We start from the raw sequence: 72,089 nt of genomic DNA, 5'->3' as shown, positions 1-72,089 counted from the left end.
TTTTAAAGGTTTAAAGCGCACGTGTGACCGCTCGCGTCGTCCTTGTGCTAAACACCTTTTCTTCTTTTCTTAAATAAAATTTCAAAAATACGTTTTAAAAGGTTTAAGCACACGTGTGACCACTCGCGTCGTCCTTGTGCTAAAAACCTCTTCTTCTTCCTTAAATAAATTTACAAAAATATGTTTTAACGGTTTAAGCACACGTGTGACCGCTCGCGTCGTCCTTGTGCTAAAAACCTTTTTTCTTCTTCCTTAAATAAATTTACATAAAAAATACGTTTTGAAGGTTAAGTACACGTGTGACCGCTCGCGTCGTCCTTGTGCTAAAAACCTTTTTCTTCTTTTCTTAAATAAAATTTCAAAAATACGTTTAAAGGTTGAACACTCGTGTGATCGTTCGCATCGTCCTAGTGTTCAATACTTTTCTCTCTTATTTACGTAATATTAAACGAGGGTATGAGTGCTCGTGAGATCGTCCGCATCAGCCTAGCACTCAATACTCTCAAGTTTTTCTAAATAAGTAAATAATGGTATGTGTGCTCGTGCGATCGTCCGCATCAGCCTAGCACTCAATACCCTTAAGTTTTCCTAAATAAGTAGATAGCGGTATGAGTGCTCGTGTGATCGTTCGCATCGGCCTAGTGCTTAATATCGTTATCTCTCTTTTCAAAAATAATTAAAAATATTTAAATATCATTTTAAAGGTATGAGTACTCGTGCGACCGTTCGCGTCGGCCTAGTACTCATTACCTTCTTTTTCTCGAAAATATTAAAAACATAAAAAACTCCAAAAATTAAAAACATCTGCTTTTTTCAAACAAACAAACAATCTTTTAACTAGAACTACGTAACCCTGATTTCTCATTTTGAATGAGAATACGTAGGAGCAAGGTCAATCCTTGTCGGGCCCAAAAAACTAAAAAAAATATATTTTGTTTATTTATAATTTTATTTTAGGGGATAGTTAAACATTTTGAAAACCACATCATATTCGCGCATTTAGTTAAAGGTACTGCCTTAGGGCAGGCGTTGTAGGGTGCTAACACCTTCCCTACACGTAACCGACTCCCGAACCCAGAATATGGTTTTCGTGGACCGTGCTTTATCATTTTGAGGTTTTTCCATAGTTTTCCATAATAAACTATGGTGGCGACTCCAAATCTCTTTTTTAAACCCGTTTCTTATTTGGATCGTCGTCCCGTCGCGATTCCGGTTGCGACAGATGGCGACTCCACTGGGGACATTTAGAGAGTCGAGCCATTTAATTAGATGCGCGAATTTGGTGTGGTTTTGCTTTGTGTTTTTCTTTCCCTTTTTGTCTATCTATGTGTGATATTTGGAATAACTGCAATAACTGTGGAATATTGAACCCTAGGGTAGACAATATGTTTATATCTGCCTGGGAATTTTTCTGGTTGTTTTGCAGGTGAGGGTTTGGGTGTGCATAATTTCCTCCCTTCACACACACACTTTCGGCATATCATGAGTGGGGCCCTATACCCGGGTCTGAGCGTAGCTTAGAATTAGAGGAGTTGTGTAGCGGTGTCACTCTGGGATGTACTTCCTGTTTGGCTATCGTGAGAACTCCAGCTAGAGTCTGTTCTCTTCATATATGTTTTCACACCTAGTTGATTACTCGACTGTTGTGGAAATGCTATGAAGGGGGCCATAGCTCTAGTAACCTTTGACCTTTAGGTTCAGGGAACCATCCTTGTGAGATTGCATATACTTGACCTTGAACTCAAAGCAGTGAACCTTTGTTAGGGCACGATGGGAGAAATATGTACTTCTGTAACCCTCACGCTGTTCGTTTTTTTTATGATATTACATTTCATACCATGCATGTGTTTTGTTTTGTCATGTTATTATCATGCATCATATTCATACATCATTTAGTAACATGTTAATTTTAAGGGAAATCACAGGTACCTACTTGACTTCATACGAGATGGATGTTAACACAAGATCCGATGCTACACAGCACACCGACTCTTCCGATTTAAGAAAGAAGTATAGTCTAAGAACCTATGTTGGAAACTTGATCGGGCTGATAAACTTGGGCAAAAGGCTTAAGACTATAAAGAGAGAAACCTTTCAGAGAAGATATGGAAATTTGTTGAATTTAATGGAGGTTGAAGTACAAATACCCGCTATCACAGCCTTGGCACAATATTATGATTCTCCGCTTCGATGTTTCACATTTCAAGACTTTCAATTGGCACCAACCATAGAGGAGTTCGAGCATATCTTGGGTTTGCCACTGGAGGGCACCACTCCCTACCAACATTTAGAGCATCATGCCTCTATACCCACCATTGCTGCCATCATGAAATTACATCCCAAGGAGCTTGAAGACAGGATGATGATGAGGAATCAAGTGCATGGGTTATCACAGGGATATCTAGAGCAGTATTTACAGCACTTGGCTGATAAAGAGGATTGGGAAACTTTCATGGATGTATTAGCCCTCACCATATATGGCATCGTCTTGTTTCCCAAAATAGAAGAATTCGTGGATTATTCCGCGATAGACGTCTTCGTGGCGAGTAAAACTAGATCAGAGAATCCTGTAACAGCAGTTCTTGCGGATGTTTATGGGACCTTAAGTTTTTGCCATGAGAGAAAGGGAAAGAAGATTCTTTGTTGCTTACCAGCGTTGGATACATGGATGACAACTCGCGTGTTTAAGGAGATGGTCGATGTCAAGAGTCTATCGGAGACTTTGTCACACCAAGGGCTTAAAGGTAAAAGAGGAAACGATTGGGCCCGATTCCTTGCTGGCTTGAGCGAAAGAAGTATAAAATGGCGCCTTCCTTGGCTCGGAAATAAACTGGCTATACAACATTGTGGTAGTTTTCCTAATGTGCCTCTCATAGGTGCCCGGTACTGTATAAATTACAACCCTCTTTTGGTGCAAAGACAATTTGGGCATCCCATGAAAGGGGCACCTTCATCAGATTACCTTGCTACCCTATTCATTTATTAGGAAGACGGGCATTTCATCGAATTGTTAAGAAAGGTTAAAAGCGCCTGGGAAAATGTTGTTCGAGCAGAGAAGGACTTGAGGGATGGAGTAGTGGATAGCAGTATTAGTTATCACACCTGGATTCTGGAGAGAGTGAAAGTAGTCAAGCTGCCTTTCAAGCCAATCAAGGATCACTCAGCTAGTGAAGGACCATCTCAAGCCCCAGAAAGTGAAGAGGTGCAACAATTGAAGGCTGAGATGGAGAAATTGAAGGTGAGGAATGCTAGGTTGGAAAACGAATTACAAAGGGCGCGTAATAATCTTGTGGATATGAAAAATGATAACGAAGAAAAGTCGCGGGCTTATGAAAACCTTGTCAAAAGCCAGAAGGCTGAGAGGGATTACACATTTCGAGTAAAACAGGATCTAGCTGCCGCGAGTAAGGAATTATCCATGAGGGTAAATGAGAAGAAGGTGGCTTTAGAAGAGGGGAAGGAGTGGAAGCACCTCTACGAAGAAGCCAAAAGAGATAAACGAGAAGCCCTGAAGAGATTAAGAGAAGCGCAGATTCAGATAGAAAAAGCGGGGCATGAGATGAAAGAGATGGCCATGTCGTTTGAGGCGGATATGAATAGGGAGCGTTGGAAGCTAACAGAAGCAGAGGAAGAGCATCGAACTCTGATAAAACAAATGGAGGAATATATCGAGGAACAGGAGGAGCGATGGAGGTCGATAGATTTTGAAGAAAGGCATCAGGCCTTGATAAAGCGAATGGAAGAGCACATCGCCGAGCAAGAAATGGCTGTAAAGCACTGGAAGGAAAGATTCTCTCAGTTGGCTGCTTTGGCAAACGGGGCAATTGAAGACATCCCCAGGATGGTGTCGAATGCTGAAGCAAGCACTCATTTTTGTAATTCACCAGCGGAAATAGAATTGTTTATTAATCATTGTAAATGGTTGGTGGGAGAGATGAAATCTTTCATTGCCCGGGCGCGGGATTGATGTACATCGAAATTATGCGTTTTGTTCCTTAGACTATGTAATGGATCAAATTTCCTTTAAATGAAAGATAAGGGATGTTTGTTGGTATCGGCTTGTGTTAATTTTCCATCAGTATTGTCATCGTTATCCTGTGATTTCCACTTATCACTAGCATGCATCATGTTTTCTTTTGTTTTGCATTTTTCATCCTTATATAATATAATTTAATAAAAAATAATTCTCAGTACAAGTGAAAGAACAACGACAAGTTTTCCACGACATCCGTACAGGACCAGAGCTAATTCGAAGGTCATGGAGAATTGGGAGCAGTCACACGAATCTATTAAGGCCGATGTCAGCCAGTTGAAGGATCAAATGGCCCAAATTTTGGCGGCTCTCGAAGCCCTAAAGACTACGGGAGGGCCGACGCCTGCGCAAGTCGAGGGAAGTGCTCAATATTACCCTCCGGTGTTCAGTTCTGGGAGCCAATCTGTTCCGTTCCCAATGTATGGATTACCTCCAGGTTACACCCCACCTGTGGGAGAATACACAGAAGGGGAGCAGACTTCATTCTCTTTTCCTACCACTGTCAACATACCGCCAATCAGTATTCAGGGACCTGTTGTAATGTCCGCACCCATGATAAATGAAGGAATGCATGCAAGCATGTCTGATGGAATACGAGTAACTCCGGTGCCGCCTATGATTACCGGAGAGGGCTTTTCTACAGGGGCTGCACCACATACCTCGTTTCAGGGGGTAATTAGTAATGTTGATGGGGCGAAAGATAAACTGGAGAGCCTAGAGGCAAGATTGAGGGCTGTGGAGGGGTATGAAAGTTATGGATTTGGGGATGTTTCTAGATTGAGCTTGGTTCCTGGCGTCAAAATTCCACATAAGTTCAAGGCGCCAGATTTTGAGAAGTATAAGGGAAATACATGCCCTAAGAGCCATCTGACCATGTTTTGCAGAAAGATGGCTGCATATGCTTACGATGAGCAGCTGCTCATTCATGTTTTTCAAGATAGTTTGGCTGGAGTGGCGTTAAACTGGTATACCCATTTGGAGCCGACTCGTATTCGTTGTTGGGCAGACTTGGCTGATGCTTTTGTGAAGCAATACATATACAATACACATGTCGCGCCAGATCGTTTACAGCTGCAAAACATGTCGAAGAAAGACAACGAAACTTTCAAGGAATATGCCCAACGGTGGAGAGAGTTAGCTGCACAAGTCGAACCACCTTTGTATGATAGAGAAATGGTGGCAATGTTTGTGAACACTCTCCACCCGCCATTTTACGAGCACATGGTCGGGAACGTGTCTGCCAATTTCGCTGATATCATTATAATAGGCGAAAGGATAGAAATTGGGGTTAAAAGTGGGAAAATTGCATACAGTTCGCCCGCAACTGCAAATTACAAAAAAACCAATTTTAATGCGGGAAAGAAGAAGGAAGGGGATGTGCATGCGGCATCGGCAATGCCTGTATGGAGAGGTCAAGCTCCCACCCATAACTATCGACCATACTGGGGTCAACATCCACATGCAGCTAACGCGTCATTTGGTCATCAAATTAGGCCTCAACAACAACCGGGGTACTATCAACCACAATACATCCCGACGAATAATTGGAGGGGAGGGGCAAATGTAGATTCCAATATGAATGCGGGTCCCAATACTTATCCAAGAAGGAACCAGGAAAGAAATTATGTTAACTTTACTCCAATTCCTACAACTTATACGGAATTATTGCCTCAGCTTATCAAACAAGGGCTAGTTGTCGTTTGTCCCCTGAAGCTTTTGCAGCCTCCGTATCCAAGAGGTTATGATGCAGATGCAAAGTGTAGTTATCATGGAGGGGCCGCTGGTCATTCCACTGAGAGGTGCCTGGCTTTCAAGCATAAAGTGCAGACTCTAATTGATTCCGGGTGGTTAAAGTTCCAAGAGGATAAGCCTAGTGTCGAGTCCAATCCTTTATCAGGGCATGGAAGTGCTTCGACGAATGCTGTTGAAGTGAAAGAACATGAGCTGGTGAGAAATGTGAAAGAAGTCAGGAGCTCTAGGAGGTTTATTTTGGAGGCGTTGCTGAAAGTGGGTATCGTGAAGGGTGATTATGATGAGAGTATGGCATGCGCGCTCCACCCGGAGGCTGAGCACTCTATTGAGGAGTGTGTTGAGTTTGAAAAAATTCTGCAAGACCTGCTAGATCGTGGTCTGATGCAAGTATGTTGCAAGAATGAGGAGGGAGAGGTATTTGCACAGACTGGTGATGAATCCGGTATGATTTTACCAGAACCATTAGTGATTCGTTTCACTAAAACTACTTCTATCCCACCAACTCAAGGAAGGTCGCCTGTAGTTATCCATGTACCAGCCCCTTTTCCTTACAAAAACGAAAAAGTCGTCCCATGGAGATATGGGACGCATGCGTCAGGCGAAACGCAAAGCGTCGACCCTGTCGTCAAAAACATATCAGGAATAGGGGGAATGACTAGGAGTGGTCGAATTTTCACATCACCTGAGTTGGCACGAGAAAAGGTTAATGATAAGGAAGCAACGATGGCCGCGAAGGCAAAAGAATTCTTAAAGGGGAAGGGTGCACAGACAGAGGAAATCCCCGACAAGGAAGAGAGGAGAGAAGTTTCTGAGGAGGAGGCTTGTGAATTTTTAAAATTCATACAACAAAGTGAATATAAGGTGGTGGAACAGTTAAACCGTATGCCTGCTCGTATATCCTTGTTAGATTTGCTCATGCATTCGGCATCACACAGAAAGTTGCTAATGAAGATACTCAGTGAGGCTCACGTGGAGCAAGGTATTTCATTGAATAAATTCGAAGGTATTGTTGGCAATATTGTTGCTAATAATTATCTCACTTTTACGGATGATGAGATACCAGCTGAGGGAAGAGGGCATAATAAGGCTCTTCACGTCTCTGTGAAATGCCTGGACCATGTTATTGCGCGTGTTTTAGTGGACAATGGGTCCTCCTTGAATGTCACGCCGAAAGCAACTCTGGAAAAGCTACCTTGCGAAGGAATGCATATGAGGCCAAGTTCAATGATTGTGAGGGCGTTTGATGGCAGTAAAAGAGAAGTGATGGGAGAAGTGGATTTACCAATGCAAGTTGGTCCATGCGTTTTTCAAATAACATTCCAGGTTATGGATATCCTGCCAGCTTATAGTTGTCTGTTGGGGCGCCCATGGATTCATTCGGCGGGAGTTGTGCCTTCTACACTACACCAGAAGTTGAAGTATGTGATAGGAGATAAGCTGGTGATAGTATCAGGAGAAGAGAATTTTCTTGTGAGTGGGCCATCATCCACGCGCTACATTGAGGCGGCTGAAGAAGCTCTCGAGATAGCCTTCCAATCGTTGGAAATTGTGGGAAATGCTTGTGTGGAACCGTTTCCAGTAAATCCTCGTCTATCATGTGCTTCTATTATGATGGCCAAGATTATGCTAAGAGAGGGCTATATATATGGGGAAGGTTTGGGCAAATATCGGCAGGGGCGAGCATTCCCTCTAGAAATCGTTGAAAATAAGAACAGATATGGCTTGGGGTACAAACCTACCAAGGAAGACAGGAAAAGGATGATTGAAGAAAGAAAAGAGCACAGTCTGGCCCGTGCAGAAAGACGAGGGCCCAGAGAGAGCAAAATTCACATTGTTGCCATCAAGGAAAGCTTCCGCAGTGCTGGGTGGATCAACACTGGCCAGATAGCAGCCGTGGAAGATGAAGAAAGGCCTCAAAGTTCGAGCTTTGTGTGGGCTTGCTCCCCTGATACTCAACTCAACAATTGGGAAACACTGGATTTACCTGTGATGCTTAATGTGAACAAAATGTAATAGTTTTAATTAAGCTTATAGTTTCGATTGGGGCTTTAGAACTGAAGTTTTGTGGATTGATTCTTTTTACTTTTCACTCAGCGTGATAATAAAGTTGCATTTCATCATCATTTGGCATTTTTCTTTGTTTACCTCATTTATTTATACTTTTTCATAAATTTAAATGATGCAGATGTGACAATGATTGTTTTGAAAATAATGATATCAATGTTCCTAATTTTGAGCACCCTATCAATAATACGGAAGATGATTTCGAAGATGATGTGGAACCCTCTCCAGAATTGTTGAGATTAGTGGAACAAGAATCTAAGGAGATAAAACCCCATCAGGAGGAGATTGAAATACTCAACTTGGGGGAGAAGGATGAGATAAAGGAAGTGAAAATCGGTACTAGTATGAAAACGGAAGTGAGGGAAAGATTGCGTAACCTATTGAAGGAGTTTAAAGATGTGTTCGCATGGTCTTACAATGACATGCCGGGTCTAGATACCGATATTGTGCAGCATAAGCTCCCACTCAAGCCAGAATGCCCTCCAGTCAAGCAAAAACTAAGACGAATGAAGCCGGAAATGTCACTAAAAATTAAAGAGGAGGTCCAAAAGCAATTTGACGCAGGATTTTTGGCTGTGGCAAGATACCCACAATGGGTAGCGAATGTGGTACCAGTGCCTAAGAAGGATGGGAAAGTTCGGATGTGTGTTGACTATCGTGATTTGAATCGTGCAAGTCCGAAGGATAATTTCCCGTTACCACACATCGATACTCTGGTTGATAATACGGCCAAATTTTCGTTATTTTCGTTCATGGATGGATTCTCGGGATATAATCAAATTAAAATGGCACCGGAAGATATGGAAAAAACGACCTTTATCACGTTATGGGGAACATTCTGTTATAAGGTGATGTCTTTCGGACTCAAGAATGCTGGGGCAACATACCAAAGGGCAATGGTGACACTCTTTCATGATATGATGCATAAGGAAATTGAAGTTTATGTGGATGACATGATTGCAAAGTCTGAATCAGAAGAGGAGCATATTTTCAATCTAAGGAAATTATTTGAGAGACTGAGAAAGTATAAACTCAGATTAAATCCTGCCAAATGCACGTTTGGAGTAAAGTCTGGAAAATTGTTGGGTTTCATTGTCAGTCAAAGAGGGATAGAAGTTGATCCGGACAAAGTAAGAGCGATAACGGAAATGCCTGCGCCCAGAACAGAAAAGGAGGTTCGAGGTTTTTTGGGAAGATTGAACTACATTGCTAGGTTCATCTCCCAATTAACTGATACTTGTGAACCAATGTTCAAGTTACTACGGAAAAACCAGGCCGTAGTCTGGAATGAAGATTGTCAAGTTGCTTTTGAAAAAGTCAAACAATACCTGCAAGACCCTCCTGTATTGCGTCCACCTATGCCAGGAAGGTCGCTCATTTTGTATTTGACCGTATTGGATAATTCCATGGGTTGTGTATTAGGTCAGCATGATGAAGACGGGAAAAGAGAGCATGCTATATATTACTTGAGCAAAAGATTCACAGATTGCGAACAACGATATTCGTCGTTAGAGCGAACTTGTTGTGCACTGGCGTGGGCTACTCATCGTCTAAGGCAATACATGTTGAGCCACTCTACTTGGTTGATATCCAAGATGGATCCTATCAAGTATATTTTCGAAAAGCCTGCTCTCACTGGAAGGATAGCTCGATGGCAGATGCTACTATCAGAGTACAATATTGTATATGTTACTCAGAAATCTATCAAGGGTAGTGCTTTAGCGGAATATTTAGCCCATCAGCCCATTAATGATTATCAGCCAATGCAACCTGAATTTCCTGATGAAGATATCATGGCTTTATTTGCTGATAATAAAGAGGACAAAAATGAAAAAGCGTGGACGGTATTATTCGATGGGGCCTCGAATGTAATGGGGCATGGAATAGGGGCAGTGCTTATCTCTCCTAAGAATCAATACATTCCAATGACGGCAAGGTTGTGTTTTAATTGCACGAATAATATCGCAGAATATGAAGCCTGTGCCATGGGAATTCGAGCAGCTATAGAGTCTAAAGCAAAAATTCTGGATGTATATGGAGATTCAGCTTTGGTCATCCATCAATTGAAGGGAGAATGGGAGACTAGGGATACTAAATTAATTCCATACCAAGCTTACATCAGGGGATTAATTGAGTATTTTGATTCCATCACGTTTAATCATATACCACGAGAAGATAATCAATTAGCAGACGCGTTGGCTACCTTGTCATCGATGTTTGAAGTTGATCAAGATGCAGAATTGCCAATGATTGAAATGAAGAGTCATGCGATGCCAGCGTTTTGTCATTTCATCGAGGAGGAAGTAGATGGTAAACCTTGGTACTTTGATATCAAACATTATCTTAAGACTCGTGAATATCCAGAGAAGGCATCCGAAAATGATAAAAGGGCGTTAAGGAGGTTGGTTGGCAGCTTCATTTTGAGTGGGGATATTTTATATAAGAGGAATCATGACATGGTTCTCCTTAGATGCGTAGATGCAAAAGAAGCCGAGCTGATACTAAAAGAAGTGCACGAGGGTACATTTGGCACGCACATGAATGGGCACTAAATGGCCAGGAAGATACTGAGAGCAGGGTATTTTTGGTTGACTATGGAAAATGATTGTTGCACACATGTGAGAAAGTGTGAGAAATGCCAGGTGTACGCAAATAGTATCAATGTACCACCCACGACCTTGAACGTGTTATCTGCACCATGGCCCTTTTCGATGTGGGGAATAGATGTCATCGGAGCTATAGAGCCAAAGGCGTCAAATGGACACCGTTTCATATTAGTCGCAATTGACTACTTCACCAAGTGGGTTGAGGCTGCTTCTTATGCTAATGTGACTAGAAAGGTGGTGACCAAGTTCATAAAAAGGGAGTTGATTTGCAGATACGGGCTCCCTAACAGGATCATCACTGATAATGCCACTAACTTGAATAACCAGATGATGACAGAGTTATGTGAGGAGTTCAAAATTCATCATCTTAATTCTTCTCCTTATCGTCCAAAGATGAATGGGGCAGTAGAGGCTGCTAATAAAAATATCAAGAAGATTGTGCAGAAAATGGTGGTCACATATAAGGATTGGCATGAAATGCTTCCTTTTGCTTTGCATGGTTATCGCACTTCGGTACGAACATCGACTAGGGCAACACCTTTCTCGCTTGTATATGGAATGGAGGCAGTACTTCCGTTTGAAGTGGAAATTCCGTCCTTACGAGTTTTAATGGAAACCCAATTAGAAGAGGCGGAATGGGTTCAAGCTCGTTTCGACCAGCTCAATCTCATCGATGAAAAAAGACTAACAGCAGTATGTCATGGACAATTGTACCAAAGAAGAATGAAGAAGGCATTTGACAAAAAGGTACACCCAAGAGAATTTCATGAAGGTGAGCTGGTGTTGAAGAAGATTCTACCCATACAAAAGGATCATAGAGGCAAATGGACTCCAAATTATGAAGGGCCATTTGTAGTGAAGAAAGCATTTTCTGGTGGGGCACTAATTCTCACAAGAATGGACGGAGAGGAGTTACCATTGCCAGTTAATTCTGATGCAGTAAAAAAGTTTTACGCATGATGATTCCGTGATAGTGGTTGCTATTAAAGGGATGTTGATATTGTCTTTAACGCTTATTGTACTCTGTGTTTTATTCACTAAATAAATTTCACATGAGTTCATTCATATTTTGGTTGTTTGCATTCCATCTGAAATATTGCATGTCACGCTGAGCTGTTAAGTAGTAAAGGGGAAATGAAAACGAAAATAAGTAAACGCGTGTTGATAAAAGCATCACAGGTATATCAGGTTGGCGAGCTCGGTCCTGGAGGATGTCGAAAAGGAAAAAAGAAAAAAAAAAAAGAAAAAAAAGGGGGTTACATGTTGAGTTTGTTGTTAATAAAGTTGTCAAAGACATAGTATTTTCGAAAAGAGGGTTTTGAAAAAATACCGTTGGTGAGCCCTTTCCTGATTCAAGGTTTTGGGTGTAACCGGTTTTCTTTTCTTGATAAAGCATCTGCATTCACATTACTTGAACCCTAATTTTTTCGTTTCCCATAAGACGAAAGATTTCGCCATATGCCTAATATTGGGGCAGTTTTCATCATGTTACATATCACCGATAATCCGTTGATTAGGGAGATATAAAAAAAAATGAAAAATGAAGTTGATGTGTCAGGCACTACATAGTTTCGTTTCAGGTTTAAATTCAAGAGAAAGTCAGACAAACAAGATTCGGAATGACGTGCGGCCATTTTTCGTTATCCAATCGTCAAAAGTAGTTCATCCAATTGCACCCCTTTTGAGCCAAAATTCATAATTGTTTTCATCACCCTAGACAAGAATCATTAGCATGTCGACGTCAATTTGAAAGGGTACATCACAAGCATCCAAAGTTGAGAAAAAATGAATGAAAGGGGAAATATCATAAAAGACCACAACAGGGGCAACGAAAAAAATGATCCAAAGGGAAAGAAAGAAAAAACAACAATAAATATGCTTGAAGTTCAAATCCCTAAGGACAATTGACTGGGCACCTTGCAAATGATTCTTGTTTAAAGACTTTAACCATCAAACACTTATTTGGGCCTTTGTTATCCTTTCTTTCAAAACCCTTCGACCTTTAACCACGGTACAAGCCCATAAAAGTCCACGCTGACTGAAGACTGTTGGTCCTAATCTTTCTCACGAATTTAACTTTGAAACAAAATGATGTGGTGAACGACACAATTCAGTGTTATTTTGCAAAAAAAAAAAAAAAAAAAAAAAAAAAAAGGAAAAAAGAGGTCTCCCTGTCAATCGAAGATAATCCAATTTGGGGGAATCCTTCATACCCAAATCTTTTCACTTTTCCATTGTGCAAAATTGGGGCAGTATGGGAGCACAACATGTTAATAGCATTTTTCCCCAAAGGAGGGACACACATACGTTAATCATTATTCATTTGCTTTTCATAACCATTCTTCCACATTCTACAGGGTTCAAGTTAATTTGGATTGCAAAAAGCGATAAAAAGAATTTTAACTCAGGGTTACACTTTCTTCCTGCTCATCAAAGGGTTCTATACCTATCAACGTTGTTTTTAGGAATGCGTTTTGAACGTACATTGTGTTTGATGACAATATTAACAATGGATTCCAAGCATGGAATTTTCAAAAAAAAATAAAAATAAAAAATAAAAAAAAATGATGAAAAGCGAGAACAAAAGAAAAGAACAAAATGAAGGTCTCATGTGTCCATGCATCCATGCATCATCATGACATAACATCATCTTAGAGGAAGCGAGGAGAATTGTTTGCAAAATCTTCATGTTTTACTCGGCATTTATCAACTTTTCAAAGTTACAATCCAGGTTTTAATTTTCTGTTATCGACCCTCTGCATGGCAATGGTCGGGTTTAAATTTCTGTTCTGTGAGTTTGGCCCTCTGCGAGGCAATGGTCAAATCCAGGTTTTAATTTTCTGTTATCGACCCTCTGCATGGCAATGGTCGGGTTTAAATTTCTGTTCTGTGAGTTTGGCCCTCTGCGAGGCAATGGTCAAATCCAGGTTTTAATTTTCTGTTATCGGCCCTCTGCATGGCAATGGTTGAATTTAAATTTCTGTTCTGTGAGTTTGGCCCTCTGCGAGGCAATGGTCAAATCCAGGTTTTAATTTTCTGTTATCGACCCTCTGCATGGCAATGGTCGGGTTTAAATTTCTGTTCTGTGAGTTTGGCCCTCTGCGAGGCAATGGTCAAATCCAGGTTTTAATTTTCTGTTATCGACCCTCTGCATGGCAATGGTCGGGTTTAAATTTCTGTTCTGTGAGTTTGGCCCTCTGCGAGGCAATGGTCAAATCCAGGTTTTAATTTTCTGTTATCGACCCTCTGCATGGCAATGGTCGGGTTTAAATTTCTGTTCTGTGAGTTTGGCCCTCTGCGAGGCAATGGTCAAATCCAGGTTTTAATTTTCTATTATCGACCTTCTGCATGGCAATGGTCAGATTTAAATTTTTGTTCTGTGAGTTTGGCCCTCTGCGAGGCAATGGTCAAACCCAGGTTTTAGTTTTTGTTACTGATACTTTACTTGACATTGGTCGTTTGGCATCGTGACTTGAATCATTTTGTTCGTTTTGTTTTCATGATTGAAACCCAGACAAAATTAGTGTTTTTATCTTTACTTAGCTTTACTTAAATAATACGAAAAGATTAAATTTTCATATTATTTAGTAATATCTAAGTAAAGAGGGGCAGCTGTCAATACTCAATTTTGTCCGGGTTGTAAAAATTCTATTGGTTATTTATTATTTTCTTTTTTTATTTTACCTTTTTATTTTATTCTATTTTTATGTATTTAGATCTTTGCTTTTAATTCAATTTCTATTTTATTTCTTATTTTCAATTTGTTTTAATAGAGTTAATTAATCAAAATAATTAAAAAATTGAAAAATAAAATTAAAACTGAAAATAATTAAAAAATAAAATAAAATTGAAAAAAAATAAAAATAAAAAATAAGAAGCGTGGGAAAGGGGTATGTGGGACGTGTCTGGAAGGAGGGGACAAGGTGGTTAGAAGGGAATATTTTTCTAAGATTTTGGGGAGGGGGATTTGGTTGGATCAGGGAGAGAAAAAAGAAAAAGGGAGGCCCGAGATCTTTGGAAGGAGGGAGCGGAGAGAGGAATCAGAGGAGAAAAGAAAGGTTTTAGAGGGTGACGAGAGGAGATCATCGGAGGGAGGCAAAGGAGATCTGAAGTGACGAATACCAGAGGCATTCTCAGGTATGCAGCTTGTCCTTTATTCTCTTTCTCATGAAGTATGATAAAACACTATAATCTGTTCAAAAACATTATGGTGTGTGGTCATCATCCTTCTCCATGACCGCTTGCTATCATCATTGGTCAGCTCGATTCCATAGTTACCATATACATACATAATGTCTCGTTGGAAACCCAGTAAAAAACACTGCAAAAAATGCTAACCCAGTAATATCCACTTTATTCATTGCACCATTTTTCGTGAAACCCTTACGTCCCAAGACTCAAGTGGACCCTCTGAAATTTGAAGTCTCCTCCACTGGAATCGCTCTTTCGGTGAGGATGAACGAGACGATGGAGGCGATGGCTTAATACCCCTACTTTGGGCAGCCTTGAGATGAAGAGAGTGGCTGGTTGTTTCGTGGTTGGCAGGTTGGAAGTGGTAGTCTGCTGTGTGGTGGTGGCAGTGGCGTTGCTAAGGTTGTCCTGGTAGGTGATGGTGGCCGTGTAGGGGGCCGTGGAGGTGGTCGAGGAAGTGGACGAGGATAGGCACGGGGAGCCTTATCGTGGCAGTGGTTGTGGTCGTCGTGGAGGTTTTAGCAATGGTGAAGTTGATGATGATGGGTGTTGATGACATGAAGGGATCGGAGATGAAGGCGGAGGAAGACTCTCCCTGGGAATCGCTGTTTTCGAAGAGAGAAAAGTGGAGACAGTGGCGTCATGATTGGTGGTGGTCCTGGTGGCGCGAGGTGTCGCCGGCGAGGCCAAGGCTTATTCTGGTTGAGGTGACGGTGGCCGGATATGGCAGAGGTGGTGGTGAGTTCGTGGTGCAGAGCTTGGGACCTTGGGTCAGAGAAGACGCGAGCTGGGGAATGGGGAATGAGGATGAACCTCCTGAACCCCTAGAAAATTCTAGGTTAGAAAGCATTGGACTGGGCCAAGCCCAGAAATGGGCGTACGTCTGGTGCATTGGGCCTCTTTTGGAGCGCTCGTTATTTGGCGTCCGTTCGCCATCTCCCCACAACGAACGCTCGCTATCCAAACAAACGAGCGCTCGTTAAAACTTAAGCCTTTTTGACCGTTCGCTCAACTTTCTCCCTAACGAGCGTTCGTTCTCCAAACGAATGAGCGCTCGTTAGCTAAACGAATGAGCGTTCGTTAGCCTTAAGCCTTTACGTCCGTTCCCCATTTCAATAACGAACGTTCGTCTTTAAGCTCCCATTTTTTGAACGTTCGTTCGCCATTTCAATGACGAACGTTCGTCTTTAAGCTCCCATTTTTTGAACGTTCGTTCGCCATTTCAATAACGAACGTTCGTCTTTAAGCTCCCATTTTTTGAACGTTCGTTCGTCATGTCAATAACGAACGTTCGTCCTTAAGCTTCCATTTTTGAACATCCGTTCGTCGTTTCAAACAACGAGCGTTCGTCCTTAAGCTTCCATATCTGAACGTCCGTTCGTCATGTCAATAACGAACGTTCGTCCTTAAGCTTCCATTTCTGAACGACCGTTCGTCATGTCAATAACTAACGTTCGTCCTTAAGCTTCCATTTTTGAACATCCGTTCGTCGTTTCAAACAACGAGCGTTCGTCCTTAAGCTTCCATATATGAACGTCTGTTCGTCATGTCAATAACGAACGTTCGTCCTTAAGCTTCCATTTTTGAACGACCGTTCGTCATGTCAATAACGAACGTTCGTCCTTAAGTTTCCATTTTTGAACGTCCGTTCGTTGTTTCAAACAATGAGCGTTCGTCTTTAAGCTTCCATTGTCGAACGTTCGTTCGTCATTTCAATAACGAGCGTTCGTCACAGCCTCAATTTTTCAACGTCCGTTCGTCATCTCTTCAACGACCGTTCGTTATTCAGCCTTCGTTCCCAACGTTCGTCCGTTATATCTCTCGACGAACGCTCGTCATTCAGCTCACATTTCTAGACGTCCGTCCGTTACATCCCCCAACGGACGTTCGTCCTCTCCCCAACGAACGCTCGCTATCCTCAATATTGTCCCCAACGGACGTTCGTCCTCTCCCCAACGAACGCTCGCTATCCTTAGTATTGTCCCCAACGTCCGTTCAGTCTCTCCAATTTCTTTTGTTTATTTATTTTTCTTTATTGTCTTATTTTATTTTGTTCTATTTATTTATTTTAAACATTCACTTATCCTAAAATATATATTTAATAATACAATATTGATAGTTTAAATAAAAAGAATTTACAAGAAAAGTTTTAAAGGTTTAAAGCGCACGTGTGACCGCTCGCGTCGTCCTTGTGCTAAAAACCTTTTCTTCTTTTCTTAAATAAAATTTCAAAAATACGTTTTAAAAGGTTTAAGCACACGTGTGACCGCTCGCGTCGTCCTTGTGCTAAAAACCTCTTCTTCTTCCTTAAATAAATTTACAAAATTATGTTTTAAAGGTTTAAGCACACGTGTGACCGCTCGCGTCGTCCTTGTGTTAAAAACCTTTTTTCTTCTTCCTTAAATAAATTTACATAAAAAATACGTTTTGAAGGTTAAGTACACGTGTGACCGCTCGCGTCGTCCTTGTGCTAAAAACCTTTTTCTTCTTTTCTTAAATAAAATTTCAAAAATACGTTTAAAGGTTGAACACTCGTGTGATCGTTCGCATCGTCCTAGTGTTCAATACTTTTCTCTCTTATTTACGTAATATTAAACGAGGGTATGAGTGCTCGTGCGATCGTCCGCATCAGCCTAGCACTCAATACTCTCAAGTTTTTCTAAATAAGTAAATAATGGTATGTGTGCTCGTGCGATCGTCCGCATCAGCCTAGCACTCAATACCCTTAAGTTTTCCTAAATAAGTAGATAGCGGTATGAGTGCTCGTGTGATCGTTCGCATCGGCCTAGTGCTTAATATCGTTATCTCTCTTTTCAAAAATAATTAAAAATATTTAAATATCATTTTAAAGGTATGAGTACTCGTGCGACCGTTCGCGTCGGCCTAGTACTCATTACCTTCTTTTTCTCGAAAATATTAAAAACATAAAAAACTCCAAAAATTAAAAACATCTGCTTTTTTCAAACAAACAAACAATCTTTTAACTAGAACTACGTAACCCTGATTTCTCATTTTGAATGAGAATACGTAGGAGCAAGGTCAATCCTTGTCGGGCCCAAAAAACTAAAAAAAATATATTTTGTTTATTTATAATTTTATTTTAGGGGATAGTTAAACATTTTGAAAACCACATCATATTCGCGCATTTAGTTAAAGGTACTGCCTTAGGGCAGGCGTTGTAGGGTGCTAACACCTTCCCTACACGTAACCGACTCCCGAACCCAGAATATGGTTTTCGTGGACCGTGCTTTATCATTTTGAGGTTTTTCCATAGTTTTCCATAATAAACTATGGTGGCGACTCCAAATCTCTTTTTTAAACCCGTTTCTTATTTGGATCGTCGTCCCGTCGCGATTCCGGTTGCGACAGAGTGTTAGGAAGAGGGAATGTCAATGTAACAGAGGGGAGAAGGGTAGTTGCAGAGAAAGGTTGAGAGAAAACGGAACAAATCATGTAAGTAAAACAAATAAGGTACCAAAAATTCAAAATAAACAATGAAATGGAATTGAAAGAAAATTTTCAAGCTTACATATAGCTGGAAAAAGCGAATTCCAGGTTCTGTTGAAGCCACCTCTTCAACACTTGAAGTGGCCCACGAGGACAAAGTCTGAAACAACAATATGTTACTCATCAAGAAAGAATATATAGAGCTCAATGGACATGCATTGATAAACAACGAATAATTTTATAAGCATACAATCTTTTGAAATTGATTAGGGTGTTTTTGAGTGAAATGTTTGGCATGAAGTACCAAAGGTATGATGTACAATGGAAAAAATAACAGATTCTCAGAAAATCCACCAATTGAATTGAATCATTCATATCAGAAAGGGATTTTTCTCACTAGTGATTGTAAATTTCTTTATGCAAAGCAATTTGTCCTGAATAGATGGTGATTAATCAAGTGAACAACTCCTGTGAATAAACATATAAGAAAAGTACCATGATTGTTCCAGCTGCAGAGGCAGCTCTTGCTGTGGCATATTCTCCTGCATAAGAAAAAAATCTATATCATCCAACATAAATCCAGCTCTAGTTAGTTCATTTACCTGTGCTTGCAAAGGGTTTTAGAATTATTTTGAAGTGGATGAGCTTTCGGAGGTGAGTATTATTTTGAACCAAATCTCATCAACAAAGTGAGGTGGTTCTCAGCCACAAACGCCTTGTGTGTTTCACAGCTCTCTTTCTTTCTCCATTATCATTTCCATCTCTAAATTCGAAAAAGAAAAATAACCCAAAAATACTCAGAAAAACTGTTTATTTGATCCTATCTCATATACCTTTCAACTCATGGAAACAGAAGAATAATATTTTGTCACTTACTATTCTATCTCTCTGTTCTCCACAAACTTAAAAGGCTTAACATGAGCTCAAAGCCATGGTAGAGAGTCTTATTTCCTCCTTATTATATACTATTATTCTCTGAGGATGTGAATTATATTTGGAAAAGTAAAGGTGAGACTTTTCCAATATATGTATAATAAAACATAAAACGGTTGCTGAAAGGTATTTTGGAGTGAGTAAAACATATTTGGACTAGATAATCATAAAGAAATTGTTAATGCAGAAATTATTGGAGAAGTTACTAACTATGCATGGCTAGGTGCAACTACAATTTCTATATATATCGGGTAAAACATATACTACAGTTTATCATTAACTTCATTATTAGATTGACACCTTATCATATTGCTAATACATTCTTATATTTTTCTTTTATAAGGTACCTATATCAAAACTTTGTTAAGCCAAATGATAAGGCGTTCTTTTTTTTATCACCCCAAATCACAACACATGAGCTACCAATGAAAGACAGAATGCAAAAAATAGTTACTCTTTTTCTTGATAATGGGGTGATTGATAAGTTTGTTCTTGCACCTATTAATATCGGGTAATACTTTACTTTACAACTTTATCAACAATGTATTATTTTCAAAGTTAGATGTACGAATTCTAATTTTGTTGATTCATTTCAAATTGTAGCCAACATTGGGTTTTGCTAGGAATCAATCTTAAACTGGAGATAATTCATTATCTTGACCCAGTAGCGGTAGACATTAATATGAGGCAAGATTTGAAGAAATTGTTTGACATGTAAGAATATATGTGTTGTATACTTTTACTTGACATATTCGTATACTTTTAGTTGTATTGTTGTTACTTATACATGCTTTAATTTTATTTATTCACTAGGGTTATACAAACCTATCGAGCTCAAACAGGAAACATGGTTTCAAAATCTAAGTCAAACAATATCAAGTGGACAACAATTAAGGTACATTACTCTAGTATGTTTTGTGTAGTATAGTCTTGATTGTGATAATTAAATTGTTGAATGACCTCATGTGACCTTTTAATTCACATTATGGCTGCTTGTATTGTACTGGTTAGGTGAATAACTTGTATTCTTGAATTATTGAAGACTTATTTCCTTGTTGCATAGTAATGGTTAGTTAAATAACATGTATTATTGTGAAACTGGTTGGAGGAGTATATGGTTGTTATGAAAGCATAACCTTTTATTAATAGTTTAAACTTGTATATGGTATATAGTTATTTGTTATTTGCACTGAACATGTTTGGAGTATACTACAGTTTTGAATCCTTTTATGTTCAAATTATAAAAATGCTTTTTAATTTTGAAATTCTAGTGCCCAAGACAACCCAACGGCAATGATTGTGGGTATTACGTGTGCCAATATATGAAGGAAATTATTACATATTGTGAAGGAGGAACAATTCCAACTGATGTAAGTTATCTTTATCGTCATAATTAATTTGTAGTAATATTTAATTAACTAATTCTATATTATTTTCTCTTTCTTGCAGTATTTTTCTAGTTGCAGATGTCAACAATATCATGAAAGTCAAATCATTGAAGTTAGAGAAAATTGGTGTATACATGTAATTAGTACATGCTTATAGGTTATGTTAAGGTGATGTGTGATATGATATATATGTTATGACACGTAATAGACGACTTAACGATTAACTTTTGAAATATTAGTGTACCAATAATTTGTATTCATATTAATGAACATTCTTTTTCAGACATTTGTCATATTTTTCTCACTATTTTATATTTTTTTTGTATATAATACTATAATAGAACTAATATTTTATATTTTATTCTAAAATTTATTATTTTTTTGAAAAAAAATTTGAACCAATAGATAGCGCTTCTTTAAAGAAGCACTATCTATTGGCAGCCACCAATAGATAGCGCTTCTTTAACCAAGCGCTATCTATTGGTGACTAATAATAGATAGCGCTTCTTTAAACAAGCGCTATCTATTGTTGCTGAGAATAGATAGCGCTTTTTCTAGAAGCGCTATCTATTAATAGATAGCGCACGCATAGATAGCGCTTAAAAAGCGCTATCTATGATAAAAATAAGCGCTATCTATGTACTTTTTTGTAATAGTGAAATTCTGAGAAAAAATATTAATTATAGTAAAGCATATTTTATCTTGACAAATAAACTATATGTAAATTTTATAATCATAATTTATCTTTAGTCCACTACGTTTATAAGAATGTGCAATCTACTCTAATATTTAATCAAAGTTTTTATAGATATATAGGTCACCGTTTTTGTAATAGAATAAACATGTAAGAATTTCTTTATAATTTATTTATTATTGAGACAATTTTTTAATAAATTCAAAACATATTCTTGTGATATTTGCACATTTGAAAAAATCTATCATATGCCGGGTGCTTGGATTAGCTTGTATTGACAATAGTTATTGTCTGCTAATTTTCCAATCCATCGTTAGAAAATTAGCCACAAATAGTGACATAATTAGGAATAATAAAATTATTTCAAGAAAATCATAAGATTTTGTATTAGTTCATCATTATACTAAAGGGAAAAAAAATGAAACAAGTCCTGCGAAAAACTGTATGCATATGATTTTGATAAATAAAATAAAAAACAACTTTTATCATTGCAGAAATTTAGAAAGCTGCTCCAAAACTTAAGTACGCTGAGCAGAGAAAGATAGCGCTAAGCGATGTGTCCATGAGAGATGAAAGATAAACAAATTCCAGTGAGCGAGTTATGAAGCTCTCAGCACATTAAAAGCCCTCCAATAGGAGAAATATGTAATTAAGCTTCATCAAACATTCATTTTTCGAATCATTACTTTGAAATACAACTTCTCACTACCAACTTCAACGCTTCAAATGTTACACTCCCAATAATCCATCATGCTTTCATCTCAGAACGAAGTCTCGAAACTCTATACTGCAAATTTTGAGCTAAAATTCATGAGAGACATTGGTAATGGATAGGAGAATTCAATTAAAAACCCAAATTTTCAAAACAGAGGATACTATATATAATTTCTTTACAGCAACAAAAACAAAAATAATTTCTTGTAGAAGGAACTAACTACCAAGACATGAATAGGAGAATAGGATATAATCAATCTTCAATAAAATTGATGAAAATCAATGAGAGACACATACATTAATGGAAGTACTTTTGGAGCTACTGTAAGCTAAGATAAGGAATTAAATAATTAAGTTCTAACCATTAAATTCATCCCAAGCCAATATTTTCATTCGTTCAGAGACAGGCATTCTCCCTTTCAATAGTCAAACTAGTTATTGATTTTCGTAACTGAAGCAGAGAAGAAAATATTACGAAATTCAACGAAAGACCTTATTATAATTATATACCTGCTAGTCTTTCAGCCATCTTTGGCACTTTACTATGTTCAATGCAACCATTAAAAGTAAATAGTCTATAAGTCTGTTCAAGAACCTCAGATAAGCAATTCTCCATGGTTGCCAAAGTAGTAATGAACCTAATAGGCCCCAAAAGCCTGTGAAGAATCCTATCCCCAAACTCACGTATAATGCTCCATACAAAACTGATTTATCATCTTCATCGTCGACTTCTGCTCCTTTAGACTTTGTCACTGTCTCATCTCCAGGACAACTTTCTTCAAGCGGTTTCCCACAAAGATCAACATTTCCTTCAAAACTAAAGGCATCAAAGGTTTGCAACTGTCTTCCCCATGGAATTCTTCCACTGAGATGGTTGTTTGATAAGTCTAACATGGCAAGACGATCAATATTGGAAAGAGTGGGAGGAATTTTTCCAGACAAATGATTTCTTGATAGGTCAAGGGAGTCTAGTGACCTTAAATTCCCAATCTCCGAAGGAATTTCTCTATTCAAATTGTTTCTTGATAAATTCAAAGAAACTAAACCGTGCATGTATGTAATTTCTTTTGGTATTTCACCTGTTAAATTGTTACATGAGAAATCAATGCTATGAAGAATCAATTCGGGACGTATGAAAATTCGATCCACACCTTTCCACATCCATATTACTTGAAGCGCATAAGAACCACCAGTGTAAACACTATAATTTTCATAATAAGTAGTATTGTACCAATGAATACGACTCTCAGTTTCAGTTCTGTCGATGCTTTCCTCAGACAATGCTTTAAACTTGTTTAAGCAAGTTGGAATGCCTTCTGAAAACTTATTCCTGGAAAGATCCAACAATTGAATACGCTTCAAGTAACATAGATGAAAGGGAAGATTTCCAGAAAAGTAATTCCCTCGCATGATCAAGATTATCAATTGTTGCATGCTTTCTCCAACCCATGATGGTATTCGACCAGATAGCATATTCTCACTCACATCCAGCATAATTAAATTGTTACAATTCTTCAAAGAGGAAGGCAATTCACCCATTAAACTATTGTTTCGTAAAACCAAAGCTTCCAATTCCACAAGGGTTCCCATGGAGATAGGAATCTTCCCTGACAATTGATTGTTGCTTAAATCAAGAAACAACAATCGGTGTACATGTTTCCAACAATCTGGGAGTTGTCCCTTTAATTGATTATCTGATAAATCTAAAGTGGCCAAGTTTGTAGCGGTGACGTTTCCACATAAGACTGAAAATAAATCTGAAAATTTATTTGCAGAGAGTAACAACTCGGAAGCTTGTAGCAAAAAAAATGGAACTTTTCCCTCAAATTTATTTGAATTGAAATTTATATATGGTCTGAAAGGAAGCTTCAATTTCATATTAGGAATTGAACCGATGAGATTATTGTGAGACATATTCAAAGTGTACAGAATTTGCAACTTGGTCCAAAACGAGTCTGGTACAAAATCATTCAGCCAATTATCAGATATATCTAGTAGCAACAAGAAATTTTGGGACTGGAGCCAACTAGGAAACCTTGGACCTAGTTTGCAAGACGCAAGACGCAAATAACTTAATTGAAAAGGAGGAATCCAACCAGAGACAAATTTTAGAGACAATGAATTGTGTGACAAGTCTAAGTAATATAATTTGGAAAAATTAGAAAGATGAGATTCAGAGACATCACCCTCCAAAGCATTCCCCTCCAACGATAAAATCTCCAACTCAGATAACATTTTGATGCTATTGGGTATCTTGCCAGTAATTCGGTTATAAGATAAGTTCAATTCGCGAAAGATATGTACGTTGCACAATGAAGAATTTTGAGTAAAGCTTGGAAATTTTCCATTGAACCTGTTTTCTGAGAGGTCTAAGCTCTGTAATCTGCACATGATCCCAAAGAAAGACTGAACTTTGCCTTGGAGTTGGTTATTGGAGAGCGAAATATATTCAAGAAAGTTCATCGCTTTCCCAAATTCATCTGGAATGGGACCTTCCAAGAAATTATAATCAAGATATAGAGTGCGCAGATTGGTAGTGAAGTTAGAAAGCCAGTGAAATACAGAGCATGCTTTTAATAAGTTATTAGAGAGATCAAGGTATAAAAGAGAATGCAAAACATTCATTGTAGAAGTAGAAGAAACCACGAAACTTCTATCTATAAGACTACAGTTTACAAGAGAAAGCTGTTCAAGTTTGGAGCTATTATTCAAATGAGCTAGAAACATTGATGACTCAAGATTACTATAAGAGAGGTCGAGGATTTTAAGAGATTGAAAATTTAGACATAAAGAAGGTGACAGATCTTTATTATTGTGAGAAAGATAAAGCTCTTGAAGGTGAAGGCTAAAGTTAAACAAGAGTCGAAGTGTTGATGATGTCAAGATGTTAGAAGATAGATCTAGGATGTTAAGAGAACTGGAAAAGTTGACAGAATGAGAAAGGAACAAAGATTGAATATCATTATCTAAAAGATCACAATTTATTAGCCTCAATTCGCTCAAGTTTGGAATGAACTTACTAATACTTCGTAGCCAGTGGTGAGAGGAACTAAGACTATGCAATGAACTCAGCTCAAGAGTTGTTAAGGAATGGAGTGTAGACAGCCACTGGGCATCCTTAGCTTTTATATCGAAATTGCCAACTAGTCGAAGAGTATGCAAGAATGGAAGATTCCCTACGCGAAAAGGAAATGCACCATAAAGGGAATTTGAAGCATAGTTTGGCATTTTCCTTCTGATTGGAGGAGTGTTACTTCCAAGACTGAGAAATTGTAGATTTTTTAGATTCCCAATTTGACATGGGATTTTCCCGGAAAGATAAAATAATCCAAGATTGAGATAATGTAAGTGATTGAGATTCCCTAATTGAATAGGAATTTCTCCCCAATGATAATTATCCTCTAGATCCAGATAGCGTAACTGTGAGAGATTTCCAAGTGTTGAAGGAATCCTACCCTAAAAATAAGAATGGGAGAGATCGAGATATCTTAAGTTGGAGAAGGAGCCCATGAACTCTGGAATGTAACACAGTACAAAATAATTATGGCTGAGATCAAGATGTTGAATATAAGGCAAGTGAACGAATGAAGTGACATTGATTGCACCTCTTAAATATGGTGTATATGGGTAGTTTCCATGAAGATCAAGCAGATGTACATGACCAGTTTGGTGGTTGCATTGAATGCGTTTCCATTTGCAGCAGTCTGTATTATTGAGATGGTTGGTCCAAGTGGAGAGCATGCCAAAGTCATCTACGAGGCTTTGTTTAAAACTGAGAAGTGCTTTCCTCTCTGTCTCTGTGCACTTTGGTTCACCAATTTCACTTGAGTTGTTGAGTGTGAAATTAATTCCTGGGGTAAGCAATGAAAGCAGGAGAAGGATATAAAATGTTTTGAGAAAAGAAGCACTCATTATAGTTCTCTGATTCCAAATAATCTAATGAAAGAGCAGAGTAAACAGGAGTAGTATATTGCCAGAGACAAACTATGATTCAGTTCTTTTCTCTTTCCACCGGTGATGTTTAGAAAGCTCCTCGGCTTCATTTATATTCAAACATTGTAGGACAGGCTGAGTCTTCCTAAAGACCCGAAAGTCTCAAAAGTTAATTTCATAAAACTAAAAAAATAATAATAATAATAACAAACATAAATACAAAAAATTATTGCTATTTTGGCATACGATGTAGTCTGCTACTAAACTGTCTTTTGAAATACTTTAACGTAGTTTTTTTATATTAAATTAGAATTAGATTATAACCATTTCATACAATAAATATTTATATTTAGGTAATAAAAACTTGCAATAAACAAAAATTATATAAATTTTCATATAAACATTTTTTTTGAATATTACGATTAAATATAGGAATAAAGAATGTAAATTAAATTAGATGGTGATTTACAGAGACCATATAATGAGGAAGACAATAAAAGTATTATAGAGGATCATTAAATAAAATGGGTTTTTTAAATATATATATATATATATATATATATATATATATATATATATATATATATATATATATATATATACACACACTATATATATACTATTACAATTTTTTATCTTAATATATTTACATCATGAAAAGTATTTTAAATAATTATTTATTGGTGGATAAAAGAATATATTTATTTAAAACAACTAAGAATTAAACTAAACTCCGTTTAATTTAATTTTAAGAGTATATATTCATTCATCGAATTATATTATGCATGATAGGCAGCAACAAATATATAAAGCAAATAAAGTAGAAATCATAAGTAGTTATCAATGTTGACATGTGGACATGGATGTTCGTTGTTTTCTCATATTTTCTAACTTACTACTATTCAAGGTAGAAAAATTATGGAGATCATGAAAACTACACTTACTTGATGTGTATATTATTTCAAAATGCTTGGATTAGTTTGTATTGACTTAGAGAGTTATCATCTACTGATTTTCTAATTGATTGCTAAGAAAATTAACCACACATAATTAGGAACAATACAACTATTTCAAAAAATTCTAAAAACATCTTGTACTGGACTTCGACAAAATTTACTTAAATATATTAAATTATAGTTAATTGTACTATAATAAATATGTTTTTACCAAAAAAAAATTACTATTATCTCTAACACTAGTAAAAGAGTGTGCATTTAGTACAAGAGGAAGGGTGATTAGTTTTTATCGTAATTGTCTAATGCTTAAATTCGTGGAAGTACTTGTTTACACACAAAATTGGTTAAAAGAAACGCATTTCTCTATAATTTTGAAGAGATGTTAAAGAACTTGATAAAATTTGAGCAAGGAGTTTATATAATAAATTTATATATTTATTAATTTATATTTTAAGTTTTTTCAAAAATATGAAATATTTTATTTTATTTTTATAAAGATAATCTCTCAAGATGAGATGGAACCTTCAAATGCTATAAATTTGGATGATTGAAAGTACATAACCATATATGCAACTTGATTCTTACAATGGATTGCTAAAAATGATTAGAAATCCTGCTAAATATGGTTCAAATCTGTTTTAATTTTCTTGCTAAATGGATTGCTAAGTAAGGTATTGTCACATATATATTCTCCGACTCTGTTTTAATTTTCTTTTGAATGAAACAAAAAAAAATTCCAAACTAATGTCTAGTGTTCCTGAAATGGGTATTATTCTTATTGGGGTACAAACAAAGTCCCACATCGAATAAAAGAAGAATTGAACATGAGTTTATATACACATAGATATTCCATTAATAAGAGGTCTTTTGGAGTGGTACGAAGAGCATAGGTAATGGAAGGAGTAACACTTCAGATCCTGGTTACCTGCCAAAAGCATATCCGTGATTACCTGTTTTTAACAACACTACTTTTTGCCAATGAAGATAAGGTAAGGATTAACAGCAGAAACATTCAAGATGCAATGTTTGGCTCTCTTACTTACCAAAACAGAGCCTTAAGGAGAATTGTATTGAGCATAATTGCTGGTCTACTTAGATGATGCTGAATCTATATTTGATTTTGTAGCTAATAGGTGTGTTGGGTACACATGGTGTTAGGAGTTAGAAATACAGCAGAAAAGGAAGTGAAAGATATGATTTTTAAAACGTCAATNTTTAATTTAAATAATTCATTTAATTTAATAATTTTCAATTATATCATAATTTGTTTAATTAATAAGTATTGACGTTAAGTTATTATTAAATAATATATTGTTTATATCAAAAAGTAAAACCATCTCATATTATTAGTAATTTTTAAAATATGTTCAGTTCTGAACATATTTGTACAAATATTTGTAAATCTATACGTGTGTTTTCTTTTTATTTTAGATAAAAATTAATATTTAAATTTTACAATCTTGATATAAGTTTCTCAAAAATTAAATAATGTGATTTTTAAAAGAATATTTTTAATTGTTTTCTTTTTGAAATGGTTTAACTGATATATTATTATTTTGTATGGTGAAGAAAATATATTATTTTGTACAATTATTTTTGTAGAAAATTCATAATTGTAAAAAAAAGTTATGAGAATGATAATTCTTAAAATAAAACTTAAATATAGGAAAAAATATTTCCAAATCTTCTGGAATTATTAATATCATATGAAGATTTTATTAAAAATAGAAAAAGAAAAAATACATGAAATAGGACTACACTAAATTAAAAATAAAAATACATAATAGGCAAAAGAAAAATCACATGATGAAAAAGACGGAAAAAAGTAAACTGATATAATAATAGTAGAAAAGTTAAATGATCAAATTTCACTGGTCATATTTTTCTTTTATTTTTCTTTTATTAATCATATTAGTCAAATAGACTATTTTCATTTTCTCCATAAAATGAAGATATTTAATATAAAAACAGTTAAATATGTTTTTTTGTCCTTTAAGTATCATACGATTTTAGTTTTAGTTCTTACTCGTTTTTTAGTCTTTTAGCTTTAAAACTATTATAATTAGTCCTTAAAATTAAACGGCATTAAATATTTGTAGCTAACAGTGAGCCAGGTGTGTGTTATGTTTGGGATTTTTTATCTCTTTCACACCCATCACTGTTCTCTTTCTGAGTCTCCATTTTCATCCAAGCCAGCAGCTGTATTGGCAACTGCAGAAGCAGTGGTTTCACCAAGACCAAACCTAACAGTGGTCGTCACCAAAAGCGGAATCAGAGACCCTTTTTTATATCCATATTCTCCACCATCCAACAAAAACCCAGATTCAAAATCTGCTTTTTCCTTCAATGGGGAAAAGTAGTTTTAGTCAAAGATTTCGGCGAAGGATTTCCGGCTCCATGTCTGTGAACGCGGCGGAGGCCTCGATGGACAGGTTGACGCCGCCGTGCTCCCCAAACTCGTGACACGTGAGGGCCAATGCAGTGGCCAGACCCATGTCGCGTGTCACGTCCTTCCTCTTGGCACCGCCGTCCGAAACTACGTTGGTGTCGCAACCCTTCCTATTGGCCACCACGTTTTCAGCCATGATAATCGGAAACGAACAGGGAAAGAGATAGAGATAAATTAGATTGGGGAAAAGATAGATAGTAGAGAGGACAGGACTTCCCCTCTATTTATTTCTTCCCTGATATTCCTCCTTCACCTTCCTTCGCATTTGCTGAACCTGGACCCCATATTTGTTTGGGAGCAGCGGGGCCAAAGATTTCAAGTCAGAACCAGAGGGGAGTATTCCTGCGAAATGGTCATTCTTGCCATTGAATATAATAAAGCTGGCAAGTGTGGATCCAACCAATTAAGCACATCCTGCAAATATCAAAAAGTACAATAAATAAAAAGAAAACCAACGTGACAGATAGGGGAGAGGACAGCTTGGATAAAACGTGATCTCGCCGTTTGTCATATCTACTAAAAGTTAACGCCGTCCAATTTTAAGGACTAACAGTAAGAGTTTCAAAACTATGAGGATTAAAAACCATCAAAATTTCGAATAAGGACTAAAACCAAAATCGTATGATACTTAAAGGACGAAAAACATATTTAATCCTAAAAACAATTAAGAATCACCTGAAAATTACAATTACAATTTCAACGATGAAACTAAATATTGTAAATCGATAAACTAATATCCTTTAAAAAGTTATATTAATTAAATCTACTACACATCACCACTATTAAAAACATTTATATTCTTCGAAAATATTTTCAATTATGAAAACTTTCATTTTTTTTAATTTAACACTTTTTTATATTTATTAGAATTTTAAAACAGGAACGTAATAAAATATTTAAATATTTTCAATTACATGTAGTCTTATATTAAGTTTCTGATTTTGTACATTATTTTTATATTAAGGTTTCTGATTTTATACATTATTTTTATAAATTTTGAATTGGGATTCTAATTTTGAAAATTATAATTGGGATTTTTTATTTTACACATGATTTTTTTTTATGAACTTTAATCCTTTTCTATTATCTAATAACTTCAATTTTTAACATTTTCACACACATTGTCAATCAATTCATTTCACATTACCACCAATCAATAAGTGTATTCATTTTTTACCATGGAGACAATTGCATGTTTGTGTTTTTAACGCCGTAAGTCAAAAGATCAACTTCAACCATTTTTATAAAATATGAAACAATAGTGAACGGCTGAAAAAGAGTGTCACCACTTTGAACACATTGCCCCAAACTAGAGACCAAATGATGTATTAAGCCTAAACAAAATAAAAAATAAAAAAGGACTTAGATGCAAAATATATTATTTAATCATTCATTTACATAAATTTAATTCTTTATTTAATAATTTTAAATCTAATAACCCTATATAAGTTCTTAGTAAATAAAAAATATGTCATCGTGACATTTAACTGTAAATCTGGATTTATGTTAAATGTATGACTTAAAAATTTCAACTCTCTATTTTGCAAAAAAAAAAATATGGTTTAAACCCTCGGATGCTCCTCGTATTTGTATAGGAATCTCAAGTGGGTCCTCATATGTAGAGCTGTCAAATGAGCCCCTTTAATAAGATTTGGCCCTAGCCCATGTGGGTTGGGGCCAAAAAAGCCCACAGGGCCAAAAAACTCTTTATTAAAAAAGCCCACGGGGCTAAAAACCCCTAAAGCCCTATAGGCCAGGGCCAGCCCATGGGCTTTCCTTTTTACAAAATTTAACGTCTAGAAACATAATATCATCATACAAGTAATCACAAATCAGATGTATTTTTTATCCAGCTTTCATTTTATCTTTGTTAGTAATAACTTATAACCATAATTGATTCATGTATAATTATATTTTTTTACCAATAAAATTAATTTTCTACTTCATAACTGTTTCTATATTAATTAGTTTAATAATAATGCTTTTATACAATTATTCCTTAATTTTCAAATTTAGTTTTGATAATTTTTCATCTTAATTTTGCTTTCTTAATTTTGGTTTGTAAATTTGACGGTTCAGAGATATCCACATAAAATAGGTTTAAAAGTTAAAAAATTTAATTTAATTTGTAAAATTTTGATGGACTAACGAATTTATTTATAGATGGTAATCTATTTTGTCACTAGTTTTAATCAATATTATTCGATTAAGATTTGTGATCAAAATTACATTATTTTTAATTGGTGTGAACATGTTAAAATTTTGACTTAATAACTTTTTAACTTTTTTAATTTTCCAAATTTAATAAAATTAATATTTATTATTTACAAAGTTATATAATTCTTTAAAAAAAAATTTATGAAACGTATAATTTAGTCATTTACATCAATTTGTATATTTTTATGTCTTTTTCATATATTTTATATTATATTCATTTGTCTTTTTTATTAGTTTCTTATTAAGAGACATTGATGTAATTTATTTATTATTATAATTATTATAATTTTTATTTATTTTATATGTTAATAATTAAATACAATAATAATTTTAATTTTAGTATTATAAATTATAACATTATATTTATTTAAAAATATTGTATCTATTATTTAATTATTTTTTATTACAATTGGCTCAATTATGATAAATAATTCAATAAAAACGACCTTTGTTGGATGAAGATAAGTATGATTTTAAAATATTAATTTAATCTAAAAGGTTAGAAAAAAAATATGATTTTATAACCACTAGGATTACATCTAGATCTTATATACTAACATATATGATATTTATAAGAATTTTGCCTAACAAGGATTTTCACTAAAAAGTTAGTTCTTTTATTACCTGAAATTAATTTTAAACTTTACAAAGTTTGTGGTTTAATTTTTTAATGTATATATATCTATACAAAACATTCAACAAAAGAATTTTATATGACAAACTATAAAAAATAAAAATTTTACACCGATATTAAAAATTCATCCAATCCGTAGATTTGAATTTAAAATCTATCCATAATTAATATTTCAAATAGTTATATAGATATCAGAATTCGATTATTGAAAAATCAAATTTTCAACTGTGTTACTTTTATAATTTCTTTTTTGAAATTTTTTTCATTTTCTTTTAAATAAAAATAATAATAAAAATTTTCTTTTTTAACTTTCCAAAATAATAAAATTATATATTTAAAATATACTTATAATTAAAAAATTATTTTAAACAAGTTTTTATAAAATCAATATTTATACATTTATATTTAATTAAAAAGATATTAAATATCATGTAAATTTTGAAAATTATTGAACTTGTAAAGTAAATATAAGAAATAACTAAAAAAACATTAAAAGTGAATTAATTTAGTTTGGGGGCTAGCCCCATCCTAACCCTATCCCAACCCACTTTATGTGGGGCTTTAGGGGTTGGGGCTTTTAAAAAGCCCCCTATTAAGGGGGCTAGAAAATTGGGGCTTGATTTTAGAAGGGGTTAGGGTCAACCCATGGGCCAGGGGCTCAAATGACACCTCTACTCATATGGCCAATCGAGATTTGGCCTTTGGAATCAACTACTTCATACACAAGAAGGTAAGTTTTATGAAATTCTGAATAAAATTCATAGTTTTAAGTGAAATTGAGTGGTTTCTGTTTTTGGGCGTATAGAAAGGTGCAGGCTTTTGGGGGATTCTGACTATGGGAATATGTGTAATGGTTTGCATTTTGCAAGGTAATTTGACAGTTGCAAGTGTCTATGTTGGGAATGATTCTGTGCAGCTCAAAGGGGATGTGATAACTGCGGAGCTGTACCAAGATATATCATGGAAATTCTATCGTGGCTTTCGGGGAAAGATCTCCTATGACTCAAGTGCATTTCAAAAAGATGGCTACAAACCACCGTTTTAATATTTTAGTATAAAATTAAACATTTGCTAAATTGAACTAGCTATCAACTTCTTCACATTATGTTGATCATCGACTTCCTTCCTTTTCCTTTCTCTTTGATATCTTGAGGTAAGATAAGGAATATACATAGGTGATGTTGATTTTTTTAATCAAATTTCAAAATCAAGTAACTTCTTTTGTTCTATTTCAAAATTTAGTAATTTTCCTTATCAAATTGTAAAATACGATGAATTTCAAAACTCAGCAACCTTTTCAATCGAATTTAAAAAATGGATGATTTTTTAAATTGAATTTTGAAATTTAATAATTTATAAACTGGATTACCAAATTCGATTACTTCAGTACATCTAAAACAATAAAAATAAATATATTGAAGAAATAGAAAATTTAAAACCTTAATAAACAAAAACGTGTGAAATATAAAATAAAATGATTAAACGTGAACAAGTGAGACGAGAACTAGAGAAAAAAAAAATGAAACGTGAAGAATAAAGACTTACTGTGCATGGTACAGTAAATGCGATTTGATAAACAATTATTACTCCTTTTCTAATTTTTTTTAATATATTTTTAATGAAGAGTAAACATATCACCTTGAAGGTGCAGTGTGAAGGTTTGGAGGTGCAGGGAGAAAAATACCCTAAAAAATTTGGGGGTCATCACATAATCGGATTCATTGTTTTGCCCATAAGCACCAAACAACCCAAGAGACATAAAACTGTTAGAAAAGCAATGCTCATTTAAATTTCCATACAAGCCACTCATGTGTTTTAGGAAACTTTAAAATTAATTTATTCATAAAGACAAAAAAAAAGTACGCAGAAGAAAATAAAACTGACTTTTTCACATTAAAAATAAAAAAGTATAGAAATTTTACAAAAAAAATTACTAATTAATTTATAATAAGCCACATTTAATTTATGACAAATCAATTCCATTTACTGTTTTTTTCTTTTCCAAAAATTATTTTGGAGGAGTTTCTTGAATCATATCCTTACTTCCCTAATTCTATATTCAAGAGGGAGGAGAAGGGGCATAAAAATAAATAAAAAAGAATTGTTTTGTACTGTTTTTATTGAATCATGATTTCTTAAAAACCCATAAACTCGTCCAATTTTTTTTCAAGGAGAGGATTGTACAGTGATTTCCTCATGTTCTCTTTTACGTTATACCATTTACTGTAGTCCAAGACCATTAAGAATAACGTAAAACCTTACAAACATTTCACCTATGGTCTCTTATAATTTTTCATTATGAAAAGCTCATTGATTGATTATCATATTGATCTTAACAAAAACATTGTTTGTGTCCTCATGCGTGAGTCAAGATATCTCACATTATTATCTCAGTTTTTGAAATAGAAACTTATCTATTGGATAACCAGTTTGGTTTAATATCAACTGACTTTAAGATGAAACATTTGAGTTCTTTGGCAGTTTACTAATCATTTAATTTCTTATATTCTGATTTCATTAAAGAATAGATTAAGATTACAAGTATGAATTTGAATTCCGGATATATATATATATATATATATATATATATATATATATATATATATATATATATATATATATATATATATATATATATATATAAGACTCACAAATTCATTGATGTGTTAACTCTTATTTAAAATTAACTTTGCTACAGAATCTTATTTTATAGGTATGAAATTCAAAATATTTTTGTTCTGTATATTATTTTGATCCTTTCATGTCCCAGTTATTATTCAAGCTCAGAGAAGATTCTCATGGTGTGAGAACATGACATCATGTCAACTGGGTTATCCAGGTAAATTATTACATACGCAGAACATATCTCAGTAACTGTTATGCAAAGAGACAAAGCATATCCATCTTGGTATTTTAAGTTTTCATTTAACCGGCTTAATGGAATCCACAAAATTTCGATTAATTTTAACTTAATATCTTAACATTTTCTTCAAGTTCATTTGATTTGTCCATGCTTTAGCTTTCATTTGACATGATTATGAATATATTCTGCATTAAAAATTCTCAGAATAGCAATATTCAAGAAGGGGGTCTAACTAAACAGTCATATATATCAAGTAGAAACTGGTCCTCTACCAGTGATGATCATTTTTGTGTATTAAGAGCTAAAAACAACTAATCCAAGTAGATGGAATTTTATTTCTTTTCATGGCAAATATGTCAGCAAATATGCAACATGATGGAATTTGATGTTCACCTGATACAAAATCTTTTTCTCAGATATTAAGTCAAAGGGATAAAAAACATACGAAAATTTGCTTTCATGAGGGGTCCTTGGCATGCTTCTTCATCCCCTCAAACCTACGGTTATGCTCTTCTTTCCATTTTCTCACGTTTGATTCATTCCTGAAAATTTCAAGCTCTCTTTTTCCTCATCAATGCAGGTCTTTTGCCTAGAGCTGAAGTTGATTTGGATGAACATGTGAGCAATCCTCGCAGCAGAGCCAGAGCACCCAAACCCATGAAAGAGGCATACAGTGTTAATAGCTTATCAGATGCCCTATTCGAATTCATCATTTCTGATAATATAGCAACCTGCAACCCACAAACAACCAATGTCTCATTGTTACTCACATCTATGGCTGGATCAAAGACTAATATTACACCTCCATCTTCAGTGAAACAAGTATCCTTGTGAAAAGTCAAATGATTGTATATTTTCTCATTCTCAGAGTTTCAACTTAACAATAATTCTAACCAAAGTGTAATTAACACCTAAGCAAGTAAACTATAAAGCCACTCAATACATCTTGACCATAGTTTCCTATTAAAATCAAAATCGAACCTATACAATTGCATTGCCTAAATTTTGCTTTCATTATATTTAGACAGCAACCTATGTAATCAATTCAACATGATCTAACAGCTGCAAAAAGACATTTTTTCGTGCTAGAACAAAGTAATAATAACCAACAATAATAGCAGATCCCTGTAAACAAAGAGTGCATTGGTTCTAATTGAATGGTCGCTAGTAACTCCAAAAGGTTAGAGCTTTTCTAGATCCAAAGATCCAAACATCAGAAAAGAGAATAATATCCATTTTCTGTCTTCCCCCAGAAGCATAATCGTTCACATTAACACATGATCCATACAAACATGCAACCATATTAATCAAAATACAAAAAATAAAAAGGGGCCATTAAAAAGGTAGAAACTTTTTCCCTGTAAGAAAAATAAGTATTCTCTGCAGTCCTGCTCATAGGATTATAAAAAATGGGAAAAATTGAAGAAGTAAAATATGAATTTAAAGGTGACAGACATATAGATAGATAGAAAGAAAGATGACAGAGTTACCATGGAGGTAGAGGTAGAGACACCATACATCAAGCAAGTGGTGTTGAACCAAGGCTTGGAAGTGAGAATGGCATAGAGGTTGAGGAGTGCAAGGGGCCATTGGAATAGAAGCTCAAGCCAAACAAGACCTACAAAAAAGTGTGGCTTTTCAGCCACAAGGTAATCACCATAGTCGTGGGTGTAGTGGTCCTTGAGTTGGACAAGAATTTCAGGGAAATAACTCAGGGGAAGACACGCTTGAGCATCAATGAGAGGAGCAGCCACTGCTATCACGAGGAAGAACAGGAACAGAATGGCGTCTACTAGCTTTAACACAACACCCATTTGTTGATTCGCGGATTTGAAGCCTCTAAAGGGCAAAGAATGAAGATTGGAGGATCAAGGAGAAATGGGTTCTTACGAAAAGAGGGATCTTGGAGTCTGCAAATTCCCCAACACTCTTTTCGTTATGTTCTATGATCTTCTATTTCATTAAAAAAAAAAAAAAAATTGCAATTTGTTTCCATTTTTAGAAATATTTGTAATTTTCTTAAAATAGAGTGATGGGTTTTTTATTTGTTAAGGATTGTTTTAAGTTTCCATGCTACGTATGTATAAAGTAATAAAAACGTAAACTTTTGTATTTAAAAAAAAGTAAAAAATAAATAAAAATAGTACTAAATGAATGTAAAAAATTTTAAGTGTGTCAAAAAAATTATTATTTATGTATATATTTTCTACTTAGTTATCAAAATTATAGTTAATTTTTAAAATAAAGTAGATTATTTTCAATAATATCTTATAGTGTTAAAATACAATTTTATAAACAATAAAAGATACAATGAGAACAATATTTTTTATAATAAGCAAAATCTTAACAAAATTATTATAAGAAACACGTTTTATGATTAATTGCAATTTAAAATTATCAAAGTTTCATTACATTGATATATTGTATGTGAATGAAGCTCCAAGGTGAATAAGTTTTTCTCAAGCAATACCATTAATGGTATTATGAAAATGTGTAACATCCCAAAATACAGTAATTACCATAATTGAGAATTAATTACAGTTAACAGTAATCACAAACAGTCTTTACATTAAACCAGAATTAACAAAAGCCAAACGGCATCAGTACAGGGAACGCGTATAAACGCATACAATTGGAAACCTAAAATGCACGCTCCGAGATATATAAACAGCGTACGTCAAAATGAAGAAATCTATATTTAAGACGAACGGCCTTACAAAATACTTGGCCGAACGTTCTTTTTACACTAACACGCATAGTACTATACTAACGAGCACCACTAAGTCTCGGCCTTCACTTCAACCTCTACCAGATTGGCTTCATCCAAATTTTCTTCTTCCAGCATTTGCTCAAGGGATGCACCACCATCTGCTCACATCCACAACGGATGATCATTGCATTTTGACAAGACGGAGAATACATGTACAGGAGACAACACAATGGAAATGCAAGGGTAAGCTTATAATATTAAATTTATACAATCATCACATACACTTACATTTCAATCCACACATACAACATGTAAACTTATCAATTAACAACCATATAGATACGTATATAAAAGACAGACCGTCCGGACTGTATGAACCGTGTAGCTACAGGCGTCCTTGCACCCGAGTGGTGTGGTAACTGTATTTCACTCGACAGCTGCCACTCGAGGTAAATCCTTCGCCCCTGCTAAGTGAGGGATACGAAAGACCTCCTGCCATTCCCCCACATGAGTACTCCCTTCTACGTGAAGATGAGTATCACGGAATATCAGGATGGACCAAGCCAGCATTAGCATGCCCACAGTCATACTTTACAAAACTTCAATAATCCATCATATCTGAGACGATCCTCCTTGGAACGCTCATTAAAAATCAATTTCCAATAATTCGTTCAAATTATCATTCGTCCATATTAAACTTTTCTCATATTCACATTTTCATTCTGTATTCCACTCCCTTAAATTCACGAACGTTCATCATTTAATCAATAGGTACCAACCTGTTACAGTACTCCTACCTTCTCGTTTCTGAACAAAAGAAACGAACCATTTATCCACTTAATACGTTTCGACACTTAATAATTTGAAGGGACTGATCTTAGAAGATATGGATGATACTTAGAAAGATTTTAAGTATAAAGAATCCAGGTAGAATCCAAAGGATTAAACCAGTAAGAAAGTATTTAGATAAACAACCAAATATGAATTGATTTCAGAAAACAACACTGCCAGTCAAAGACCGAACGTTAATTAGCAATTTGGACGAACGCCAGATACGTTCGCTCAAAATTCAATAATATGGACGAGCGTTCAGTTATAAAACCGAACCCTGCTTGGACGAACGCTGGGTCAATGACCGAGCACAAATCAGAACGAACGCTTGGTATAAAACCGAGCGCCAATTGGGACGAACGTTCAATATAAGGCCGAACGCTCTGTAGAACGAACGTTCGACATAAGGACGAACGCTATCAAAGACGAACGCTCGACATGAGGTCGAACGCTCTCAAAGACGAACGCTCGACATGAAGTCGAACGCTCTCGAAGACGAACGCTCGACATGAGGTCGAACGCTTTCAAGGACGAACGCTCGACATGAAGTCGAACGCTCTCGAAGACGGACGCTCGACATGAGGCCGAACGTCATTGAGGACGAACGCTCGACTTGAGGCCGAACGTCAAGTATTTATAAAGTTTCAAACATTTATCTATACTGAGCTGAACCGAACGCTCATTCACAAAAATGGGGACGCTCGTTCTCGAGCAGAATTCATTCCAAATGAATGAATTCCAAACTAAGTTATTTTAATGAAAACCGAACGGTCTAAGACCGTACAGTGACGAGCGTCATTTATCAAAGGGGAAGATTAAAATTCCAGATTTCTCAAGCTTAACAGAATTTTCCAGATTTCCAATTTATAAACTTTATAACTTTCATTCCAGATTTAATTCACCATCAACATCGTTTCTCATATAGATCTCAACATTTTAATCATTCCAACTCTACCATAACCATACTCCATTCATACATAATCAATTCAACATGCATTTCAAACCACCAACAACATATACAATCCATGCAACAGTGATCGTTCATGACAGATAAATCAAAATCAGAAAACCAGATTCCATAACAGTGGTCAACCATACAGCTCAAACATCATGCAGTTCATACATGCACAATAACAGTGATCATCCATACAACTCAAACCTTATATTTTTCATTCATACAGCTCAGATCATACAACATACAGTATAAATTAAATATATAAGCTTCCCTTACCCGGATTTGCAGTGAACGTTTAACAGTATACTTGAATCAGTCCAACTAGGGCTTTCTACCCGTTAAGCTCTTTCTTACGCTCTTCAACTAGGTTTAACCAAAGAGAACTCAGAAACTCAGATTTTATTCTTTGCATGCAACTAAAACAGTGTTCCTAGAAATTCTAGAACTAGGTTATGGCTTGGGAACTTACCAGTTACAGGATCAAAAGATGTTCGGATCAAAACGAAGCTTACTGGCCCGTGAACGTTTCTATGGTTTCAGAAAATTGTTTGGAGTTGAGAGAAGTGAGTAATGGTAGAGAGAAGATGAAGGTTCTTAGTGAGAAGTTGGAGAAGATGAAAGGTTTGGTTTTCTGAGGAAGACGAAGTGTGCGTGCAAGTGAGAGAGTTTTCTCAAAACTCAGAATGTTGGTGGATTCCACGTCAAAACAGGCGAGCGTCTCCCAGCCTGCCACCTGCACCCCAAACCCTGCTTTGGAAGCTTCTCCTGCGACACGTGGCATGCGTGCATGCACAGATTGGTGCGTTTTTAATGCACTGAATGTGTGCAGTGGTGCGCGTTTCAGAGAATGTTGTGGCACGGTGTTATTGCACAGCAGAGGGATTTTAAAAACAGATTTGAAATGGGATTTAATAGGATAAGCATGGATTATAATGAGCATAAATCTGGTTTAACACAGAATTACTATTGCTAATTATACAGGGTTTTACAATCTCCCTAACTACAAAAATTTTCGTCCTCGAAAATTCAGAATTTACAAGCAAATAAGTGCGGATACAAATCCTTCATTGCACTCTCCACTTCCCACGTTGAATCTCCAGTCTTAGCGTCCCACACTATCTTCACCAAATGAATATCTTTTCCTTTATATAACTTGGTGCGTTCATCTTCAATGCGGACTGGTTGTAGCTCCAACGTTCGGTCTGGACGCAGTTGAATGTTTTCCAGCTCCAAGACATGAGAAGGATTAGCTATGTATCTCCTAAGCTGAGACACATGGAAAACTGGATGCAGATTTGATAGCTGGGGAGGCAACGCAAGCTCATAGGCTACTGGTCCAATCTTCTTCAATATCTGATACGGCCCTATGAACTTGGGAGACAGTTTCTTTGGACGAACAACTCTTCCCACTCCGGTGATTGGATTCAGCCTCAAAAATACATGATCACCTGCAGCGAATTCCAATGGTCTCCTTCTCCTATCTGCATAGGATTTCTGTCTGCTCAAGGACGTTTTCAGTCTCTCCTGGATCAACTTCACTTTATCAGTAGTTTGCTGGATAAGCTCAGGTCCAGTTAGCACGTTCTCTCCCTCTTGAAACCAGCAAAGTGGCGTTCTGCACTTCCTCCCATACAGAGCTTCAAACGGCGCCATCCCAATGCTAGCTTGAAAGCTGTTGTTATACGTGAATTCCACAAGAGGCAGTACCTCATCCCATGCGCCTAAGTGATCTAGGACGCAAGTCCTCAGCAAGTCTTCCAAAGTTTGTATGGTACGCTCAGACTGGCCGTCCGTTTGCGGATGGTATGCTGAACTCATCTGCAGCTTGCTTCCCAATTCACCTTGTAAGGATTGCCAAAAACGAGATGTGAATCTCGTGTCTCGGTCAGAAACTATGCTTGAAGGTACTCCATGCAGACGAACAATCTCATTAATATACAACTTGGCCAAATTTGTCATAGACATCTTCAGATTCACGGCCAAGAAGTGGGCGCTCTTCGTCAATCTATCCACGATCACCCATATTGAGTCATGATTCCTAACCGTTCGTGGTAGATGAGTCACGAAGTCCATGGAAATGCTGTCCCACTTCCATTCAGGAATCTCCAGTGGTTGAAGCAAGCCGCCAGGTCTTTGATATTCTGCTTTCGCTCGTTGACAGGTTAGACATGATGCCACAAAACGAGCGACATCACCCTTCATTCCAGGCCACCAAAACGATTTTCGGAGGTCTTGATACATCTTGGTCATGCCAGGGTGTATACTAAGACGACTGTGATGGCCTTCCTCCAAAATAATCCGCTTCAGCTCGCCATCGTTAGGAATGCACGTCCTACCTTTGTAACGCAGCATGCCATCCGTTCCTGTATTGAATTCCTTATCTTTCTTTGAAACGAGTGAGTTTAATATCTTCACCAGATCTTCATCCTCACGCTGCTTCATTCTGATTCGATCAAATACATCGCTAGCTATTCTAAGGTTACAGCATTTGATACTGCTAGGCTCCAACTCAAACTGTAATCTCAGATCTCTGAAACTCTCCACTAAGTGCAGCTCCTTCACCATCATTAATGAGACATGCACTGCCTTCCTGCTTAGCGCGTCCGCCACCACATTGGCCTTCCCAGGATGATACAACAGTTCAAACTCATAGTCTTTCAGAAATTCCAACCAACGCCTCTGCCTCATGTTCAACTCCTTTTGATCAAATAAATACTTGAGGCTCTTGTGGTCACTGAAGACCTGGAATGTGGATCCGTATAGATAATGCCTCCAAATCTTCAATGCAAACACAACCGCTGCCAATTCCAGGTCGTGTGTGGGGTAGTTCCTCTCATGTATCTTCAATTGCCTAGAGGCATACGCCACTGCTCGTCTTTCTTGCATCAGAACGCACCCCAAACCTTGGTGAGACGCATCACAGTAGACTTCAAAGGGTTTGGCAGTGTCCGGAATCACCAAAATTGGAGCGCTTGTCAGCTTCTGTTTCAGCTCTTGGAAACGTTCCTCACACAAGTCAGTCCAAACAAAAGGATGGTCCTTCCTTGTAAGCTGTGTCAGCGGTGCTACTATCTTGGAAAACCCTTCAATGAAACGCCTATAGTAGCCCGCAAGACCAACGAAGCTTCTCACCTCCGTGACTGAACGCGGATGTTCCCATTCCATAACTGCACGTACCTTTTCTGGATCTACCGAGATCCCTCCAGCGGACACAATATGCCCAAGAAACTGCACCTCCTTCATCCAGAATTCGCACTTGGACAGTTTAGCATACAATTCCTTCTCCCTCAATATGCTCAGCACTGCCCTCAAGTGTTCTTCATGTTCGTCATTGGTCTTAGAGTAGATGAGTATATCATCTATAAAAACGACCACAAACTTGTCCAAGTAAGGTCTGAATATGCGGTTCATGTAATCCATGAAGATGGCTGGAGCGTTCGTCACACCGAACGGCATCACCACATACTCGTAGTGTCCATAACGAGACCTAAAAGCAGTCTTCTGAATGTCATCCTCCTTCACTCTAATCTGGTGATATCCAGACCGCAAGTCAATTTTCGAGAACACAGTGGCCCCATGCAATTGATCCAGCAAATCGTCTATTCTTGGCAAGGGGTATTTGTTTTTGATGGTTAGCTTGTTCAATTGTCTGTAATCTATGCACAAACGAGAGCTACCATCCTTCTTTTTCACCAAGAGCACAGGCGCTCCCCATGGTGACACGCTCGGTCTGATAAATTGTTTGTCCAAAAGCTCTTCAATCTGCTTCTTAAGTTCAACCAATTCTGCAGGTGCCATACGGTAAGGTTGAACAGATATAGGGGCTGCCGTGGTCACTAGGTCTATGGTGAATTCCACCTCACGCACAGGAGGCAACCCTGGAATTTCTTCTGGAAAAACATCTGAAAACTCCTCCATAATGAACGTTCGTTCTTTACTGCCCATGACGGACGTTCGTTCACGCCTCAACTCTCCAAGCTCTTGATCTTCATGCGTCATGATCAAGAAGCAGCTCGCGCCTTCCATTATATCCTCCTTTAACTGGCCGAGCGTTACATTCAACTCTTCACTCTCTTCATCCGGAAACACCAACTCTTTCTTCCCACAATCTATGAGGATGTGATTGGTAGCCAACCAATCCATTCCTAGAATCACCTCCAAACCTTGAAGAGGTAGACAGATGAGGTTAACCTTGTACTTACGCCCCTCTACTTCAATAGGACACCGGACGCACATAGAGGACGTCCTAACCTCTCCCGCTGCTGGTGTTGACACCACCAGATCAAAAGACATCTCCCTCACTTCTAATCCCAGTTTGCAAACGCACGCCTTCGAGATGAAGGAATGCGTTGCTCCCGAATCAAACAACACGCAACAAGAGGTACCAAACACAAGGCAGGTGCTGATGATGAGTGTACCTGAATTGGCTGCCTCTGCACCAGTAATCGCATACACGCGTCCAGCTGCTTGAGCTCGTCCTCCTCTAGTCTGATTTCTGCCAGCGTTTTGCGGTCTCAACGCAGCTCGTCCACCCATATTGCACTCACTCTCCAAGTGCCCATTTCTTCTACATCGAGTGCAGAATTTTCCTCCCACGAGTTGAGGGCAAGACGAACGATAGTGTGGTCCTCCACACTGGAAACAAGTAACGTTTCCTGGTTGCCCGGCAGTGATCAATGCTCGTGATCCACTTGCATTAGATTGACTTGGACGAGCGTAAGGAGTACTTCTCACGTTGGCAGTACCCCTGGATACAGCCGGTCCTCTAGCCACCTGTGGCTGCTTCTTCTGTCGTTCCACCTCTGCCATATTTTTCTCCAGTACTTTGGCTCTTTCCACCATGGCAGGAAATGACCGAATGCATAAACTTGATATCAACACCTTCAAGTCGCTCCTTAATCCATTCTCAAATTTCCTACACTGCCACTCTTCACTAGTGGCCATAGTGTTAAACCTCAACAACTGTTTGAAGGCATTGGTGTACTCTGATACAGACTTTCCCCCTTGCACCAACTGAAGAAACTCTACTTCCTTAGCATAGCGAACGCTGTCTGGGAAATACTCTTCATAAAATTTGTTTCTGAAAACCTCCCATGTGATGGGAGCATGAGTGTCTGTCAGGATAGCCTTCACACTCGTCCACCAGTGGCTGGCCTCACCAGTCAACAAGTACTCAGTAAACGCCAATCTGTTGTCGTCAGGGCACCTCTTTGCATTATAAATCTTCTCAATGTCCCGCAGCCAATGATCTGCCTCATCAGGAAGGCATTTTCCATTAAACTTGGAGGGATGATGTTGAAGAAAGCTCTCCAAACTCCATTCTGCAGTAGGCGGGGCAGCGTTAGAAGAAGAGGCTCCTGACGCACCTCTAGTGGCTGCAAGTATCTCCATCAACTGCCTCTGTGTAGTTTCAGAATTTGCACGAGAGGCCTCTAGACTCTGCATGGCAGCTTGGTTTTGATGCATCAACGTGGCGTTTTGTTCCATGAGAGTGGTATTTTGTTGTTGGAGTCTCTCAATGACGTTCTCCAACAATCTAGAGTTGTTGGAAGCATCAGGTTCACTCGGTTGAGGAGGGGGAGGCAATCTGGGTGCCATTGATTCTCTGGATACAGAGAAAAACGAGCGTTAGTTATGTCCAAGAGTTAAAACAATAATAACTCATTAAACATAAAATAAGCACACAGCAAAAACACAGTGCACTCATAACCCTACAGTGTCCTTAAAAGAACAAAACTGCTCTGATACCACTAATGTAACATCCCAAAATACAGTAATTACCATAATTGAGAATTAATTACAGTTAACAGTAATCACAAACAGTCTTTACATTAAACCAGAATTAACAAAAGCCAAACGGCATCAGTACAGGGAACGCGTATAAACGCATACAATTGGAAACCTAAAATGCACGCTCCGAGATATATAAACAGCGTACGTCAAAATGAAGAAATCTATATTTAAGACGAACGGCCTTACAAAATACTTGGCCGAACGTTCTTTTTACACTAACACGCATAGTACTATACTAACGAGCACCACTAAGTCTCGGCCTTCACTTCAACCTCTACCAGATTGGCTTCATCCAAATTTTCTTCTTCCAGCATTTGCTCAAGGGATGCACCACCATCTGCTCACATCCACAACGGATGATCATTGCATTTTGACAAGACGGAGAATACATGTACAGGAGACAACACAATGGAAATGCAAGGGTAAGCTTATAATATTAAATTTATACAATCATCACATACACTTACATTTCAATCCACACATACAACATGTAAACTTATCAATTAACAACCATATAGATACGTATATAAAAGACAGACCGTCCGGACTGTATGAACCGTGTAGCTACAGGCGTCCTTGCACCCGAGTGGTGTGGTAACTGTATTTCACTCGACAGCTGCCACTCGAGGTAAATCCTTCGCCCCTGCTAAGTGAGGGATACGAAAGACCTCCTGCCATTCCCCCACATGAGTACTCCCTTCTACGTGAAGATGAGTATCACGGAATATCAGGATGGACCAAGCCAGCATTAGCATGCCCACAGTCATACTTTACAAAACTTCAATAATCCATCATATCTGAGACGATCCTCCTTGGAACGCTCATTAAAAATCAATTTCCAATAATTCGTTCAAATTATCATTCGTCCATATTAAACTTTTCTCATATTCACATTTTCATTCTGTATTCCACTCCCTTAAATTCACGAACGTTCATCATTTAATCAATAGGTACCAACCTGTTACAGTACTCCTACCTTCTCGTTTCTGAACAAAAGAAACGAACCATTTATCCACTTAATACGTTTCGACACTTAATAATTTGAAGGGACTGATCTTAGAAGATATGGATGATACTTAGAAAGATTTTAAGTATAAAGAATCCAGGTAGAATCCAAAGGATTAAACCAGTAAGAAAGTATTTAGATAAACAACCAAATATGAATTGATTTCAGAAAACAACACTGCCAGTCAAAGACCGAACGTTAATTAGCAATTTGGACGAACGCCAGATACGTTCGCTCAAAATTCAATAATATGGACGAGCGTTCAGTTATAAAACCGAACCCTGCTTGGACGAACGCTGGGTCAATGACCGAGCACAAATCAGAACGAACGCTTGGTATAAAACCGAGCGCCAATTGGGACGAACGTTCAATATAAGGCCGAACGCTCTGTAGAACGAACGTTCGACATAAGGACGAACGCTATCAAAGACGAACGCTCGACATGAGGTCGAACGCTCTCAAAGACGAACGCTCGACATGAAGTCGAACGCTCTCGAAGACGAACGCTCGACATGAGGTCGAACGCTTTCAAGGACGAACGCTCGACATGAAGTCGAACGCTCTCGAAGACGGACGCTCGACATGAGGCCGAACGTCATTGAGGACGAACGCTCGACTTGAGGCCGAACGTCAAGTATTTATAAAGTTTCAAACATTTATCTATACTGAGCTGAACCGAACGCTCATTCACAAAAATGGGGACGCTCGTTCTCGAGCAGAATTCATTCCAAATGAATGAATTCCAAACTAAGTTATTTTAATGAAAACCGAACGGTCTAAGACCGTACAGTGACGAGCGTCATTTATCAAAGGGGAAGATTAAAATTCCAGATTTCTCAAGCTTAACAGAATTTTCCAGATTTCCAATTTATAAACTTTATAACTTTCATTCCAGATTTAATTCACCATCAACATCGTTTCTCATATAGATCTCAACATTTTAATCATTCCAACTCTACCATAACCATACTCCATTCATACATAATCAATTCAACATGCATTTCAAACCACCAACAACATATACAATCCATGCAACAGTGATCGTTCATGACAGATAAATCAAAATCAGAAAACCAGATTCCATAACAGTGGTCAACCATACAGCTCAAACATCATGCAGTTCATACATGCACAATAACAGTGATCATCCATACAACTCAAACCTTATATTTTTCATTCATACAGCTCAGATCATACAACATACAGTATAAATTAAATATATAAGCTTCCCTTACCCGGATTTGCAGTGAACGTTTAACAGTATACTTGAATCAGTCCAACTAGGGCTTTCTACCCGTTAAGCTCTTTCTTACGCTCTTCAACTAGGTTTAACCAAAGAGAACTCAGAAACTCAGATTTTATTCTTTGCATGCAACTAAAACAGTGTTCCTAGAAATTCTAGAACTAGGTTATGGCTTGGGAACTTACCAGTTACAGGATCAAAAGATGTTCGGATCAAAACGAAGCTTACTGGCCCGTGAACGTTTCTATGGTTTCAGAAAATTGTTTGGAGTTGAGAGAAGTGAGTAATGGTAGAGAGAAGATGAAGGTTCTTAGTGAGAAGTTGGAGAAGATGAAAGGTTTGGTTTTCTGAGGAAGACGAAGTGTGCGTGCAAGTGAGAGAGTTTTCTCAAAACTCAGAATGTTGGTGGATTCCACGTCAAAACAGGCGAGCGTCTCCCAGCCTGCCACCTGCACCCCAAACCCTGCTTTGGAAGCTTCTCCTGCGACACGTGGCATGCGTGCATGCACAGATTGGTGCGTTTTTAATGCACTGAATGTGTGCAGTGGTGCGCGTTTCAGAGAATGTTGTGGCACGGTGTTATTGCACAGCAGAGGGATTTTAAAAACAGATTTGAAATGGGATTTAATAGGATAAGCATGGATTATAATGAGCATAAATCTGGTTTAACACAGAATTACTATTGCTAATTATAAGGGTTTTACAAAATGACTCATGGTAAAAAAAGTAAGAAAAAATTATATACATATGTGGTAAAGTTAAATATCATAGGCTGTTCTTCTCTTTAACTTTGTGACACATAGGTAATTAGTGTACTAAACAGATTAACATCAACAACTCTTGGTCTCCACAATCTACATACAAAATCATGAGAAAGAAAAAGAAAGGATTTCTCTTCCTACACCTTGTCATTTTTAAAGTAATCATTTTACTATCATTATCAATTTAAAAAAAAAATTAGACTAATTTCTCTAAAACTTTTGGAATATGATTTCTAAATCAGGATTTTCAGAAAAAAAGTTTTAGAACAAGACTTTGAAAATATGTTTTTCATTAGGCATAAAATACATTCTAATTTTTAGAATAAATTTAACGAAATATACGATATAGCTTTCTAAACAAGTTTTTTTTTTTTAATGAGTTAAATATTTTTTTATTGTTTTTAACGGAGAATAACCATTAATGATAATGTAATAATGATAACAATAATAATATGGTATAATAAAAGAAAAGATAATTTAGTATTTGTCTATTGGTAGGAAAATATAGAAATTAATAATAATGGAGATAAAAGAAAAATCAACAACACATAATAAAATATCACGAAATATTTCATCCAAACACCTTTTATATAATGGGGGAAAAAAGAAAAATCAACAAACACATTATAAAATGTCCCGAAATATTTCATCCAAATACCTTTTATGAACAATAGAATTTTATTTCTTGAATAATTTTCGCACTTTCTTTATAGTATTTCTTCATCGTTATTAATTTACAGAATATAGAAAAAATAGTTTAGCATATACGTATGAAATGACATTTTTAATAATTTTACAGAATTTTGAGTATAGTGTGAAGATACAAAAAGAGGACTTGTGGAAAAATGGGTGACGGTCTTATTTTGTAATTGGATTTCATCCTCTTCGTTTCATTTAATTTTCATATTTCTTCTTTTTTTTTTCTTTTGAGTCAAGTTTTCTTCTTTTGAGTTAGGTTTTGAGTGGGTGTTTATTTTTTTTTACTTCGACATTGTGATTAATTTTTTTGAGTTCCATTAACCTTTAACTTATCGTATTGATTCAATTTTTGATTCCCGTTTTGGATGATGTTGGTATTTATTTATTGTTTTGTTGTGTTTGTTTGTTGTTATTATTGCATGTATTGGTGTTCTTATAGCGCTTTGTCAATATTTTTTGGTTTTCTATCTCTTACACAATGAGAATTGTGTGGCAGGATGTTATGGGTAATGTGTGAAAAGTGAAAGTCTTATCTGTTTATTGCTTCTTCGAGTGGACACTAGTCACTGGTGTTGATTTGGGACAATAACAACATCCTCCATAATCATAGCTTCTAGACCCAATAAAAGTAAGAGATTATTCGTTTCACAACTTTTATATGTTTGATTTAGTGGTTTATGTGTTGGTTTGATTTTCAAATAAATATGTTCTTTGTATTAAATGAAAGTATTCATATTTTAATAATATATTATATATATATACATATATATATATATATATATATATATACATATATATATATATATATATATATATATGGGGTTTGCCAACGCGCGTACGTCTGTTTTTCAGTTGGTACATTTTAGCAACGTCTACCAGATTTTAGTAGACAAAAATAGCCAGATTTTAGTAGACAAAAATAGCCTTATATATCATGGATTTTAAGTTTTAAGGTTAAAGGTATTTTAATAATTTTCATTCTCAAAACGAAAAAAAAAAAGAAACCCCAAACCCTTACTCACCTCTCTCATTCCTCTCAACCCTTATTCTTTCATCTTTCTCACTTCAATCTTTTCTCTGTCATCCCTATTCTAGCCCCAATTGAAAAAATCAGAAACACTTGTCGTTAAATAATCTTACAAAAAAGTAATTTTATAATGAGTTTTCATCTTATAATTTTTGTCTTATCTAATTTTATCCAATTTTCACAAGCAAAAAGGAATTTGTAATTGATCTGGAAAAAATCATAAATAATCGCCGTTAAACAATTTCTTACAAAAAAATGGTTTTAAATGAGTTTTTATTTTATAATTTTTGTCTTATTTAATTTTATCTAATTTTCACAAGCATAATGACATCAAAGGAATTGATAATTGGTCTGGAAAAAATCAGAAATACTCGTTCTTAAACAATTTCTTACAAAAAATGACTTTATAATGAGTTTTCATTTTATAATTTTTGTCATATATAATTTTATCTAATTTTAGCATAATGACATCCGAAAGAATTGGTAATTTGTAACACCCCAATTATTATAGCATTAAACTATAATAGAGTTCTTACATCATTGATACAATAGAACAGTTGATAGGAGGAGGAATAACAGTTTTCCTCATTATTATACAAACCCACACTGAAATTTCAAACCAAATACAATTCACACTTAAAACATAGACAAATTATAAGGCTCATTCTTATAACTAAGCTTCCGTCGATCCACCGGATGATCATCGCCAGACAAAACACATAACACAAAAGAACAACCACACAACAAACAAAGCAAGGGTGAGCTAATGCAACATAAAATGTCATGGTAAATTAAATTAATAACCAAATTTCCAACTTACAGTTATATTACTCAATAATACAATAAACATACCATAACCATCGTAAACTCACTCATCCGGATCATCGTATGAATATTGAACTCTTAGCTAGTTCTACACTTGCAGTGGTACTTTACTCAGCTACATCCTATCCTACTCTGTCCCCCAAACTGGATCTTCGGATATATGGATGCACTTATTTGCTAGCCCAATTATTCTATCCTACTCTGTCCCCCAAACTGGATCTTCGGATATGAATACAACCACTGAAGCTACATCCTTCCTACTCTGTCCCCCATTGTGGATCTTCGGTAAGGATTTCCCACTCTCCACTACATAGCTTTCTCTCTAAGTGAGATCGAGACTATTGAGAGCATAAGAATGAATCACTAAATCGGAGTTCCTATATTCATACGTACAGTACTTGACACAAAATCAACCAGGAGTTCCTCCTTTGAACTCTATTCCACACTTTTCATTCATAAGTACACATGTCAACATGTTATCATCTTTAGTCATATATCAAGAAAATAACTCTTTCATACTCAGACATTTCACATCCTCACAGAAAACATTACTTATTAACACATAACTCTTTATGGTCTATTAATTCGAACCCTTAAGTAGTTCAAATAGTTTAGATACCCTCACCGATGACTCCGGAAGGGTCAAAAACCCCCCATATCGACCTAAAGAACGTCCAAAACGGACATCCAGAACTCCCAAAACGTCAAAAAACATTAAAACACTAAATTTGTTACGCATAACTCGCTCCAGCGAGTTGACTCATTCACTCAAGCGAATTTACTATTCCAAAAATCACGAAAATTCACTTCCCGGACTATAACGACTATTCCTTTCATCATACAGACTTTCTAGACATCCAAACACTCATCTCCTATCAACAACCCATATTCATCCAAATCTTATAAACATCTAAACTAAACATATAATAAAAAGGCAGCGGATAATTAGTACAATCCAAAATTTCCGATCAAAAACCTAGTCTTCTTTAAATCCATAAACAGATCCAAAATCTTCGATCTATACGTCTACCAAAAAAAACTTCCACCGATTCAAAATACTTAATACGAACAAGATCTCTTCAAAATTATCAAAAACAGAAGCATATCCCAATTCCCAACCGTACATCAATTCAAAAGATACAACAGAAGCAGAATTTCATTCTAAAATCATAAAGAGAATCAAAATCATAAACATATACCAAATTTAAAATCATACAGAAACAAAAAGACTCAAGGTTAGCTCCCCTTACGGTTTTCTCCTTAGCTAGCCTTTCGAAAACACTTTGCGAACGTTCCCCCGACTTAACTCACAGCTCTAAAGTCCCTCTGCTCCAAAACCTTCGTGCTCTAGCCTCTGGTTCAACTTAGGAACCATTCCAGCCCCTGGGACGTCCTTAAATAGCCAAAAATTTGGCATAAAACGCGTTTAAACAGTAAAAACGCGTCAAAAACGTGTTCACTCACTGGGACAACTTTGTCAGTCCGGTTGAACCCCTTCCCGATGTCGGAATTACGCATATGAGTACTCGAATCGAAGCTATTCGAGTCTACTTTCTAATGGAAGAAGAATTAACTCAAGATCTAATTTATAAAAAAATTTATAATTGAAATAGTAAACCTTGTCAAAGTCGACAGCATTATATTTTGTACTATACTTTGTACTTTTGTTACAACTTGTTACATTTTGAGTTTCTTAGTCTCCTAATGACCCAAAACTTACTTTTTCTTCTAATTTTCAGGGTCTTACATAATTGGCCTGAAGGGTTTTTTTTAGAGATGATGATTCAACATATGCAGATGATAAAATTAGAGAGGTTAGTGAAGATGGTGAAATTGAAGAGATCTTGAATGAACCTTTGCCTGAAGGTGAATATGTTAATAACTCAACTCTTTATAAAGGCAATTTTTTTAAAGGCAAATGTTTCTGATTTTTTCAAATAGGGTTACAGTAGGGAACAGAGAAAAAGTTAGAGTGAGAGAGATGAAAGAGAAAGGATTGAGAGGAATGAGAAATGTGAGTAAGGGTTTGGGAGTTTCTTTTTTTTTTTTTTTTAAGTTTTGAGAATGAAAATTATTAAAATACTCTTAATCTTAAAATTTAGAATCCATGATATATAAGGCTATTTTTGTCTACTAAAATCCGGTACACATTGCTAAAATGTACCAACGGCTTACGCGCGTTAGCAAACCCCTATATATATATATATATATATATATATATATATATATATATATATATATATATTCTTTAACTCTAAAATATGAACACGTTCATTTAATACAAGCAAAATATTTATTACGGGATCAAATCAACACATAAACCACTAAATTAAGCCTATAAAAGTTGTAGAGCCACTAATCTCTTACTTGAGATTGAACATACTAGATATGAGAAGTAAAAATTGTGATTGTGGAGGAAGTTGTTGTTGTTGCTCATGTTGTTAATGTTGGTAGTGATATTATTGCTGCAAATGAAAACTAGTAACTATTACCACAAACACACGAAGAAGCAATAGAGAGATAAGACTTATAGTTTTCACGTACCACACACAAAGCCTTGCCATAGAACTATCATCGCGCTGGAGACAGAGGGCCGAAAATCATTAATAATGTATCGTAAGAACATCGTAGACATACAACAACAACAAATAAGCATAATAAAACCAGAAACGACCACCAACATCACCAAAAAACACGAACCAACAATGAAAACAAACACATGAAATTAGAAGTTAATGGACCCAAAAAAATTAATCGCAATGTTAAGGTAGAAAAAAAATAAACATACACCAAAAACCTGATTTAGAAGAAGAAAATCTAACTTAAAAGAAGAGAAATAAAGGAATGTGAAACAAAAAAAAAAAGATAAAATCCAATTACAAAATAAAATAATCACTCGTTTTTTCCACAATTATCTTTCTCCTTATGACTCACAAAATTTTAAAAAATTATTAAAAAAATAATAATAAAATGACAGATTTATATATTTATTTGACACACATTACAAAAATAAAATTATAATAATTTTTTTTTTATATTTTAAAAAAAAATAAAAATAAAAATAATATCAAATAAATATAAAAAATTTGTGTCAATATATATATATATATATATTTATATATATATATATTTATTAAAAGGGTCACATAATCTCGTATCAAATGAATCTCATCCCATACTCCAATGTCAAACTAACATTTTTCAAAACAATAAACCCTATCCAACATCATCATCGTTGCTGTGAACACAATAAAGGTAGGAAACGTTTTCTGAATGTAATCTTTTGATGTGTTATTAAAGTATTTGATTACAATCGTTTTATAATAATAAAAGAAAGTAACTGCACTTTCCCACTCTCCTAAATGAGTGGGATATCTTCTAACAGATCTCTCGTTCCTAAAAATCAGCTCCTCAATCCCCTAATAATAGGTCAGCATAAGACCTTTTATTTAACTGCATAAATTAAAGGACTTTAATCTTTATTTAAACTAAATAAAACAACATGAAATAAACCTGATAATCCCTCCCTTAAACTAAATTCCAAAGACTTTTAGTTTACTTCCGATGCTGTAATTATGCCCAACATACTTCTAATCTTCAAAAACTGCTCCAGCTTGAGTGGTTTAGTCATTATATCAGCTATTTGATTTTGAGTGCTACAGTGACTTAACTTGATTTTCCCTTCCTTAACCAAATCTCTCAAGAAATGAAATCTAACATCAATATGTTTGCTTCTGCCATGCAATACTGGATTTTCTGACAACTTAATCGCTGAATTGGTATCACACATAATCAAGCTATGTTTTTGTCGTTTGAAACCTATGGTCTCCAAAATTCTCATGATCCATATGCATTGACATGCACATGAAACTGCAGCTATGTATTCAGACTCTGTAGTAGACAATGTCACTATTGGTTGTTTTTTTGGATGACCATGAAACTGCACCTGTTCCTAACGAAAAAACAAATCCAGATGTACTCGTTCTATCATCTACATCACCTGCATAGTCACTATCTGTATAGGCCATCAAAGTTATATCTTCTCCTTTCTTGTAAAGTATTCCTAGTTATGTAGTCCCCTTTATATACCTTAGAATCCGTTTCACAGCCTGCCAATGAATCTATGAAGGATTCTCCATGAATCTGCTAATGAGGCTAACCACATACATCAGGTCAGGTCGAGTTGCCGCTAGATACATGAGGCTTCCAACTGCTTGCTTGTAGAGTGTGGCATCTGCTTTAGGCCCTGCATCATTTTTGGATAATTTCATTCCTGGAACTATTGGGTTCTTCACTGCATTGCATTCCATCATGTTAAACCGAGCCAAAACTTCCTGTGCATATTTCCTTTGACATATAAAAATGCCATATGAATTCTGCAAAACTTCAATTCCCAAAAAATACTCATCTTCCCCAAATTAGTCATGTCAAAGGTTGACATCATAGACTCCTTAAATTCATCACACATGCCTTTATCATTGTTGGTATAAATCAAATCATCCATTTACCTTCCTTTGCTGATTTTGTGAACAAGTGTGCTCACAGAAACATCTTTCAAAGCCATTCTGCAAGAAATATGCTTCTATTTTGTTATACCATGCTCTAGGTGCTTGTTTGAGTCCATAGAGTGCCTTCTTCAATTTATATACTTTTTCTTCCTCCCCCTTTTTGATGAATCCAGCTGGTTGTTGAACGTATATTTCCTCCTTTAGTTCTCCATGGAGAATGCGCTTTTCACGTCTAATTGAAATATGAACCAGCCATTTTGTGCAGCCATAGATAGAATTATGCGAATAGTATCTAATTTGGCCACAGGTGCAAATACCTCCGTGTAATCCATACCATAGTGTTGTGCATAACCTTTTGCCACTAACCTTGCTTTAAACTTGTCAACTTCACCATTCTCCTTGAGTTTTGTTTTGTAAACCCATTTCACTCCAATTGGTTTTACATCTTTGGGAGCATGAGTCAATTCCCAAGTCTGGTTTCTCTCTATAGCCTCCATCTCTTTCACCATTGCCTCTTGCCACTTCTTATTTCTGACTGCTTCTTCATATGTTACTGGATCAGTTTCAGCTATCATAGCATCAAAGTATCTGCTTTCACCTTCTTCATAGTCTGCCATCCACACAGGTTTTCTCCTATTTCTTCTTGCCCTCCCTTCAGTTGGAATCTCACGTATTGGAGAATGAGATTCATTTCTGGTGTGTATCTCTGCAGCTACTGTTTCTGTTTGTTCTTCCCTTGATTCTACAGCTTTTGATTCTGGTTGCTCCTCCTCCACTTCAGATTCTGTTTCACTACTTTCTTCTTCTCTTTCAATAATTTCTTGATGATTTTCTGCTACCTTCTGCTCCCATTTCCAGGCTTTGTTTTCTTCAAATACAACATCCTTGCTGACTATTATTTTCTTTTTGATTGGATCAAAAAGTCTGTATGCTTTGGATTCATCACTGACTCCAAACAGAACACACAATCTGCTCTTGTTATCAAGCTTAACTCTTTGCTGATCTGGTGTGTGGACATGAGCAAGACAACCAAACACACGAAAGTATCCAACAGATGGTTTTATTCCACTCCATGCTTCCTCTGGAGTCATATCTTGTACTGCAGATGTAGGGCATCTATTCAGAATGTGTGCACACCATTTTGTTGCTTCTGGCCAAAAGATTTTTGGAACTTGTTTTCCAATCAGCATAGTGCGAACCATATTCATGATGGTTCTATTTTTCCTTTCAGCAACCCATTCTGTTGGGGAGTATAGGCAGCTGTTAGTTGCCTTCTTATCCCTTGATTTCTGCAAAATTCCTCAAATTCTTTTGAGCAGAATTCTCCTCCTCTATCAGTTCTTAAGCAAATAATGCTTTCTCCAACTTCTTTTTCAACTAGAACCTTGAAGTTTTTGAACAAAGAAAACGTTTCAGATTTCTCACTCAGAAAATATAGCCAAATCTTCCTTGTAAGGTCATCAATAAAGCTTAAAAAATATCTCTTATTGCTGCTGGAAGTTGGTTTGATTGGCCCACACAAATCTGCATGAACAAGCTGCAGTTTCCTAGATGCTCGCCATTCTCCTTTCTTAGACATAGTGAGTCTGTGCTGTTTTCCTTCCAGACATTGTGTGCAAATTTCTTGAGGGGCTATGATAGGAGGCAAACCTGTTACCATTTGCTTAGAAGCAAGATTACTCAAACCATCATAGCTTAAATGCCCGAGCCTGTTGTGCCAGAGTTGAGAATTTTTTTCTGCATTAATCTGAAAACACGTATCTGCTCCCATGGTTGCTGCTAATACAAACATCCTACTAGAATTCATTGGAATTTCCCATAGTATTCCTTTATCAGGATGTGTAATTGTGCAAGTATTGCTTACAATTTTGATGCTCAGCCCCTTTTCCTGAAGTTGTCCTATGCTTAGCAAATTGTTTTTCAGTTCAGGAACGTAAAATACATGCGTAATAACATGTCAATCCATTTACCTCCATTCGAATGCTCCCTTTCCCCATCACATTTATGTGAGTATTATTTCCCAGCTTGACTTTGCCTCTAAAGTTCTCATCTAATTCTGAGAACCATTCCTTGTTGCCACTCATGTGGTTGCTGCATCCTGAATCCAAGAACCAATCAATTTTCCTTCCTTCTTTGCTGCTCACGAGAGCCATCAGTAGATCTCTTCCTCATGTTCTTCCATTCTGCATAATTTGCTTTCTTCTCCCACATTGGACATTCATACTGAAAATGTCCAAGTTTATGACATTTAAAACATTCAACTTCATTTTTGTTAAATGTTTGTCTCCCTCTTCCTCTACCTCGGAAGGCTCCCCTTGTTCTCCCTCTTCCTCTGCCTCTTCCATATTTCTCCTCAAATACAGTTTGCATAACTTGCTCTTCTTCCACTGAACATGTCATTCGCTGCTCATGCACCAATAAACTACTTTGCAATTCATCTATAGTCATAGTGTTCATGTTGTTGGATTCCTCAATTGAACATACTACATAATTGAATTTAGTAGTCATAGACCGCAAGATTTTTGCAGTAATACACTCTCTTCTATTCTTTCTCCTGCTGCTTTCATGCTTTTGGCAATCTTTAAGGTTCGGCCAAAATATGAATTCACCGATTCTCCCTCCTTCATTTGCAATATCTCAAATTCCTTACGTAAAGCCTGCAACTGTGCTCGTTTCACCCTTGTGGATCCTTGAAATTTCTGCTTCATGGAGTCCCATATATTTTTGGACGTTTCATCGTTTAGGATTGTGTCCAAAATCTCTCTATCTATTGCTTGATAGAGATAATTCTTTATCTTCAAATCTTTAAGCTGTTGTTCTTCCAGCTTTTTGAGTTCTGCATCTGTTGCTTTTGTTTTGTCTTGAACATCATCAATTCCATGCTCCACCAAGCTCCAATACTCCTTAGAACGTAAGAAGTTTTCCATTAACTTCGCCCAATGGTCATAATGACCATCAAATTTTGGAATAGCAGTCTGGACATATTTTCCGTTTTCTGTCATCTCGAAGTGCACTCTCAAGTTTTCCCAAAAACTCACAGTATATCACTCTTCCCAATCCAATCCAGAAAACAAAACTCTCTAGTGTTTCTCTCTCTCACTCACGTGTGACTTTTCTTGGTTCAGGCCCCTGTGAAGGAGCTCTGATACCAAATTGTGAACACAATAAAGGTAGGAAACGTTTTCTGAATGTAATCTTTTGATGTGTTATTAAAGTATTTGATTACAATCGTTTTATAATAATAAAAGAAAATAACTGCACTTTCCCACTCTCCTAAATGAGTGGGATATTTCCTATCAGATCTCTCGTTCCTAAAAATCAGCTCCTCAATCCCCTAATAATAGGTCAGCATAAGACCTTTTATTTAACTGCATAAATAAAGGACTTTAATCTTTATTTAAACTAAATAAAACAACATGAAATAAACCTGACAGTTTCCATGAAGATCAAGTAGATGTACATGACCAGTTTGGTGGTTGCACTGAATACGTTTCCATTCGCAGCAGTCTGTATTATTGAGATGGTTGGTCCAAGTGGAGAGAATGCCAAAGTCATCTACGAGGCTTTGTTTAAAACTGAGAAGTGCTTTCCTCTCTGTCTCTGTGCACTTTGGTTCACCAATTTCACTTGAGTTGTTGAATGTGAAATTAATTCCTGGGGTAAGCAATGAAAGCATGAGAAAGATATAAAATGTTTTCAGAAAAGAAGCACTCATTATGGTTCTCTGATACCAAATAATCTAATGAAAGAGCAGAGTAAACAGGAGTAGTATATTGCCAGAGACAAACTACGATTCAGTTCTTTTCTCTTTCCACCGGTGATGTTTAGAAAGCTCCTCGGCTTCATTTATATTCAAACATTGTGCGGACAGGCTGAGTCTTCCTAAAGACCAGAAAGTCTCAAAAGTTAATTTCATAAAACTAAAATAATAATAATAATAACAAACATAAATACAAAAAATTATTGCGTAGTCTGCTACTAAACTGTCTTTTGAAATACTTTAACGTAGTTTTTTTTATATTAAATTAGAATTAGATTATAACCAATTTCATACAATGAATATTTATATTTAGGTAATAAAAACTTGCAATAAACAAAAATTATATAAATTTTCATATAAACATTTTTTTAAATATTACGATTAAATATAGGAATAAAAGAATGTAAATTAAATTAGATGGTGATTTACAGAGACAAAATAATGAGGAAGACAATAAAAGTATTATAGAGGATCATTAAATAAAATGAGTTTTTTAGATATATATATATATATATTATATATATATATATATTATTACAATTTTTTATCTTAATATATTTACATCATGAAAAATTTTAAATAATTATTTATTGGTGGATAAAAAAATATATTTATTTAAAACAACTAAGAATTAAACTAAACTCCGTTTAATTTAATTTTAAGAGTATATATTCATTCATCGAATTATATTATGCATGATAGGCAGCAACAAATATAAAGCAAATAAAGTAGAAATAATAAGTAGTTATCAATGTTGATATGTGGACATGGATGTTTGTTGTTTTCTCATATTTTCTAACTTACTACTATTCAAGGTAGAAAAACTATGGAGATCATGAAAACTACACTTACTTGACATGATGTGTATATTATTTCAAAATGCTTGGATTAGTTTGTATTGACTTGGAGAGTTATCATCTACTGATTTTCTAATTGATTGCTAAGAAAATTAACCACACAACTAGTCATATAATTAGGTACAATACAACTATTTCAAAAAAATCTTAACATCTTGTACTAGGGTGGGCAAAATTTACTTAAATATATTAAACTATAGTTAATCATACTATATTATACTTAAAAAAACAAGGGTTAAATATGTTTTTAGTCCCTAAATTATTGGTCGTTTCTGGTTTTCGTCCCTCTTTCAAAATAAGGTACAATTTGATCCTCATTCTTTTCGAAACTTTGGTTTTAGTCCTCGAAAACTAACACAGTTAAAAATGTGCTGATGTGTCTAACGTCTATGTCCATGTGTAATTGTTTTTTTCTGACGTGTTAAGTGATCTGGGGATGGAACTGATTTTCGAAACAACTACTCTCCAAGTCAAGCTTTTCTCGAAGTGACCCAATCTCTACCTTCACTTTGTCTTCTCTGTTCTTCAATCCTTCTTGTATTTTATCAAAGTCTTCAACTTGATACACCACACGCAGAAGTGACACAAGCTTCGAGATACTCATTTCGCTGTAATGCTTTTGAGAAGTAGTAGAAATGGAGCTCTGCAAAGACCCAAGTTCGGTTTTGGATTGAAGTGCCATGAGAATGAGAAGTCCAAAAGATGCCGACTTTTTTCTGTGGGTGAATCGAGCGAAAGAAGAAGAAGCCGCTACCTCTGGTGCAAGCTATAGAATTTGAGCAAATGAAGAAAGAAGAAGAAGGAAGAAAGAAAGTGTGTTTGGAAACGTATGAAAGAAGATGAAATGAAAAAGGTGAACAAGGAAAGGGAGGTAAGTAAATGATAAAAAACAAAACAGAAAAAAATAAAATATTACTAAAACCTGAGAGAAATTTTTTATTTCAAAATTTATCATTTAAATATTTTTTTTCTCCAATAATAGTCGTACACGTAGCTAAGAGTAAGTACTGGATAATTAAAAACGTAAAAACGTACATGTGTACAGAAACGTTAAACACATCAGCACTTTTTGAACGGCGTTAGTTTTCGAGGAATAAAACCAAAGTTTCGAAAAGAATGAGGACCAAATTGTACCTTATTTTGAAAGAGGGACAAAAACCAAAAACGGCCAATAGTTTAGGGACAAAACATATTTAACCCAAAAAACAAATATGTTTTTACCAAAATATTGAACTATTATCTCTAACACTAGTAAAAGAGTGTGCATTTAGTACAAGAGGAAGGGTGATTAGTTCTTATTGTAATTGCCTAATGCTTAAAATCGTGGAAGTACTTGTTACACACAAGATTGGTTAAAAGGAACACATTTCTCTATAATTTTGAAAAGAATCCTAAAGAACTTGATAAATTTAAGCAAGGTGAGTTTATATAATAAATTTATATATTTATTAATTTATATTTTAAGTTTTCAAAAAATGAAATATTTTATTTTACTTTTATAAAGATAACCTCTCAAGATGAGATGGAACCTTCAAGAAATTTGGATGATTGAAAGTACATAACCATATATGCAACTTGATTCTTACAATGGATTGCTAAAAATGATTAGAAATCCTGCTAAATATGGTTCAAATCTGTTTTAATTTTCTTGCTAAATGGATTGCTAAGTAAGGTATTGTCACATATATATGCTCCGACTCTGTTTTAATTTTCTTTTGAATGAAACAAAATTTTTTTCCCAAACTAATGTCTAGTGTTCCTGAAATGGGTATTACTCTTGTTGGGTACAAACAACACTAGTACAGAAAGGGCTTTAGACGTCTATTATTTTGGCCTTTTAACGTCCGATATGTATCTGACGTCTTTGTGGGTGACATTAATCACACGTCGGGCAGTGTACACCCGACGTCTGTATAGTCGTCGGAGGTGAGTATAACAGACGTCTCTATAGACGTCGGACATAAGACATAACAGACGTGTATATAGATGTCGATTGTAACCATCTGCGACGTCTATAGGCCTTGAAACGTTTTGATCACTGTAACTCATTGGACGTCGGTTTATGCATTGACAAACACGTTTATAGACGTTGGGCAGTGCATTAACCGACGTCTACTCGGTGTTTTTTTTTTAAAAGTTAATTTATTTTTACAATAAAACCACACCTGAAAAATAGAAAATTGTCCCAGAACAATATACTATAATATATACAGAAAATTGTCCCAGAACAATATACTATAATATATATATATATATATATATATATATATATATATATATATATATATATATATATATATATATTATATATATATATATATATATATATATATATATATATATATATATATATACGTTTCATATAAAGAAAGTTCTACTTAATGTAAAAAACAATATCCAATACCAAAACTATTAAAATATAAACTTAAACTAAACCAAAGTAATGTTCAACAAGAAATATAAGTGATCCTAGCTCCATCTTTGCAGAAGATAAGTTGTCCACTCCTGCCTTATTTGCCTAATTGTGTCCTCTGGTATAGGAGATGTACTCTTGAAGCGCTGCAAAATGAAGAAAGATTCATTATGGTTTTATATATGTTTAAAGATGAATTTGATTTGTAATGTATTCAAGGTATGCATCATTACCTCATTCCAGTCATCTGTAATGACAGCTCGAATGATGATCTTAATCCAACACATGACATAGAAGCCACATTCCCATGAATCTAGCTGCTGGTTACACTAAAATGACAAACTAAATAGTCAAGTATAAATGACTTACAACCTTTGGATACAAAATTTGAACTAGTTGACCTCGAGATTTACCAATAACTCTATTTAGATTGAAAACACAAAGAAAAATTAATATAACTGTATTTATCATAAAAGTTTAAGGTGAACATCAAATTCAAAGTCCTTTTTGGAGAAACACTTACCCTTGAAGCATGGTTCTCAAGTCAGTTTTCATCTTCCTGTGTAGCAAACAAAACCATATAATTTTACATTGTTTTGGAATGATGACCATCAGCTGCCAGTACGACCTATCACGAATCATAAATAGTTATTTAACTAATTAAGTAAACTTTAATAAAGAACTTTTACATATAACAACACCTACCCATCAATATGTGGCGCAAGGTATACGTCTCTTTTTGACTCATTGATGAGTCAATATTTTCTTGACTTCACTTAGTTTATTGTGCTAGAATTAATCAAGGAATTGTGCTTAATTGTCTGATATTTTTCCGTTTTTGCTAATTGTGCTTAATTTGACCAGAAATTCTTATTTCAAGTAATTTGAATTATCTGAGCTAATTATTTTCATCACTGATTGCAGGAAAAATTTTGGAGATACACTTTGGGACATCAGGAAGAATGCGAAATAAATTCAAGACTCTTCACATAGACATTTTAGAATTAATAAATTGTAATTTCGTAGTGTAGAATGTTTTTGGATTAACTTTTGTAGATTGAGCCAATTTTTGGCAAAATGAACTAGGCCCAAAAGTGGGGGTGGATGACTTGGAACCCTAGGGTTTTTTGTGTGGACCCCACCGTGATAAAATAGGACACACGGCCTTGAGAGCTTGGACCAGCTGCCACTTGTTTTAGGCTTGGCTTTTGAACGTTTCTTTTTTTTGGGAGGGAGCTTGGAACATTTTTCAGGTAGAATGAAAGAAGCAGACATGTATTAATTGGAGAATGGTGTCACGGCCAACGGTGATTGATTAGTGAGGGCAGTGGTGTCACGACCTGGAAGGGGAGCACACGGTGTTTTTTTCCTTTTTCAAGAAAAAGCAATTCAATTCCAGGAGCTGAACGGTGCTTTTTTATTGAGCTGCACGGTGTCTTTTGTTGCTTATCTCCAATGCTTCTTTAATTCAGCTTGTGCATTTTATTGCAAATGCTTATTAAATTCAATTGATGCCTTTTATTGCTTATCTCCATTGCTTCTTTAATTCAGCTGCACGGTGCATGACACGTGCATTCTTATATGATGCGTCTATCGCATTCAAGGGCTTGTGGATTATGTATTATTTCTATGTATTGCATTTTAATTGATTTAAGCTAATGGGAATTGAAATTCGTTCTTGTTGCACATGCTTGCTTCTAATGTTGATTTCATCTTCTTCATCTTCATCTTGTTTTCAAGTGTTGCGATCTCGGTTTTTTTATTGATGCTTCTACTGTTGCGTTTAATGTTTAAGTTCATTTGGTGCATTTCAATTAGGCTGCTGTTACGTTTGTTGCGCGTTTATTTTTCAGCGTTTTATTTTCAAATCCTGATGAATTCTGCATTCTCTTATTTTGTTGTCTTTTACCATTCGACTTTACTGTTTTGACATTTACTTCAATGCTTTCAATTATGTTTGGTTGTATTTAATTTCCAGTTTTAATTTAGTTCATTTCTAATCACAAAAAACACTTTCAAAACCCCTCACTACTGTTTGACCTAAGTCTCGAACCACATTTGGTCCTTGAGAGACGACCTAGGAGTCACTTCCTAGCACTATATTGCATTTTTAATGCACATCAAATTTGTATAGGCCGCAACAGCCCCATCACTCATCCATCCATGTTTGCAAATAATGTTATTTGCTTTCAATCATGCTACTAGAAGGTTGAATAGTCTGAGGTTCAACAAATCCGTACATAGAAGACCGACCTTAGTCTACAACGATTGTGTCCATGTACCTAAAACAACAAAGTTAAGTTGTTAGAAACTAGGAATCTAAATAAAACTAATATGGAAGACAAAATTAACTATCTTACATGCACCCCGTAATTTCTCTTCATGCACAACGAAGGAGAAAGATTGCATATCATCAACATAACTGCCATGAACTGTGTTTTCTACTTAAGTTCCCATAAGGATTCATACCATCAGTTGCAAGTGCATGTCTTAAGTTTCTTGGATTTGCACCAAATTCTGGAAATTTTTCATCAATCTTCTTCCATTATGGTGTATCAATTGGGTGTCGAAGAAGATTATCGCACTTTCTTCCGTTAGAGTGCCATTTAAGGTTCTTTGCATCTTCTTTAACAAAGAACATACGTTTGAACCTAGGTATTATAGGAAAATAGCACATCACCTTAGTAGGTGCACCATCATTACCTTCATCAGCAGTTTTTCTGTCATATTTCTTTTTAAAACGGGATAAATCACATGTTGGACAATACTTTAGCGAAGCAAACTCCTTTATGTACAAAACACAATCATTAGGACAAGCATGTATCTTTTGATATTCAAGACCCATTGGACATAAAAAAAATTTTGCCTCGTAATAACGAATAGGTAGAGTATTATTTTTTGGAAGCATCTCCTTCAACAACTCCAACAACTCTGTGAAACTTTTATCGGTCCATCCATTCTTTGTTTTTATGCTAAACAACTTCAAAGTTGCAGACACACGTGTAAAGTTCGAGCATCCTGGGACCAACGGTTGCTCTGAATCATTTATAAGAGAATCATACAAATTAGCTCTTCCAAAATTATCTTCACCGACATCACGTATCATGTCCTCTAAATGATCACTCATCCATTCTTCCACATAATCTGTTCCTCGACGTGGTAGGCTGGTCCAGTACTTCTCCATGCCAAGTCCAAATGGTATAAGTTCTCATTATGCCGAACATGAATAGATGGTCACACACATTGCCTTAGTCTTGCCGTATTTGATTAAGACAACGAACACAAGGACAAAAATATGTCTCGTTCACAAACTTACCATTTTGTTCAACATATTGCAAGAACTCTGACACACCCTTCTCATATTCTTCACTGATGCGACATTCATTCATCCAGCTTCGATCCATACTATGTTCTTAAAATCATTCATCAGTTTCAGTTTTTTAACTCTCACAAGGTTAAGCCCTACCCATTCAGAAAAATTATTTTTCATAAATTGCTAAGACAAATGCAAAGAAGTCTACATCATAAATTTGATAAGATTTCAGCAACATTTCGCATTGGTCTCCGAAATACACAAAATAAGAGTAGTCAAGATGACCACAATCAAATATGCATCCGGAGAACAACACAAACACTAAACCGAAATTTTATCAATCTTATCCATAAACTCCAATGTACATGTTATAGCAAATTATGAAAAATAACTTTCCCAAACTGTCCAATCGGACAATTCAAAATTTAATACATACGATTAAAAAATTAAGCGTCTGTGTTAAATTTCAAACGGGAACTAAGTTTCACTCAATGATTTGATACTTATAATCTAGCATGCCAATTATAATAACACAACTATCACATGCATATTCAAAAGCCAATAACACATGCATACCTAAAAGTCAAAAACATGCATACGCAAAAGCCAATAACATGCATACGCAAAAGCCAATAACATGCATACACAAAAGCCAATAACATGAATACAAAAAATTTATCAACAAAGAAGCTAACCTTTTTTAGCAGATTAAAAAAGCAATGTAGGGAAATGGAGTAATGCATGCCCAAAAACGTAGGCCAAAAAGAGTCAAAAGCGTCGCCCAAGCACAAGCCAGAAACTACACCAAAACGTAACCAAAACGAATTTAATCGGTTCAAATGGAAAATATTTCATCAAAGAGTAACTTAATCGGAGTAAAGGTAAATTTAAACGGTCCAAAAGAGAGGAAACACACCTAGAAATGCAATGTCTAAGAGAGAAAATGCGGGGAAGACGATGAACAGTGAGCGTAACTCCTCGCAGGTTGTAAACGTCGGGTCTTGCGGGGGTTTGACGTCTATAATAGTATAGATGTCGAGGCCTTAACTAATATGATGTCTTTCTGATTTAAATATTCATATTCGCAGGACTTATAAGCGTCGGTTTAGAGGGCCCCAACGTCTAAGTGAACATTTCACCTACCCTGTTAGCCTCCTAGGCGTCCGTTAGGAGGGGCCCCAACGTCTATAATATTATAAACGTCGGGGGCCCTCCTAACAGACGTCTAGATGGCTGAAAAAATAACTCCTCACCTACCCTATCAGCCATCTAGGAGTCCGTTAGGAGGGGCCTCGACATCTATAATATTATAGACGCCGGGATCCCTCATAACGGACGTCTAGATGGCTGAAAAAATAACTCCTCACCTACCCTGTCAGCCATCTAGACGTTCGTTAGGAAGGGCCCCGACGTTTATAATATTATAGACGTCGGGGGCCCCACCTAACGGACGTGTATATGCCCACTTATTTACGAAAATGCCACCGGTCAATAATTTACGTTGGTTGTTTGGTGGACCGACGTCTATGGGGTGACGTTAAAGGCCAATTATGCACTAGTGCAAAGTCCCACATCGGATAAAAGAAGAGTTGGACATGGGTTTATATTCACATAGATACCTCCATTGGTAAGAGGCCTTTTGGAGTGGTACAAAAAGCAAATCCGTGAGGGCTTGACCCAAAGCGAACAATATCTTACCATGTGGAGATATGTGTGTATATCGAACCTCCCCAACAGTGGTATCAGAGCCCATGGTTCAGGTCTGGTGACTGAGCTCAGACGAGTACGTCCCTCCGTGATCAGGTGAGTCAAGCAGGTGGCTAGTGGCAGATCGCTAGATGAATCATGAGAGGTGGAGAGCAAGAGATGCTCAGTGTTGACCATGGTGTGCCCACGGTGTACTCGAGGATTAAAAAGACTTATGCAATAGGGGAGGAAGGAGAACCATAGTCATTTGTTTGAGGGAGATATGTGTGTATATTGAACTTCCCCAACAACTCTGATGAATTTTTAGTTTTTGTCCAATTGGTTTTGTTGACGTTTGTTTCTTCTTTTGCAGGATGTTAAGTGTCAGGGTTGCTTTAACATATAAGTTGTTTCTTGGCTTTTATTTAATTTACTTGGAACTAAGGTAGTTTAATTGTATTCTTTTTTATTTGATTTAATTGGGGATTATGTCTGTTGGATTGTATTTATTGTATTTATTTTAATTGGGAACTAAGTCAGATGGATTGTATATTTTTGATTAATTTTAATTAGGAACTAGGTCGTTTGGTTTATGTTTTTTTGATTGATTTTAATTAGGAACTAAGTCAGTTTGATTATGTTTTTTGATTGGTATGTGTACCAGAGAGTGTCGGGCGCCGCACGAAGGACGCCCGAAGTACCGGACGCCGTACGAAGGGCGCCGAAGTACCAGGCGCCGTACAAGGGGCGCCGAAGTGCCAGGCGCCGTACGAAAGACGCCCGAAATACCGGGCGCCGTACGGAAGGACCGTCCGGTTGTCCAATACGGAAGGACCGTCCGGTTGTCTAATAATCGCCTACCCAAAGATATACCGGAGTCCACTCCGGAGGCTACGGCGACTTACGACAATGCCTGTACGCAATCGTAGAAGGCACACCGGAGGCTCATGCATTGAAGAGCCGGCCAAAGATTGAACTTAGACCCGGTATAAACTCTCCTAACCCTCTTGTAGCAGGGAGGAACACCTACCAACCGGGGCCGGCCAAAGATTGAACTTAGACCCGGTATAAACTCTCCTAACCCTCTTGTAGCAGGGAGGAACACCTACCAACCGGGCCGAACCTCTTTATAAGAAAAACTTTGAAGAACTCACAAGGAATCCTACCATCACAGAGCAGCCCGGCACGACAGCCACTGCATCAAATCTTGTCTGTTAGGTGACCCAAAGTCCCACGTTCACTACGACCACTAGGACTTGGGGGGCTTGTGTATCTACAAGGGCCGGACGCCGTACGGAAGAGCTCACATGGGCGGATCCCACGACCACGTGGGCGGATCCCACATGGGCGGATCCCCGCGGACACGGCCAGCAAAACCGGATCTCCGTACGGACAAGGCGGACGCCCATATCACATGGGCGGACATAACGAGTAAAACCGGACCCCGTACGGAAGAGCTCACATGGGCGGATCCCACGACCACGTGGGCGGATCCCACATGGGCGGATCCCCGCGGACACGGCCAGCAAAACCGGATGCCGTACCAAAGAGCCCATATGGGCGGATCTCTGTGCGCGCGAGGTTGACGCCCATTTCACATGGGCGGACGACCACGCCCGCCGAAACACTAATCAACATAATTTAAGGGAAAGTAATCTGGTTTAAAGGTAAGTAGAAATTAGAAGCTATCGGGCCGTTTTGGGCCGTGATTAACTTTTCACTAATCCCAGGCCCATAGCGAAAACTATAAATACAGGTCCACGGTGAGTGGTAGATAGGTTACATTGAATGCACATTTATTACTGCTACTGAAAATAGCCACTGCTCTGAAACTGACTTTGGCATCGGAGAATCTTTTGTAGGTCTCCACCCCTCCGGATCAAGAGGAGAGCCAGAGCGCCAGGAAAAGATCCGCCACGGAGACAAGATTACGGGAGGATTTGGAAGACTTGGAACCCCACAGCCCTACACCTCCGAAACATTTGGCGCCCACCGTGGGGCCGTGTGATTCAAAAAACCCAATGGTGACCACGAGAAACATGAGCTTAGACGATCCCGCTGAGATGATGCGCGTGCTACAACAAAAAATGGACGAGATGCAGCAACGTCATGAAGAAGAGATGGCGGCCGTGAAGGCCGACTGCGAAGCACGGATAGCTCGGGAGATCGGGCAGATGAACGGGGGAGAACGAACGAGAGATAAAGGAAAGGGGGTGGAAGGAGAACGCCCACCCCCGGACACCGAGGGCGATCGGACATGGAGGCCTTCCGAGTCGGAGGCAGAGGGAAAGCAAGGCTAAGTCGGTGCATGCGGAAAGCGCTGCCGAGGACGGGCGGATGGTTGTCAAGCCGGAGCCTTCGTCCACCCTATTGCTCCCGTTTACCCAGAGCATAATGAATGTCCAAATCTCGGAGCAATTCATGGCTCCGCAGTTCAAAATGTATAACGGAACGACGGACCCTGCTTCCCATATCCAGACGTTCTCGAACGCGATGGCGTTCCGAACAGGCAATGACGCCATCTGGTGCCGAGCGTTCTCGCTCTCATTGGAGGACGAGGCGTTGGAATGGTTCAACACCCTCCCCCCTAATTCGATAGAAAATTTCGCCGGGTTGAAACAGCTGTTCGTCAAACAATTTGCGGCCAGCAGCACTCAAGACCTGACCGTATTCGAATTAATGACCCTCAAGCAGGAGAAGGACGAGACCTTGCGGACGTTCATGGACAGATCAGAAGACCGTCCGGCGAGTGAAAAGCCTGACACCGGAGCTCGCCCTTCACTACATCCTGCCGGCTCTTAAGCCGGGGCCGTTCAAGATAGTGTCTGCAGGCGAGCACCCAAAACAATGGAGGAGTTGAGGGAAAGAGCAGCTGATGAAATAAGGGTGAGGAGATGAAGCTCTCCTATAAAAGAAACAAGAAGCCAGGGGAGAGAGGACGGACGGTAATAAGCCCGCCAATTCTACGGGAAAAACGTTCGGCCTTAGGCCCCGGGAGCAGAAGAAAGGACCTCGCTTCCAACAATATACGCCCTTGAACGCCTCAAGGGAGAAAATTCTCCGAGAGGCCCTAAGTGCAGAACTGATAGTGGAGCATGAGGGACTCCCAACTTTGAAGGGCGCTGACCGGAGCAAACATTGCTCCTACCACAAAAACATGGGTCACAGCACCGAAGAATGCCGGACCCTCAAGGACAAAATAGAAGAACTCGTCCGGGCGGGAAAACTTAAGAAGTACGTCCGAGACGAGCGCCCGTCGCAGTCAACCGAACGGTCCGCCCAGAGACCGGCCTACCGAAAGGATAAGCCGCGGAATCCCCGAGCGGAACGACCCCGCTCCGAAAGGCGCCCGAGCCGAAGTCGAAGCCGCAGCCGGGAACGCCCCTTGAGAGGACACATTAATACCATTTCCGGAGGATTCGCGGGAGGAGGATCATCTTCTTCCGCCCGTAAACGCCACGTTCGGGCCCTCCAATCCGTCCATCTGGTTGACAAGCCGCGTCGCTCCATGCCGCCCATTACCTTCTCGGACGAGGACTTTCACGCCCCTGATCCCGACCAGGACGACCCAATGGTCATAACGGCAGAGATAGCACGGTATGGGATAAGCAAAGTCCTGGTTGACCAAGGAAGTTCGGTCAACATCCTTTACTGGAAGACCTTCCTGCAAATGGATATCTCAGAAGATCTGATTGTCCCCTACGATGGGCAGATAGTAGGGTTTGCAGGAGAAAGAGTTGACACAAGGGGATATGTGGAGTTGAGGACGAGGTTGGGGACCGGACGATCTAGCGAGGAGAAGAGGGTCCGGTATCTGCTGGTAGAGGCGAGCACCTCATATAACGTGCTGCTCGGAAGGCCGTGCTTAAACGCTTTTGGAGCAATCGTCTCTACCCCCCACCTCACAATGAAATACCCCTCCGAGAAGGGAATTATTTGTACAGTCCGGGCGGACCAGAAGACGGCGCGAGAATGTTACGCAGCAGGGTTGAAGTTGCACGTCCGTCCCGCAAAAAGGCGGGCGGCCGGCTCGGAGGTGGCCATGGCCGACCTTGATCCTAGGACGAATACCGAGGACCGGCTGGAACCTATGGGAGAAACCCAACCTATCCTGATAGGAAAGGAACCTGCCCAAACCACTCGCATCGCCAGGGAGCTGAACCTCGAGATGGAAAAGGAGTTGAGAGCGCTCTTGTGGAGGAACCGTGATCTCTTTGCATGGACGGCAGCGGATATGCCAGGCATTCATCCTGCGGTGATGTGCCACAAGCTCTCGCTTTTCCAGAATGCACGACCTATAGCCCAGAAAAAGCGAAGAATGGGCGAGGAGAAGCGCAAGGCGGTCGAAGAGGAGGTAGAGAAGTTGAAGAGAGCCGGATTCGTCCGGGCTGTCACCTACACCACATGGCTAGCTAACGTGGTCATGGTGAAGAAGGCTAGCGGGAAGTGGCGCATGTGTACCGACTACACGGATCTGAACAAGGCCTGCCCAAAGGATTCGCACCCCCTACCCAGCATAGACGCCCTGGTGGACGGCGCCTCCGGACACCGAGTGCTGAGTTTCCTGGATGCATATTCCGGGTATAATCAGATACCCATGTACGGACCAGACATCGAGAAGACAGCATTCATCACAGAGAAGGCTAACTTCTGCTATGAGGTTATGCCGTTCGGCCTGAAGAATGCGGGGGCGACATACCAGCGCCTAATGGATCGAATCTTCCGGGACCAGATAGGCCGGTGCATGGACGTATATGTGGACGACATGGTGGTCCGATCGGCAGATGGAGAGGGACACATCCAAGACCTTGAGGAGGTTTTTCGCCAA

At 37.1% G+C, this 72,089-nt stretch overlaps 6 protein-coding genes and 1 long non-coding RNA gene across 7 annotated transcripts in view; 2 read left to right on the top strand and 5 right to left on the bottom strand.

Moving 5' to 3' along the window:
* Positions 1 to 19,451: 19,451 nt before the first annotated feature.
* Positions 19,452 to 20,571, top strand: LOC148199409 (ubiquitin-like-specific protease 1). The gene is made up of 5 exons (XM_088113166.1): positions 19,452 to 19,537; positions 19,630 to 19,740; positions 19,840 to 19,921; positions 20,298 to 20,396; positions 20,476 to 20,571. The coding sequence occupies exons 1-5, from the start codon at positions 19,452 to 19,454 to the stop codon at positions 20,569 to 20,571; spliced, it is 474 nt and encodes a 157-aa protein (XP_087969292.1).
* An 869-nt stretch (positions 20,572 to 21,440) lies between these two features.
* On the bottom strand, positions 21,441 to 25,245 carry LOC148199408 (receptor-like protein EIX2). Its single transcript, XM_088111560.1, has 2 exons — positions 22,333 to 25,245; positions 21,441 to 21,895 (listed from the first exon to the last, which is right to left on the bottom strand). The coding sequence occupies exon 1, from the start codon at positions 25,048 to 25,050 to the stop codon at positions 22,336 to 22,338; it is 2,715 nt and encodes a 904-aa protein (XP_087967686.1). The 5' UTR covers positions 25,051 to 25,245; the 3' UTR covers positions 21,441 to 21,895; positions 22,333 to 22,335.
* Positions 25,246 to 35,121: 9,876 nt separating this feature from the next.
* On the bottom strand, positions 35,122 to 36,815 carry LOC148199407 (uncharacterized). Its single transcript, XM_088114141.1, has 2 exons — positions 36,365 to 36,815; positions 35,122 to 35,605 (listed from the first exon to the last, which is right to left on the bottom strand). The coding sequence occupies exons 1-2, from the start codon at positions 36,686 to 36,688 to the stop codon at positions 35,426 to 35,428; spliced, it is 504 nt and encodes a 167-aa protein (XP_087970267.1). The 5' UTR covers positions 36,689 to 36,815; the 3' UTR covers positions 35,122 to 35,425.
* Positions 36,816 to 39,701: 2,886 nt separating this feature from the next.
* On the bottom strand, positions 39,702 to 44,968 carry LOC148199406 (uncharacterized). The gene is made up of 6 exons (XM_088112649.1): positions 43,534 to 44,968; positions 42,858 to 43,479; positions 42,167 to 42,677; positions 41,948 to 42,049; positions 41,707 to 41,884; positions 39,702 to 39,733 (listed from the first exon to the last, which is right to left on the bottom strand). Exons 1-6 carry the CDS (start codon positions 44,966 to 44,968, stop codon positions 39,702 to 39,704), a joined length of 2,880 nt encoding a protein of 959 aa, XP_087968775.1.
* Positions 44,969 to 57,736: 12,768 nt separating this feature from the next.
* LOC148199405 (uncharacterized) lies at positions 57,737 to 58,234 on the bottom strand. The gene has a single exon (XM_088112648.1). The coding sequence runs from the start codon at positions 58,232 to 58,234 to the stop codon at positions 57,737 to 57,739; it is 498 nt and encodes a 165-aa protein (XP_087968774.1).
* A 4,018-nt stretch (positions 58,235 to 62,252) lies between these two features.
* LOC148199404 (uncharacterized) lies at positions 62,253 to 63,188 on the bottom strand. Its single transcript, XR_015785560.1, has 3 exons — positions 62,786 to 63,188; positions 62,496 to 62,591; positions 62,253 to 62,408 (listed from the first exon to the last, which is right to left on the bottom strand). It is a non-coding gene; the product is annotated as an uncharacterized LOC148199404 (long non-coding RNA).
* Positions 63,189 to 70,418: 7,230 nt separating this feature from the next.
* Positions 70,419 to 72,089, top strand: part of LOC148199403 (uncharacterized) — a 2,802-nt gene continuing 1,131 nt past the window's right edge. Inside the window, exon 1 of the mRNA XM_088112647.1 lies at positions 70,419 to 72,089. This exon is cut by the window's right edge and continues 1,131 nt beyond it. Within this exon, the coding sequence (XP_087968773.1) occupies positions 70,419 to 72,089 (1,671 nt within the window).

This window comes from Vigna umbellata, chromosome 4 (assembly GCF_029865625.1).
Source record: "Vigna umbellata cultivar VRB3 chromosome 4, Vumbellata_1.0, whole genome shotgun sequence".
NCBI lineage: Eukaryota > Viridiplantae > Streptophyta > Magnoliopsida > Fabales > Fabaceae > Vigna > Vigna umbellata.
Note: the sequence above shows the minus strand (reverse complement) of the source record. Positions and strands in the feature narration are given on the sequence as shown.

Bases quoted from the DNA above. Each gene is read 5' to 3' on its own strand.
- LOC148199409 (XM_088113166.1), top strand. From the start codon at position 19,452: ATGAAAGACAGAATGCAAAAAATAGTTACTCTTTTTCTTGATAATGGG. The intron at 19,922-20,297 runs GTACATTACTCT...TTGAAATTCTAG, and splicing joins TCAAGTGGACAACAATTAAG to TGCCCAAGACAACCCAACGG. The intron at 20,397-20,475 runs GTAAGTTATCTT...TCTTTCTTGCAG, and splicing joins GAGGAACAATTCCAACTGAT to TATTTTTCTAGTTGCAGATG.
- LOC148199408 (XM_088111560.1), bottom strand. From the start codon at position 25,050: ATGCCAAACTATGCTTCAAATTCCCTTTATGGTGCATTTCCTTTTCGC.
- LOC148199407 (XM_088114141.1), bottom strand. From the start codon at position 36,688: ATGGGTGTTGTGTTAAAGCTAGTAGACGCCATTCTGTTCCTGTTCTTC. The intron at 35,606-36,364 runs GTAACTCTGTCA...TGTGGGTTGCAG, and splicing joins TCTCTACCTCTACCTCCATG to GTTGCTATATTATCAGAAAT.
- LOC148199406 (XM_088112649.1), bottom strand. From the start codon at position 44,968: ATGGCACCCAGATTGCCTCCCCCTCCTCAACCGAGTGAACCTGATGCT. The intron at 42,678-42,857 runs GTCTCGTTATGG...AGAACACTTGAG, and splicing joins ATTCAGAAGACTGCTTTTAG to GGCAGTGCTGAGCATATTGA. The intron at 42,050-42,166 runs GTTGTGTTTGCA...AACATGAGGCAG, and splicing joins ACGACCTGGAATTGGCAGCG to AGGCGTTGGTTGGAATTTCT.
- LOC148199405 (XM_088112648.1), bottom strand. From the start codon at position 58,234: ATGACAGAAAACGGAAAATATGTCCAGACTGCTATTCCAAAATTTGAT.